Here is a 72,089-nt window from a genome sequence, read left to right as displayed (position 1 = left end):
ATGGTGAGTTTATGGAAGATTTTATTTTTGTCACAAGTTAGCGGAAATTGATTTTTTTTCACAAAGTGTAATTTTCCGCTAACTTGTGACAAAAAAATAAAAAACTTCTATGAACTCACCATACTACTAACGGAATACCTTGGGGTGTCTTCTTTCTAAAATGGGGTCACTTGTGGGGTTCCTACACTGCCCTGGCATTTTAGGGGTCCTAAACGTGAGGAGTAGTCTGGAAAGCAAATGCCTCAAAATGACCTGTGAATAGGACGTTGGGCCCCTTAGCGCACCTAGACTGCAAAAAAGTGCCACACATGTGGTATCGCCGTACTCAGGAGAAGTAGTATAATGTGTTTTGGGGTGTATTTTTACACATACCCATGCTAGGTGGGAGAAATATCTCTGTAAATGGACAATTGTGTGTAAAAAAATCTAAAAATTGTCATTTACAGAGATATTTCTCCCACCCAGCATGGGTATGTGTAAAAATACACCCCAAAACACATTATACAACTTCTCCTGAGTACGGCGATATCACATGTGTGACACTTTTTTGCAGCCTAGGTGCGCTAAGGGGCCCATTCACGGGTCATTTTGAGGCATTTGGTTTCTAGACTACTCACGGTTTAGGGCCCCTAAAATGCCAGGGCAGTATAGGAACCCCACAAGTGACCCCATTTTAGAAACAAGAGAACCCAAGGTATTCCATTAGGTGTATGGTGAGTTCATAGAAGGTTTTATTTTTTGTCACAAGTTAGTGGAAAATGACACTTTGTGAAAAAAACAATAAAAATCAATTTTCCGCTAACTTTTGACAAAAAATAAAATCTTCTATGAACTCGTCATACACCTAACGGAATACCTTGGGGTGTCTTTTTTTTCTAAAATGGGATCACTTGTGGGGTTCCTATACTGCCCTGGCCTTTTAGGGGCCCAAAACCGTGAGGAGTAGTCTGGAAACCAAATGCCTCAAAATGACTGTTCAGGGGTATAAGCATCTGCAAATTTTGATGACAGGTGGTCTATGAGGGGGCAAATTTTGTGGAACTGGTCATAAGCAGGGTGGCCTCTTAGTTGAAAGGTTGTATTGGGCCTGATCTGATGGATAGGAGTGCTAGGGGGGTGACAGGAGGTGATTAATGGGTGTCTCAGGGGGTGATTAGAGGGGAAAATAGATGCAATCAATGCACTGGGAAGGTGATCGGAAGGGGGTCTGAGGGGGATCTGAGGGTTTGGCCGAGTAATCAGGAGCCCACACGGGGCAAATTAAGGCCTGATCTAATGGGTAGGTGTGCTAGAGGGTGACAGGTGGTGACAGGAGGTGACTGATGGGTGTCTCAGGGTGTGATTAGAGGGGGGAATAGATGCAAGCAATGCACTGGCAAGGTGATCAGGGCTGGGGTCTGAGAGCATTCTGAGGGTGTGGGCGGGTGATTGGGTGCCCGCAAGGGGCAGATAGGGGTCTGATCTGATGGGTAGCAGTGACAGGTGGTGACAGGTGGTGATTGATGGGTAATTAGTGGGTGTTTAGAGAACAGGTGTAAACAATGCACTTGCGGGCGATCTGATGGTGTGGGTGGGTGATCAGATTGCCCACAAGGGGCAGGTTAGGGGCTGATTGATGGGTGGCAGTGACAGGGGGTGACAGGGGGTGATTGATGGGTGATTGACAGGTGATCAGTGGGTTATTACAGGGAAGAACAGATGTAAATAATGCACTGGCAAATTGATAAGGGGGGGTCTGAGGGCAATCTGAGCGTGTGGGAGGGTGATTGGGTGCCCGCAAGGGGCAGATTAGGGTCTAATCTGATGGGTAACAGTGACAGGTGGTGATAGGGTGTGATTGATGGGTGATTGATGGGTAATTAGTGGGTGTTTAGATGAGAGAACAGATGTAAACAATGCACTTGGGAGGTGATCTGACGTTGGATTTGTGGGCGATCTGATGGTGTGGGTGGGTGATCAGATTTCCCGCAAGGGGCAGGATAGCGGCTGATTGATGGGTGGCAGTGACAGGGGGTGATTGATGGGTGATTGACAGATGATTGACAGGTGATCAGTGGGTTATTACAGGGGGATAGATGCATACAGTACACAGAGGGGGGGGGGGGGGTCTGGGGAGAATCTGAGGGGAGGGGGGGTGATCAGGAGCCCCCAGGAGGCAGTTAGGAACCTAATAAAAAAAATAGCGTTGACAGATAGTGACAGAGAGTGATTGATGGGTGATTAGGGGAGTGATTGGGTGCAAACAGTGGTCTGGGGGGTGGGCAGGGGGGGGGTCTGAGGGGTGCTGTGGGTAATCAGAGGGAAGGGGGGGCAGGATCAATGTGTTTGGTGCAGACTAGGGTGGCTGCAGCCTGCCCTGGTGGTCCCTCGGACACTGGGACCACCAGGGCAGGAGGCAGCCTGTATAATACACTTTGTATACATTACAAAGTGTATTATACACTTTGTATGTGGCGATCGTGGGGTTAACAACCCGCCGGCGCTTCCGAATGGCCGGCGGGTTGTCGTCGCGGGTGGGCGGAGCCCATTGCCGGCGGATGCGCGCGCATCCCAGCGCGCGATCCCCGGCAACACAGTGTCCCAGGACCCGACGCCAATCTGCGTTACGTGGTCCTGGGGCTGCCACTTTGCCGCCGCCAATGTACAGTGAGCGGTTGGCAAGTGGTTAAAGAGGAACTGTCGCAAAGGTCTTAAAATTTAAAACACATACAAATAAGAAGTACTTTCCTCCTATGTTGCTGTCACTTACAGCAGGTAGTGTAAGGCTTGACAGGTTGTGTTCTCACTCAGTCCCTATGCCCCAATCTATTACAGTGGCTCTGAGCCCCGCCCACATCTTTACCTATAAACAAGCCCCTGCATGAACAGGACATGTTATTTGTCCCCTGACTACGGTTATCCCCAGGTCTTAACGTGCAAGGCATACAAACTTGTATTAAGAGGAATAACCTGTTAGAGCCCTAATGCGGCTAGTGAAACAGTTCAACAGTTCAGCAGTATCACACAGGGTTATTACCTGAATTCAGAGGAATGCAGCAATCAGCGTCATGTGTCAGTAGTAGCAGAGACATCGATTGCAGATTATCCAGTAACAAGAGAGGGATCAAGCAATCCACAGGCAAAGTTCAGGTAATGAGTAAACCAGATAAGATGCGGTTTAGACAGGTCCTCATGCAAAGTTATTCAACAGGTAATGACTGCTTCGGGTTATAATATAGTTCAAGCAGGTTTGCATGCAGTATTATGCAACATGCAATAGATGATGCAAGTTATGACACAGTTCCTTTTAGTCTGCATGCAAAGTTATTCAACAGGTAACAGATGCTCCAGGTGATATGTGACAAAGTTTATGCAAGACTGCATGCACACTGTAGTTGACTGATAAGGAAGGTAGGATTATACTTATCGTCCAGTTCAAGTGGCATGCAAGGAATATCCAGTAACAGTCCAAGGTCGGTCCAGGCGGCAAGCAAGGGGTGTCCAGTAACTAGCAGAGGTTGGTCCAGGCCGCAAGTAAGGGATGTCCAGTAACTAGCAGAGGTTGGTCCAGGCGGCAAGCAAATGGTATCCAGTAACAGGCAAGGTCGGTTCAGGAAGCAGACAAGGATTTCCAGGAATCAAAGAGAGGTTAATCACAACAGGCAAGAGTAGTCCAATACAAGCCAAGGTCAATATCCAGAGTATCATAAACAGTTGAGTGCTTCGTCCAATCAGTGGCCGGCCACACTCCGCACATCCAATCACACCTAGGGAGCAAGGCCCTGCCTAGGTATCAGCTGTAAAGTCAGCTGACACTGCTCTGTCAGCTAACTGGAGTCAGTTGACTATTATTTACCTTTGCGGAGGGCGTACTGGCAACGTGCCCTCCTCCTATCAAAATGCGCTGCCTGTGAGCCACTGGCAACGTTATCAGCAAGCGCCAAGACCTGGAAGCTGCGGATTCCACCCAGGTCTCTGCGTAAAAAACATTAACGACAAGTATATTCCTTATAGGTAGTAGAAATCTGACATCACCGACAAGTTTTGGGCTAGTCCATCTCTCCATGGGGATTCTCAGCATGGCATTTATTCTTTATAAAGACAATCCCTGAAAAAGATTTATACAAAGATGCTGTACAGCCTTTCTACTCGCTGCACACTTTTTTGGCAGTTGGGCAGAGCAAATGCCATTCACTAAGTGCTTTTAAAAATAAATACAACCAATGAGAAGATGGGCAAGTCCAAAATCTGTCGGTAATATCAGATTTCTACTACTTACTGTGAGTAACAGCAACATAGGGGGAAAGTACATTATGGCTCATTTTACTCTGGAAGAAACATACTTCTTAGTTGTATATTTTTACATGTATTTTAAATTTTAAGATTTTCACGACAGAGGTCCTTTAAGATTATATGGTGTTAGAACAGTTTCCATAGCAGGGACGTGGAACTTCAGTTCTTAAGGGCCAAGGACATTTTTGGCACAGCTCAAGCTAATTGATGGGACTGAATCAGGAAAGGTGTGGTTCCACAAGTAGAACACATTTCTCATTTTCTCAGCCGATTCTAAACATCTACTTGGATATTGCCCTCAAGTACAACTGTGCCATAGTGCTTTACAGAGAACGATAAATCAATTTTATTATTCACTTGAGACTCTAAAGCTCTGATTAATTAACCCTTACCCTTACAGTTTTAACAAAATGTGTTTTAAGGCCCAGCAAGCCATAAAATACTTAAATAAGTTTAATATCTTTTAAATCTACTTTTTAGTACTTTTTCACTTTCTAGGTGCTGTAAATAAATGTTGTAGATAAAATAAAAAATACCTTCTGAGGGAAAATTTAGGAGAAAAGATAATTGAATCACAGTCAAATCTTACATTGTTAAATTGTTCAGTGTATATTTGATGAAGACATGTAAAAGGGTGCAGGAAATGCATATAATAATATATAGGTAATATCAGTAATATTTACCAATATTTTACTATGACCTTGTAAGGATCTGCACATGCAGATTCTTATCAAGACATTGCAAGAGCAAGGAATCACATATGCGAAAATACTGAGGACTGCGCTGGTTGGATTTGAAGGTGAAAAACGTGTTTTATTTACAAAGGTGCAGCAATTCAAATATACATCCTCCATACACATAGACTGTAGAAAGTGAAATCCGCACGATGTCGGTAGAATCAGTATAGCTTTATTAATCATTACACACAGCAGGCTAAAATCCAGCACCACATGCTGACATGTTTCGGGCGTTACACGCCCTTAATCATAGCATAGGCGCAAGTGAGAAAAGGTGACTCATATATAGAGTGGGGTTACACCCAATATCACATGCTCAAATGACCCCACCCACAAAGAACAGTGCATATAAAATAAGAGGACAAAAAGTCCCCCAATTAGTGTAATCTAGTACATAAAAACATGATACAAACGTAAAAATGTAAATGCATACGATTAAACTCAATACAACGTTACACAGCAATAAATATAATCATCTTCATAAAAATTCAGAAGCTCAGAGTTTGAGCATATAGCCACATGAAAACAAAAAGCAGAAATAAACATCCCAGCCACTTCAGGTGACTGTGTTAAGGTCCCATTTCGCATTGAGCCCTCCTGGCGAGTGTGTCCCTAATTGGAAAATCCAATATGCCTCCCGGGTAAGGAGACGTTTGTAAACGTCTCCCCCTCTCGCAGGCCTCAGGACACGCTCAACACCCTGAAATGAAAAAGAGGACATGTCACCTGAATGGACTGATCTAAAATGCTTCGCTACATTGGACACCTCCAAAGTTAACCAACCGGCTCCCCTATAATGTTCTGCTATACGCTGTCTGAGGTGCCTAGTAGTGCACCCCACGTATTGAATATGGCATAGAGAACATGAAATGAGATAAATCGTGTACTTTGTGTCACACTTTATATATTGTTTGATGGGAAAGGTTTTACCATTGAAAAAAGAAATAACAGAACGAGTAGATTTGTGTACAGCACAATAATGGCAGGTTGAAAAGTTGCACCTATAAGAACCAAGGGTGGTCAGCCAGCACGGCCGTTGAGTACTGGAGGGGAGGAGACTGGGTGACAGGATGCTCCTCCATTAACCGCAACATCATCCTCCACTGCGTCCGCAGTCCGCTCATCGATGAAATGCTTTCTCAGGAGGACACACCTAACAAATTTATTGACATCCAAGAGTGTAGAGAAAACATCAAAGTGTGATGTGGGGGCAAAAGAAAGCCCCCGTGAGAGTAATGCAATCTCTGATGAAGACAAGATGGTGGCTGAAAGATTAACAACAGTGTGACTAGCATTATCAGAAACCGGAGTCACCAGTCTCTGTTTTTCCCCGGAGGGCAGGCCAATTGTGGCCGGGATTGGCTCTCTGGGGGAACGCCTGGGAAATTGGGTAGATGAACATCTGCAGCCTTTAGTGCGATGCCTTCCAGGTTACATACGAGACACTAAGCATGTGCTTAGCAGCTTACAACATTTTCAATGGCATGACAACTATAGTTGGATTGCCATTGATGTTAAATCACTATACTCCTGCATCCCTCATGCTCTTGCTTTGGATGCTCTCGACTACCATATGGCGAGATACTCTGCTTTCTCCACGGACCTTCAGTTCTTCGTCAGGGCATGCCGTTCAATATCTGCTTACCCACAACTATTTTCTTTTTGAATCCGATTTTTACTTACAACGCTGTGGAGCTTCAATGGGAGCAAAATTTTCTCCCTCATTGGCCAACTTATATATGGGCTGGTGGGAGGAGCTCCACATGTTCAGCGACTCAAATATTTATTTGGGTCATGTTGTGTGGTATGGCAGATATATAGATGACCTGCTGGTCGTCTGGAACGGCACGCGCGACGAGGCTCTGCAATTTGTTGAGTTTCTCAATGCGAATTCTCTGAATTTAGTGTTCACCTCACAGTGGACCCCCTCGGAGGTCAACTACCTTGACCTCACACTGAGGGGTGACCCCTCTTCTGCCTCTGTGGTTTCGGGCACGTACCGCAAGCCCTGCAGTGGCAACTCCACTCCGAGGGCAAACAGTTGCCACCCGCCTCACACCATCAGTGCGGTTCCCGTGGGTGAGTCGATTCGGGTACGTCGCAACTGCTCTGATGGCTCGGCCCTTGGGTTGGAGTTGGATGCTGTGGGTTCCCGTCTTGAGGAGCGTGGTTATCCTAGATGGATGATAGAGAGGGGGAGGAGGCGGGCCCTGATGAAAACCAGGGAGGAACTATTAACCTCTGGCTCCCATCGGATACTGCCACGACCTAGTACTGATACGATCTTTGTGACTACTTATAGTCAGGAATATAAACAAATTACGCAGATTGTGAGGAAGTCCTTGCCTGTGTTACAGGCGGACGAAACCCTTAACCAGATGATTAAACAGGGAGTTAGATTTGCGAGCAGGAGGGCTCCTACACTTGGGAGCATCCTGTCACCCAGTCTCCTCCCCCCCAGTACTCAACGGCCGTGCTGGCTGACCACCCTTGGTTCTTATAGGTGCAACTTTTCAACCTGCCATTATTGTGCTGTACACAAATCTACTCGTTCTGTTATTTCTTTTTTCAATGGTAAAACCTTTCCCATCAAACAATATATAAATTGTGACACAAATTACACGATTTATCTCATTTCATGTTCTCTATGCCATATTCAATATGCGGGGTGCACTACTAGGCACCTCAGACAGCGTATAGCAGAACATTATAGGGGAGCCGGTTGGTTAACTTTGGAGGTGTCCAATGTAGCGAAGCATTTTAGATCGGTCCATTCAGGAGACATGTCCTCTTTTTCATTTCAGGGTATTGAGCGTGTCCTGAGGCCAGCGAGAGGGGGAGACGTTTACAAACGTCTCCTTACCCGGGAGGCATATTGGATTTTCCAATTAGGGACACGCATTGAGCCAGGAGGGCTCAATGCGAAATGGGACCTTAACACAGTCACCTGAAGTGGCTGGGATGTTTATTTCTGCTCTTTGTTTTCATGTGGCTATATGCTCAAACTCTGAGCTTCTGAATTTTTATGAAGATGATTATACTTATTGCTGTGTAACGTTGTATTGAGTTTAATCGTATGCATTTACATTTTTACCTTTGTATCATGTTTTTATGTACTAGATTACACTAATTGGGGGACTTTTTGTCCTCTTATTTTATATGCACTCTCCTTTGTGGGTGGGGTCATTTGAGCATGTGATATTGGGTGTAACCCCACTCTATATATGAGTCACCTTTTCTCACTTGCGCCTATGCTATGATTAAGGGCGTGTAACGCCCGAAACATGTCAGCATGTGGTGTTGGATTTTAGCCTGCTGTGTGTAATGATTAATAAAGCTATACTGATTCTACCGACATCGTGCGGATTTAACTTTCTACAGTCTTGGATCCGAGGTCTTGGCAGCCCGTTTTCCTGCACTGTCGGTGGATGGAGGTTGTGAGCGGAGCTCCACGTTTATTGCACCATACACATACAATCATTCAATCAAACAATATGTGGTGCAGCACAATACCAGAACCTGTAACTATCTATTTATCTATACAGAATTACAGAATATATACAGCAACACACAAAATATCAGAACATATACAACAATGAATAATCCGAATCAACATACACAAAGGGAGGTCATACAAGCAAGAGTCAAACCAGGAAATCAGGATCAGGCAATAACATCAGGCAGAGAAAGGTCAGGCTAGCAAGGATCGATACCAGGAATTCAGAGAATAAGGCAAGGCACAGATCCTGACATTATAGTTCCACCTGCTGGTGATCCGGGGAACTGCACAGTTCTCAGCAACAAGGGAGACATCTGCTGGTTGACAGTGGAAGTTCACAGCAAAGTTCACTAATGATGCCACCAGCAGGACAACAGAGGCACAGATCCTGACAGACCTATTCTCTCCCTACTCTCACACGAACCCCCTTCCCCCGCAGAGGTACATAACTTTAACCTCTCACCTGCTTGTTGTCTAGCCTTTAACGATTCTGGTGGGTACCTAACCTTAACACACACACACACACACCCATACTTACCCTATCACTCCCCACTGGCAGCCACAGTTTGGGGCCACCCGCTATCTTAGTTGAAAGCCATTTCAACAGGACAAATTTTGTGCCCTTTTCAAATGTTGTAAGTTTTTTTAAAGTTTTTTTAAAACTCCCAAAAGATACCCATGTGAATATAGGGGGAACCTACTAACTCCATCCATTTAAGGAGCTTCTCCCTATCTCTATCAAAGGTTCTCAGAGGTGAAACACCAAAGTGCTAGCAATGTAGGCAACATGCTATCCATCATGATGATTCTTTGCCTATAATGCCTTTTAAGCCCCATGTGTGAGAAACAAGGATGCAGATAAGGAAAGTCACAACAACTTGTCTGTGTTTGATTGTACAACCTAACCAAATATATGTAGTAGAACAGTAAATTGAGTGAATATTCTTTATTTTTATAATTTAGGTAATCCTTCATATTAGAAGTGGTAAGATTGTACAATCAAGATATCTTTAACGGGAGCCTTTAAATATTGTGCAGTGTGTATGGTAGCCTCCATGGCTCTATAATGATAGCCTTTTGGACTACTGTGGTCCTGTTTGTCCAAAGCCAGCACTCGCCATCAAAACAGCTCTATCCTAAAGCAACACCAATCAGGATTGGGAATTCAGACATAAACAGCTCCAACCTCGTGCGCAGCCTTGGTGTACTAATCGATGGGGAAATTGAGTTTCAGAAACCAAATTTCATCTGTAGTTAAATCTTCCTTCTTTCATCCGAAGAACATTGCAAAGATTAAACATCTGATTCCCCCAGAGGATCTTCCAACCCTAGTCCACGCCTTCATCACATCACGGCTGGACTACTGCAATGCCCTTTATGCTGGCCTCCCCAAAAAGGACCTGCGTCGCCTGCAATTAGTGCAGAATGCTGCTGCCAGATTGCTAACAAACCAGCCTCGCCACTGTCACATTACACCGATCCTTCGCTCACTGCACTGGCTACCAGTAGAATGGAGAATACTCTTAAAGATTGGACTGCTGACATTCAAATCCCTGCACAATCTGGGCCCTGGATACATGAAGGACCTGCTGAAGCTGCACCACACCTCTCACAACCTCAGATCAGCAAGTTCTATAAACTTGGTCACTCCCAGAGTGCACCTCAAAAAATCAGGAGATAGAGCCTTCTGTCATGCTGCCCCTACTCTTTGGAACTCCCTGCCACACCCAGTAAAGACAGCACCATCCCTAGAGCTATTCAAATCCAGACTGAAAAGCCACCTGTTTAGCCTGGCTTTTCCAGACTTATAAAATTCTTCCTCTGTACCACGATGGTCGGAGCCATGCTTATGCGCTTTGAGTCCCATGGGAGAAAAGCGCTTTACACATGTTATTTGTTGTTGTTGTTGCTACTGTTGTGTACCCAGCAGCCTGTGCATTTACCACTGACAAAAAAGTTGTCTAAATCACTATGAGCTAGATTCAAGTGGTAGATAATTGCTTTAACATTACCTCCTATTTAGTGATTAAAGCCAAATTACTAGGTGCCCCAATTAACCTTTGCTGGAAAAGACACTTTCGTGGCTAACATTTTTACACCCCACACAGTAGAGGTCTGTGTGCTTTTGTCTGTAAAAAAGCAAACTTGGAAAGAATTCTGCGGCTGCAAACAAATGACAGAATATTAAGAAATGTTCCTGCAGCTTGTGATGTGTCATTTCCTAACAATATGCCAAAATCAATGGAAAGGCTTTTAAGCACGTAAACTCAAGAATCACTGACATCATAACACAAGTAAACAACTGGATGACTTGCATCCTTTAGATCAAAAACAAAGACTTTATGTGCAACTTCCATGTGCTCAGTTCTGCCTACCATTGTATCAGTTTTCGAGTCATTTTGATTTATATTATTTTATGTATTATAAATCAAAGCTTCATGGATGAAAACTGAATTAATATGAGAAAAATCTTAAAGCGGAGCTATGGTTTACAAAGAAAACGGCACTAAGAATGGAATGCCATTATGCACAGCGGTTCCGTTTTAAAGGGCTCGTTCCTTTAATGCTTAAATTTCCGTTTATACAGTAAGTGTTGCCTATATCAGGGCTTTTTGACCATTTTACAGATTGTGCCACTTTTATCACATGGCTTTTTAATGTACCACCAGTGACTCTGCAAAACCAGCAAAACAATGGGTGTGATCATGACAGGCTGTGGGAGAAGCCAACTGTCAAGTGTCAACCACAATTAGCCAGAAAGAACACATAAAACAACTACAACCAACCATATAATAACCTACTACTTACTGTACATACAGTGGATTGCAAAAGTATTCGGCCCCCTTGAAGTTTTCCACATTTTGTCATATTACTGCCACAAACATGAATCAATTTTATTGGAATTCCACATGAAAGACCAACACAAAGTGGATTACACATGAGAAGTGGAACGAAAATCATACACGATTCCAAACATTTTTTACAAATAAATAACTGCAAAGTGGTGTGTGCATAATTATTCGGCCCCCTTTGATCAGAGTGCAGTCAGTTGCCTATAGACATTGCGTGATGAGTGCTAATGACGAAATAGAGTGCACCTGTGTGTAATCTAATGTCAGTACAAATACAGCTGCTCTGTGAGGGCCTCAGAGGTTGTCTAAGAGAATATTGGGAGCAACAACACCGTGAAGTCCAAAGAACACACAAGACAGGTCCAAGACAGGTCAGGGATCAAGTTATTGAGAAATTTAAAGCAGGCTTAGGCTACAAAAAGGTTTCCAAAGCCTTGAACATCCCAAGGAGCACTGTTCAAGCGATCATTCAGAAATGGAAGGAGCATGGCATAACTGTAAACCTACCAAGACAAGGCCATCCACCTAAACTCTCAGGCCGAACAAGGAGAGCGCTGATCAGAAATGCAGTCAAGAGGCCCATGGTGACTCTGGACGAACTGCAGAGATCTACTGCTCAGGTGGGAGACTCTGTCCATAGGACAACTGTTAGTCATGCACTGTACAAAGTTGGCCTTTATAGAAGTATAGTACCATTTGCAGTTTGCCACAAGCCATGTGGGGGACACAGCAAACATGTGGAAGAAGGTGCTCTGGTCAGATGAGACCAAAATGGAACTTTTTGGCCAAAATGCAAAACGCTATGTGTGGCAGAAAACTAACACTGCACATCACTCTGAACACACCATCCCCACTGTCAAATATGGTGGTGGCAGCATCATGCTCTGGGGGTGCATCTCTTCAGCAGGGACAGGGAAGCTGGTCAGAGTTGATGGGAAGATGGATGGAGCCAAATACAGGGCAAACTTGGAAGAAAACCTCTTGGAGACTGCAAAAGACTTGAGACTGGGGATGAGGTTCACCTTTCAGCAGGACAATGACCCTAACCATAAAGCCAGGGCAACAATGGAATGGTTTAAAACAAAACATATCTATGTGTTAGAATGGCGCAGTCAAAGTCCAGATCTAAATCCAATCGAGAATCTGTGGCAAGATCTGAAAACTGCTGTTCACAAACACTGTCCATCTAATCTGATTGAGCTGGAGCTGTTTTGCAAAGAAGAATGGGCAAGGATTTCAGTCTCTAGATGTGCAAAGCTGGTAGAGACATACCCTAAAAGACTGGCAGCTGTAATTGCAGCAAAAGGTGGTTCTACAAAGTATTGACTCAGGGGGCCGAATAATTACGCACAACCCACTTTGCAGTTATTTATTTGTAAAAAATGTTTGGAATGATGTATGATTTTCGATCCACTGCTCACATGTACACCACTTTGTATTGGTCTTTCATGTGGAATTCCAATAAAATTGATGCATGTTTGTGGCAGTAATGTGACAAAATGTGGAAAACCTCAAGGGGGCCGAATACTTTTGAAACCCACTGTACTTGAGTATAAGCCGACCCGAGTATAAGCCGACCCCCCAACTTTTACTGGGGGAAAAAAAAATTGGAAAAAGTTATTAACTTGAGTATAAGCCGAGGGTAAGAAAAAGCATGATGCAGGTGAAATTTCAGGGTGAATCCTGCCTATAAGTCTTGTAAATAAATGCCCCAATAGAGTAACTGAATGAAAAGTGGCATGTATGGCTCTGAATATACAAAGACCCACCCCCCAACCCGGAGCTCAGAAGTTAGAGGACCTGACAGCGTGGATCAGTAAGTTTGAATGGCATGCACCTGAGGGCGCACATCCAGAACCTGTATGGCGGGGAGAAGATGGCAATTGCAGGTATCAAGAATGGCGGGTAGGGACAAAGCCAATGCTGTGCCTATGGTGGGGGTGCGCTTGGAGGGAGATTTTACATTTATGGTTAGAGACCCGAGTATAAGCCGAGACCGCCACTTTGAGGCCACTTTTGTGGGCCTAAAAACTTGGCTTATACTTGAGTATATACGATATATTACATGGCAATTTTCAGCCAGTAGTTAGTGGTGTGCCACATTGTTAGATGGGTCAGGGTTTTGTTGCCATTTTACCTGCCTCGTGTTACAGTAGGGATCTAAATTGGCTGCAAAACTGACCCATCTAACCATGCAGCAAATCACTATCTGCTGGCTAGGAACAAAGGCAGCTAAAATGGCTGCAAAAACCTGACCCATCTAACCGTCTGAGTTCAGCGATACATAATTTGATTTGCAGGGGAGACCATATACTGGTGATTGCTAATACTGCTGCTATCGCCAGCATTAGCATCTACAATCATCTGTTCCAGCAGGCATATCTGGCCTGCCCGGAGCCATCCGATCTGAACCCTGCAACTGCGCCCAACCTCCCTCCGCACCCCGAAGGCACATATGTCAGCTCCGACTGCCAAACTAAAAGAAAAAAAACTTTGTAGACCAGCAGTGTGCACCACCTTGCAGGTGGCGATGTATTACCAGTGGTACGCATACCATGGGTTGAAAAGCCCTATATAATGGTCATTACATTAAAAGTCAGTAATGGAACCGCGTGTCTGGAAGGGGCTTTAGTGCAAGTACTGTGAACAACCAATGGATGGGCCGGCTAGCATGTCTCTGCATTTATATCTTAGGCCAGGTTCACAGCGGTCTGTTGTACGTGGTCTTATGTGTATGAACTGCAATGGAGACTGGATATGGAGATTACATGGAGCGATTCAGAACAATGCAATCAGTTACAATGTTAACAGGCCCCTAGATTTGTATGGGTAGTGAGTTCACATGCAGAATTATTCCACATCATAACTGGCTGGATAGTGTACTGGTTAAGGGCTCTGCCTCTGACACAGGAGACCTGGGTTTGAATCTTGGCTATTCCTGTTCAGTAGGCCAGCACCAATTCAGTGAGGAGACCTTGGGCAAGACTCCATACTGCTGCTTCCGCCTACAGAATGCACCCTAGTGGCTGCAGCTCTGGCTCCAGGAGAAAAGTGCGATATAAATATTATGTGTGTCTTATCCTTACTCTTATTTTTGGCTAGTATTGTGCAAATTGCAACCAAATGCTTATTTCTATGATGATTTTTTTATTCTATTCATACTTTCAGTGAAACACTGAAGGGTCACCCTTGCCTGTTTTTGTGCATGTTCTCTGTACAGAAAAATGTATTTAAACTGAGAACCATTGTTAATGAATGTGCTAGTTAACACCTAAATATGTTTTTCCCATGCAGCAAAAAAAACAAACTTAATTCCTGAAGCATAATTCCACTCACTGTATGCGTTTTCTCTATACTCCTAGGTAGTTTTTAGGCTACACTGTCCACAGGGTAAGGGTGTCCCCAGTATAGGTAGTCAGGTACAGGCTGGGATTACAGTGCAGGAGTGAGAAGCAGTGGGCACACTGACACAGCCTTGGGGCGGGGGGTCCAACTTTTCCCTCCCTATCCTCAGGCCCCTGTCTGTGCTCCACCTCTACTGCAGAGCTTCAGCACAGTGGACAGTGGTTACAGTTAACAGTCACCTCTTCATGCGATAGAGCTCCATGTGCCCCTGGTCTTCTCTGTCTGGGATGCCCAAGGTGGGATCACATAGCAATATTGGTCATGTGTTAGGTGTCAAGATTCTTATCTGGCAAGGAAATGAACAGCGCTACTTAAAAACAGGCAAGTGCCTACCTGCAAAAGAGTGCAAGCCCCACTTGTGGGATATAATACACACCGAGCATACACATGACCTGTCTACCACTGGAGGAGGATGTTAGTTTCTTGTAACAGCTTGCATGCAACCTATTAAGTACTCGTCCCTCCCACTGCGAAGAAGTTGATCCTCCATGGGAGGGGCCTAACACTAACTAAATCCTAACCTATGTATATGCATAGCCTGGGTGCGGCTAATCAAATAAAATCGAAAATTGAAAATTGCGCAAAAGGTGGATCAGCGCAACACCAGGCCGCCTCCGAATGGCCTCCAATCAAAGGTGCGCTGAGCCCCCCCAGAAACTACAAACGCACCTTGAACCCAAACAGAAGCTCTGCATATACACCAAAAGCATGGCTGTTAAGTGGGAGCAGCTGACCAAAAACGAAATAAATTAGTACATAGCAAGGAAATGAACAGCGCTACTTAAAAACAGGCAAGTGCCTACCTGCAAAAGAGTGCAAGCCCCACTTGTGGGATATAATACACACCGAGCATACACATGACCTGTCTACCACTGGAGGAGGATGTTAGTTTCCTGTAACAGCTTGCATGCAACCTATTAAGTACTCGTCCCTCCCACTGCGAAGAAGTCGATCCTCCATGGGAGAGGCCTAACACTAACTAACTCCTAACCTATGTATATGCATAGCCTGGGTGCGGCTAATCAAATAAAATCGAAAATTGAAAATTGCGCAAAAGGTGGATCAGCGCAACACCAGGCCGCCTCCGAATGGCCTCCAATCAGAGGTGCGCTGAGCCCCCCCAGAAACTACAAATGCACCTTGAACCCAAACAGAAGCTCTGCATATACACCAAAAGCATGGCTGTTAAGTGGGAGCAGCTGACCAAAAACGAAATAAATTAGTACATAGCAAGGAAATGAACAGCGCTACTTAAAAACAGGCAAGTGCCTACCTGCAAAAGAGTGCAAGCCCCACTTGTGGGATATAATACACACCGAGCATACACATGACCTGTCTACCACTGGAGGAGGATGTTAGTTTCCTGTAACAGCTTGCATGCAACCTATTAAGTACTCGTCCCTCCCACTGCAAAGAAGTCGATCCTCCTCCTTAACAGCCATGCTTTTGGTGTATATGCAGAGCTTCTGTTTGGGTTAAAGGTGCGTTGGAGGCCATTCGGAGGCGGCCTGGTGTTGCGCTGATCCACCTTTTGCGCAATTTTCAAGATTCTTATCTGGAATAGAACAAGTCTTCTAATAGAATAGCACACTTCTTTTAATTCTTCTTATTCAGTTCTTGCACTTATAGCTCAGCAAATGTGAAAGCGTATGAAACATTTCATAGTGTATTGTTCCTTTTTCAAATGTCAAGTCATATCATATGTTGGTCATAGATTCATCCATTCATACACCATTCTGAGCAACAAACAATCAGGTTCAGAACCTAGCCAATAGTTGTCTTATGCATAATGAAACAAAAGCTTTGGGTTTCATACAATAGCACATCAATAGGTTTTAAAAAAAAAATCATTTAGCATTACCAAAGAAAAAAAATACACATCAATACATCCTGTTATACTGAAAATACTCTCTTACAGCTCCCTTCTAACACGTCATAATAACCACTTCACAACTTGATCCTAAGCAGCCATTTTAAACAAATCCTACATCTAACATCCCAAGAAAGTGGTTCTTAGCTCAATACATTCTTACAACCCTAACTTCCTCTTAATGTAAGGTTAAGCTGGATCCAAGATAAAATGTGGGGTGATCTCTAATGGCCTCTTCATATATACTAAATAGTACATTTTCCCCCTTAACCACCCTAGCGTTCTGGACGAGCTGAGCTCGTCCAAGAAAAAGTTGCTGCTAGTGTTTCGGACGAGCTCAGCTCGTCCAGCACTTTCCCCACTCACCGCTGTGCAGCGCGTGATTTCGGCCGCCTTCTCTGTGCTGCTGCGGCTGCTGCGGGGCTCCCTCTCCCTCCTGCTGGGCTCTGATCGCCGGTCCCAGGCTCCCCCGATCCTCCGGTCCCCGCTCCCCTCTTCTCCGGAGATCCGGCAGTCAGGGAAGATGGCGTAGCCCAGCCACTTCCTCTGACGCCGGCTCCTGCGCCCCCTAGTGTCCGTCGCGGCGACAGCATCATTAGATTACATAGGGAAACAAACTCTATGTAATCCAATCATGCTACTGTAATTCAAAAGTTGTTTGCACAAACACAAACACCTGTCAGCTCTCAATAAAAGCCCTGAACCGTTACTGCCTCTCCCTCTTTCAGAGTCCCCAGCGTCCAGTGTTAGTCTGTTGTCAGCTATCATCTGTGATTTCTGTGCGATTTCTGTGCGATTACTGCTTTTTTCCAGCCTTAGCTTCGTTCATATTACTGTCAGATTGCGTATTGCTTTCCATCTTTTTCAAGACGCTGTGATCCCTGTGCGTTTGCTTTTGCTGTTTTTTTTTTTTTTTTGTCGCTGCCCGTGACCCCGTACCCTGCTTGGGGTCATGGCCTCGTCCTCCCGGAGGCGTGTGCGTGACGAGGAGAGTGCTGGATGTCCTCGAGGCAAGCGACAGCGAAGACGAGCTCCTAGAGGAATCGACAGACAGCGAGGTTCCCGGTAACCTGTCTTCGGAGACGGAGACCAGTGATGAGGAAGCCGAGGAGCCAGTGACGGTCACACGCACCTGGTGTGAGCTGGGGAGCCCCACTCAAGCTCCGCCACCCAGGTTCCCCTTCACAGGGGCACCCGGGCAGAAGATCGCGTGCGACGAGAGTCCGCTGTTCTTTCTGGAGCTCTTCCTGACTGATGACGTCATCCGCAAGATCGTTGAGGAGACGAATCGCTATGCAGCGCAACATCAGCAGGAATCTTCTCTACCCAGGTTCTCGCGGAGCAGGAAGTGGGAACCTGTGACCAGCAACGACATCTGGGTGTTCCTGGGGCTCGTCATCCTCCAGGGAGTTGTTGGTAAGCCGCTGCAGAAGTGGTACTGGACCACTAATAAGATCCTCAGTACGCTCTTCTTTGGATCTGTTATGTCCGAGCCACGGTACACCCTCATCATGAAGTATTTGCACTTCGGAAACAACGAGGAGTTTGATGAGGCCACCCATCCCGCACCAGAGCTGAAAAAAATTTGGGACATATACCAGATGATTGTTGCGAACTTCAAGGCTGTGTATGTTCCAGATCGCGACATCACGGTTGACGAAAGCCTCATGGCATATAAGGGGAGACTGAGCTGGGTGCAATTTATTGCATCAAAAAGGGCACGCTTTGGGGTGAAGTCGTTTATGCTCTGTGAGGCCAAGTCTGGGTACATCTGGAACTCTGTAATTTACACGGGCAAAGGCACCAAATTTGCCCCTCAGTTCAGCCAGTTTGGGTGTGCCACCTCCTCTGTCCTAACCCTAATTGAGCCATTGCTGGATCAGGGGTACTGCCTGACGACAGACAATTTCTACAGCTCCCCTGAACTTTTTGATTACCTGGTCCAGCATAAAACCGATGCCTATGGTACCTTGAGGGCTAACCGTCGCAATCTGCCGCCGGCCTTTTCTGCCAGGAAGCTGAAAAAGGGGGAGGTCGTTGCCTGGCAGAAAGGCAAAATGATGGCTCTAAGGTGGAAGGACAAACGTGATGTATGTGTCCTCAGCACTATTCATAATGCCGAGACTGTCTGCACCACCAACAGGAGTAAACAGGAGGTGGATAAACCCAAAGCCATACTGGATTACAACAACACTATGGGGGGTGTGGACAGGGCTGATGGAGCCATGACCTTCTATCCGGCTGTCCGCAAGCAGCAGCGGAAATATTATAAAAAAAATTTCCGCCACTTACTTGAGCAGTGCTTGTGGAATGGCTATGTGCTATACAAGAAAAGCTGTGTAAGGCCTGTACCCCACCATGACTTTGTCTGGCAGCTGACGGAAGCAATCTGCATGAAGTACCCCCCACCAGAGTCAACATCTAGACCGGGGCGCAGGGCATCATATGTCGTGAATCCGGCACGGCTTTCAGGGAGACACTTTGTGGAGTACTTGCCACCGACCCCACAGAAAGCAAACCCTACAAGAAGGTGCGTTGTTTGCTGCAATAAGAAGGACAAGGATGGCAAAAAGATGCGGAAGGAGACCCGCACTTATTGCCCAAATTGTGACGTGGCACTTTGCGCATTACCATGCTTCAAGATCTACCACACTAAAGAAGTGTTCTAAAGTACACTTGTACCCTGTATAATTTTGTTTCTGCCTTCATTTATTTATTGCTGCATTGATTTATTTATTTCTGCATTTTCTTTATATTTCTGCATTGAGAAAAAATGCAAGGTATTTCAGTTTGTCATTAATAAATTTTATTTTATTTTTGACAAGAATTAGTGTTTGACACTTTTATTATACTCAGAATGTATACTAAACTCTGCTTGGCTCATTTTGGTAAGTTACAGGAAAAAAGGTGCTGAAAATTAAATGTACCGCTTTTTGCACAGAAATCCTTGGGAATCAGAACGCCGAGGTGGTTAAAATGCTTATTTTTTTCTAATATTACCCTCTAATTGAATTAGATTCAACCCCTCATCCATCTACCAGCTATGGCTTTCCTGATGCAAAGATCACAAGTGCTTCTGAGAGCATCTCTCCCAGAATCGTTTTACATTTTGTAAGCTGTGTTTGTGTTTTGCATCTTTTAGGCCCCATTCACACTTAAAAGCGCAAAACTTGCAGGAGTGATTTTTCCGCGATTAACGCGGAAAAATCACTGGGCACTGCAGCGATTTTTCCACAATCGCGATTAGGGCTTCTATAGCACTAAACGCGATCACCGGGAAATCGCCTGAAAATTGTGCAGGCTGCACATTTGCTTTTGGCCCATAGGGTATTATTGCACTAGCGCTTTAAAAAGTGCTAGCGCTTGAGCGTTTTGCTGAAATCGCCGGCAAAACGCTCTAGTGTGAATGTGCCCTTAGGGTTAAATTTTACATTTTTAGGCTGCATTTGCATTTGAGGTTGTGTTTGCGGTTTAAAGATGGTGGTAGGCTGAATTTGATATAGAAATTCACTTATCAACAATTGTAGGTAGTATTGTTGTACTTTGTATTTATAATGATGCTGTTGGAATTCAGTCAAAGTTTCTTGTTTTGTTTTTTAGCTTGGATCCGCTTTTAAGCGGAGCCACCATAATTTTCTTATCAGTTTTAGCCGTGCCAATGCTAAAACCAATGTCGGTGATGTTGACAGTGCTGGTATTGAATAAACCTGCTTTGGTCAGGGAGCAAAATCAGTAATGCATTATTGCATTAATGTGTTATTAAACAGGGAACAAGGTGAATATCACATATGACAATTATGTTAAAAGTAGACTTATTTTTTAAGTATGCACCTTGTTGTACTTATTCATAGAATTCCCCTTTGACATAATATTACGCTCTGTTGTTTGCCCTCTCAGGAGGAACAGTCATAAATCATGCAATCCGTTTTTTATACACACTGTTAACATGGTTCGCAGTAATTCCTACACATATAAATATTTAGAATTCGGAACTAAATAGCACTGATAAAGTAGGAAATTTGAAAACAGCCATGTCTATGTCTAAAGGTGGATCTTGGAATAGGAAAAACATAGGACCACAGGAAAATTTGTCACAGCCTGGAAACTGGAATATAAAACAATGGAAAGTTAAGAGAGACCCTGTCTAGACATTCTTCCCGAATCCACAGAGTGGTAATGAGGATGTTGTGGGGGAGTCTGCTCTCATGCCAAACAGACTAGGAAAGAAGTACACAGCAAATTAGTTGAGATGAGAGGAACACTGCAATATGATATTTCAATTCCATAATCTACCTTTTTCTTTCGATGATAAAGGAAATAAAATATTTGATTAAAAAATGTAAATCGCACACAAGACAGAATCACGGATGTTTTAATAATATTATTATTTTTTTTATTATTATTTAGTATTTATATAGCGCCGACATATTACGCAGCGCTGTACATTGTATATATATATTGTCTTGCCACTAACTGTCCCTCAAGGAGCTCACAATCGAATCCCTACCATTGCCATATGTCTATATTATGTAGTGCATGTATCATAGTCTAGGGCCAATTTTAGGGGGAGCCAATTAACTTATCCGTATGTTTTTGGAATGTGGGAGGAAACCGGAGTGCCCGGAGGAAACCCACGCAGACACGGAGAGAACATACAAACTCTTTGCAGATAGTGCCCTGGCTGGGATTCGAACCAGGGACCCAGCGCTGCAAGGCGAGAGAGCTAACCACTATGCCACCGTGCTGCCCATAAGCATGCAATCGTAAGGACACAATGCATATCGCCCTGAATTTACCTTGTAAATACTGGTATAGAAATATGGATAGCAAAGCTTTCAGTAGCCCCTGGCTAAAATCATCCTGCAATTCTTACCCCCAAAACTGCTGTACAGAAGATCTTTATTACATACACAGTAACAAATAACAATAACATTTCTATAGTGCTTTTCTCCCATAGGACTCAAAGCGCTTAGCCTCTCTTAGATTCAGTTGTTGGTATTAGGATAAAGCTTTAACACAACAAAATTATATTTCTGCATTTGCCTGACTGAACAGGTGGGTTTTCAGTCGGATTTAAACATGTCCAGAGATGGAGCTGTCCTGATCTGCTGAGGTAAGGAGTTCCATACTGTAGGACAGACATGTCATGTCATGTTATGACAGAAGGCTCTGGGACCAGAAGTTTTCAGGTGGACTCAGGACTAACAAAATCCTAAGCCCTGTAGACCTGTATGAGTACTGTCATTCAGCAGGCAACAGTTTGGGGCTAAACATGTACAGACATGTTGCTAGCCTGCAAGCTAGTGATGCATCTATTGCTATGGAGTGGGTGGAGGAATGACCAGTGACCAGCGGGTGAGATCTGTAGAAGAACTATGCACAAAAAGGTAGTCGCTCTGGCATCACTGGCTACTGGTGAGGAGGTTTGAACTTGCCTTTACCTCCTCTAATCGGTAAAAGGAAGCATATAAACCTGGAGGAAAAAATACCACACAGGAGACGTGACTAGAGATCTGAGAGACAGTAGAGGGTGCAGACTTCTGATTTTGTAAAGCTGGACAACTTGTCCATTTTTCTTTCTTCATCACCTTCATAAATTGATGCTTCACTTTCTGTCTAATATATTCCACACCATATCAGGTACTACTGTCACAATATAATTATGCTATTCACAGCACATGACAGTGGATTTATTCTTGCTGATTAGTGTACGTTCTCTGGGTCCCATTTACACTCAACAGGAGGTCATTCTGCAGATACCTGTAATATTTCATACAACATACACATACTGTAGCAAAGAAATGAACAGCGCTACTTAAAAACAGATGAGTGCTTACCTGCAAAAGAGTGCAAGCCCCACTTATGGGATAAAATACACACTGAGCATACACATGACCTGTCTACCACTTGGAGGATGTTAGTTTCCTATAACAGCTTGCATGCAACTTGTTAAGTACTTGTCCCTCCCACTGTCGAAGAAGTCTTTCCTCCATGGGAGGGGACCTAACACTAACTAAATCCTACCTATGCATATGCATAGCCTGGGCGCGCTATCAAGTAAAATTGAAAATTGCGCAAAAAAGTGGGATCAGCGCATCACCAGGCCGCCTCTGAATGGCCTCTGCTCAGAGATGCGCTGAGCCCCCCCAGAAACTACAAACGCACCTTGAACCCAAACAGAGGCTCTGCATATACACCAAAGGCAAAACTGTTAAGTGGGAGCAGCTGACCAGAAATAAATTAAAACATAGCAAAGAAATGAACAGCGCTACTTAAAAACAGATGAGTGCTTACCTGCAAAAGAGTGCAAGCCCCACTTATGGGATAAAATACACACTGAGCATACACATGACCTGTCTACCACTTGGAGGATGTTAGTTTCCTATAACAGCTTGCATGCAACTTGTTAAGTACTTGTCCCTCCCACTGTCGAAGAAGTCTTTCCTCCATGGGAGGGGACCTAACACTGACTAAATCCTACCTATGCATATGCATAGCCTGGGCGCGCTATCAAGTAAAATTGAAAATTGCGCAAAAAAGTGGGATCAGCGCATCACCAGGCCGCCTCTGAATGGCCTCTGCTCAGAGATGCGCTGAGCCCCCCCAGAAACTACAAACGCACCTTGAACCCAAACAGAGGCTCTGCATATACACCAAAAGCAAAACTGTTAAGTGGGAGCAGCTGACCAGAAATAAATTAAAACATAGCAAAGAAATGAACAGCGCTACTTAAAAACAGATGAGTGCTTACCTGCAAAAGAGTGCAAGCCCCACTTATGGGATAAAATACACACTGAGCATACACATGACCTGTCTACCACTTGGAGGATGTTAGTTTCCTATAACAGCTTGCATGCAACTTGTTAAGTACTTGTCCCTCCCACTGTCGAAGAAGTCTTTCCTCCATGGGAGGGGACCTAACACTAACTAAATCCTACCTATGCATATGCATAGCCTGGGCGCGCTATTAAGTAAAATTGAAAATTGCGCAAAAAAGTGGGATCAGCACATCACCAGGCCGCCTCTGAATGGCCTCTGCTCAGAGATGCGCTGAGCCCCCCCAGAAACTATAAACGCACCTTGAACCCAAACAGAGGCTCTGCATATACACCAAAGGCAAAACTGTTAAGTGGGAGCAGCTGACCAGAAATAAATTAAAACATAGCAAAGAAATGAACAGCGCTACTTAAAAACAGATGAGTGCTTACCTGCAAAAGAGTGCAAGCCCCACTTATGGGATAAAATACACACTGAGCATACACTTGACCTGTCATTACTGTAATTTATTATATATGTATTTATGGTGTAACTATAATTCATGAGGCCCCCCTGCAAAACTTTAATGTGGCCTGCCAATTTTCACACCCCTACTCTTGCCTCCCCTTGGTGCCCTTCACGGCCTTGGGACCCATCTCTGGAGGGTCCCAGAACAAGTGTGGCCATCATGATCTTCACACCCATAACAAGTGTAAGGGTGTAAGGGGAGGCTTATTTCATATTGATAAGGACCTGAGAACTTTCTTATCTTGGTGTGCAATGCAGGTGGCCATGTGTTTTACCAAATTGCGTGTTGCCTGCTTTGATCACATTTGCAGCGTAAACCCCATTCAGCTAAACTGCATAAGAGTGCATGGGTCTGCCCATCAGAGTCCTGTGTATAGACTGTCTGATGTTCTTGCATATCACACACTGATACACGTTGGTGAAATTGTCTGAGCAACGTCAAATTGTGCTCAGGCTCAAAGGCTGTGCGCCCACAACAGATCGCAATCGCTCAGCATTTTTGCTAGTGTTTTACACAAAAAGTGATTTTGCAGCATCCCTAACTTTTGTATTTGAATGCAACCGCTCCAAAAACTCTGCAGGACCCTTGATTGCAATTTTTCTAATTTGCCTCCCTTGACTTTCATTAGCCTAATGCTTTTGGAATAGCCAGCGATCTTGGCAGTTCCAAAGAGAAGCTAAAATCGATCTAGCTTTGCTTCACACCGATGTTGTGATTTCGCTGCTTGGAGACACCTGATAGCGGGCGCTTCAGTGTGCCCAAATTTCTGTTGTTTGACGCAAACTGCAAGTTTCATAATAGGCACCTTTTGCAGCGCTGTTCTTTTCATAAGGGCCCCTGTGCCCTTTTTTCCTGATACTGTTGTAAGCTGGGTAAAAATAAGGTTAAAGGAGTAAAGCCAACCATACACTTACTGTTTAATCTACCCTTGAATTCAATCCTAAAGTAGAATCAAGGGTGAATCAAATATATTTTTGGCTATTCAATCGATAAAAAGTGATCAATATTGGGTTGGTAAAATGTCCGTTGATTGCACGGGAATTGGATGTTATTTTGGCTGCTTTTGATTGACTGTAATCTATGTAAAGGTAGTGGCTAAAGCTAATGGCATCACTTTGACATTAATGCTTTGATCAATTTCTTCTCGCTTGATAATATTTTGTGTTCCCATCAAAAAAATCACTCTATCAATTGATTAGAACCCGAATGACATAAATGTATGAATGTATGGCTAACTTTGTTTGCCTTTTTTTATATTTTGAAATTAAATTAGGTCTCTAGCTGCTTTGTGTGATAGAGTACATACTGTGAGCATAGCTTTACAGTATGTGTGTTAGTGTAGTCACGTACCTGGGGCTTCCTCTAGCTCCCTTATTGCCATTGGCTCCCTTGCAAACCTCCCGGGCCTCCTCGATCCTCAGCTGGCCATCCCAGTACAACCTTTTGTTGCTGCATACTGTGCATGCACAGCTTGACAGAGTAAGTGTGCCCCCATTGCGATCCCATTGCTGAGAGTGTTCTGTGCTGTACGCGCCGACTGGCAGTCGCTAAATCATTTACCGGGAGAGCCAGCAGAGAATCGAGGCTGCCCGGGAGGATGGCAAGGCAGCCAACAGACTGAAGGGGGCTAGAGGAAGCCCCAGGTATGTATTATGCTTCTATGTGTTTAGTCTCAGGTACAGGTAATCTTATCTTGTTTCATTAATGTCAATCCAGGGATGGACTGGCCCCACCACCGCAGGAGCCGAAAAACCGGCAGCTGGGCACCCCTGTTCACCCTGCCCCACTTCTCTCCTCCCTCCCTCCCTCTCCTGGAGCCCCCTCCGGTGCTGTCCACCCACTGCAGAGTAGCGTAGTAGCGGAAGCCAGAATAATAGCTCGACTGATACAGCCACTCAGGTTTCCCATCTAATCTGACCTCTCTACCCGCAATATGCTCTCTACTTCCTGCAGGAGAAACAGAAAGTAAAGAGCTACGGAGGTCAGTAGGTCAAAAGGGTATTACATTTATTTTATTATATGCTATGACATCACCTACACAATGCTTTTGTAAAAGGAATGCTTTGAGTTTAGCTTTAACATATAACAGGTTGCAAGCCTAAAGTTCCATTGGATATCAAATTGGAGATGATCTCAAACAAATTTCAGCCTAATACTTTGATCTGCAAAAGTTATTAAATCACATAGTTAATTCACCTTCAGCCATGACAGCACAGTCTGCAAGAACCCGTAACAGATTGCACTGACATATATTTGGTTCTATCCTATTATGTGTTATATAAAGTTGTTGTTTTTTTCCTTATTTAACAGTGACCTCTGCAGTCTATTGGGAGCAGTGCAACTAACAATATATTATCGCACAAGAATGCAACCCAAGCAATAAAGTAGCTAGACCATCTGCTTGCTGCTCAGAACAATTTACATACTTTTTCCATGAATTAAGGCCAGTAAATTCTTTGCTTGACTATCTAGTGTTGCTCTTATACTTCTGTTTTTGATCCATCAAGACTTCATCTGAATAGGACAAATATAGACATTTTAAATTATCCAGAATCCAAACACAATTGTATTCATATCAGAATTTAGGAAGGCTGTTTCCCATCGCAGAGGAATTACACCTTATCTGTATCTTGCAAAGCACAGTTGCAAGCCTCTATTTTTTTTAGAGAGCTAAGGAGTGCTTACTAGGGGTATAACTATAGCTGGCTAGATCCCTCTGCAGAGATTTGTCATTGCCCCCCACACTCCAGTACCTAGGGGTGCCCAGTCCTGTGCCCACTGTAACAATACAGAAAGCGCAGCAGAAGCTGGAAGCTTTATACATTACCTGCTTTGGTCGATCGCTTCACCAACACTTCTGGTTAGTTAGAAAGTGCAGTGCAGCCAGTCAATCACCAAGCGGGGGACTGAAGCCATGTGGTGATTGGCTGGTAGCATGGATTTGATAACTAACCAGGAAGTGGAGAGGACACAATTGCCAGAGCAGGTGGTGGTGGGGGCTGTTGTTACACCACTGGTGCTAACCATCCTCAGAAGCTGCTGCTTAATTTGTAAGAGAGCTTCTCACTATAGAGAGCTTCTCAACTAACTACATGATAGCCTGGTACAATAGCTGCACCAAGGCCCCTAAAGAAGCCCTGCAGCAGGTCATAAAAACAGCATCATCAGCACTAAACTACAGTGGGATGCAAAAGTTTGGGCAACCTTGTTAATCATCATGATTTTCCTGTATAAATCATTAGTTGTAACGATAAAAAAATGTCACGTAAATATATCATATAGGAGCCACACACCGTGTTATTTGAGAAGTGAAATGAAGTTTATTAGATTTACAGAAAGCGTGCAATAACAAAAGTAGGCAAGTGCATACATTTGGGCACCACAAAAAAGAAATGAAATCAGTATTTAGTAGATCCTCCTTTTGCAGAAATTACAGCCTCTAAACGCTTCCTGTAGGTTCCAATGAGAGTCTGGATTCTGGTTGAAGGTATTTTGGACCATTCCTCTTTACAAAACATCTCTAGTTCATTCAGGTTTGATGGCTTCCAAGCATGGACAGCTCCCTTTAACTCACACCACAGATTTTCAATTATATTCAGGTCTGGGGACTGAGATGGCCATTCCAGAACGTTGTACTTGTTCCTCTGCATGACTGCCTTAGTGGATTTGGAGCAGCATTTAGGGTCGTTGTCTTGTTGAAAGATCCAGCCCCGCCGAAGCTTCAGCTTTGTTACTGATTCCTGGACATTGGTCTCCAGAATCTGCTAATACTGAGTGGAATCCATGCGTCCCTCAACTTTGACAAGATTCCCAGTCCCTGCACTGGCCACACAGCCCCACAGCATGATGGACCCACCACCATATTTTACTGTAGCTAGCAGGTGTTTTTCTTGGAATGCTGTGTTGTTTTTCCTCCATGCATAACGCCCCTTGTTATGCCCAAATAACTCTATTTTAGTTTCATCAGTCCACAGAACCTTATTCCAAAATGAAGCTGCCTTGTCCAAATGTGCTTTAGCATACCTCAAGTGGCTCTGTTTGTACTTTGGGCGGAGAAAAGGCTTCCTCTGCTCCACTCTTGCAAACAGCATTTCCTTGTATAAAGTGCGCCAAATGGTTGAAAGATGCACAGTGACTCCATCTGCAGCAAGATGATGTTGTAGGTCTTTGGTGCTGGTCTGTGTGTTGACTCTGACTGTTCTCACCATTCCTTGCTTCTGTGTATCCAAGATTTTTCTTGGTCTGCCACTTCGAGCCTTAACTTGAATTGAGCCTGTGGTCTTCCATTTCCTCAATATGTTCCTAACTGTGGAAACAGACAGCTGAAATCTCTGAAACAGCAGCTTTCTGTATCCTTCCCCTAAACCATGATGGGGAACAATATTTGTCTTCAGGTCATTTGAGAGTTGTTTTGAGACCCCCATGTTGCTACTCTTCAGAAAAAAATTAAAAGAGGAGGAAAACTTACAATTGACCCCCTTAAATACTCTGTCTCATAATTGGATTCACCTGTGTATGTAGGTCAGGGGTCACTAAGCTTACCAAGCCAATTTGAGTTCCAATAATTAGTTCTAAAGGTTTTGGAATCAATAAAATGAAACAGTGCCCAAATTTATGCACCTGCCTAATTTTATTTAAACAATTATTGCGCACTTTCTGTAAATCCAATAAACTTAATTTCACTTCTCAAATATCACTGTGTGTGTCTCCTATATGATATAATTAACTGACATTTTTTATCGTAACAACCAATGATTTATACCGGAAAATCATGACAATTAACAAGGTTGCCCAAATTTTTCGCATCCAACTGTACCATGACTCAAACTCTTGTGACAAGGGCCACAAACATTATCAAGGATAACTTTCACACCTTTGAGCTCTTACCATCAGGTAGACATTTTAGCTCAGTTTGCATACACACAAACAGGCTGAAAACAGTTTTTTCCCATCTGCCATAAACTTTCCTAACTCTGAATCATCTCTGAGATTATTTCTAATTGAACATGTACAAGTTATATTGCTAATTTGCATTATACTATTCATTAATGAGTAAAACTAAAATTATGCTTCTAATCATTTAACACTGTTATACTGTTTCAAGTTAACGCTCACTTCTTCTCCCAGTGCATGTGCAAAAGTACTCACACATGTGGAACCACAACCTCACAAACAGGGAGGCTCACCGGATTCAAGCCACCTTGTAACAAACGTTGGAGAGGCGGCCGCGGTGAACAGCGCGACCACCGCAGCTGCCTCCAGCTCCCTGTTAAGCGATGTTACCGTGCCTCAGGCGTCTAGCACGCCGAGGACGGGTCTGTCAGTTGCACATAGAGTGGGGCCGAACCTCCGATTTTCGGTTCGCGAACCAGGTTCGCGAACTTCCGCGGAAGGTTTGGTTCGTGTAAAAGTTCGCGAACCACAATAGACTTCAATGGGGATGCGAACTCTGAAAAAAAAAATTATGCTGGCCACAAAAGTGATGGAAAAGATGTTTCAAGGGGTCTAACACCTGGACCCCGAGGTGGAGGAGTGGGATACATGCCAAAAGTCCCCGGGAAAAATCTGGATTTGACGCAAAGCAGCGTTTTAAGGGCAGAAATCACATAGGGCTTGATTCACAAAGCGGTGCAAAGTGTTTGCACGCCTGTGAAAAGCCCTTTATCACGCCTAAACTCAGTTTAGGAGTGATAAGAAGAAACTCGCACGATCTCCCGCGTGCAAAGTTTTGCGCGCGTAGCGCACCGCGCTGCGCGCGCAGTGTGCCGTGCATCGCGCGCAGCGTCCATTGAGCCCTATGGGACTTTGCGCGCAACGTTTTGCGCGCGGGAGCTTCGCGCGAAGAGCAGCACAAATCGGTGATAACTCAGCTTTGCACCGCTTATCACGCCTAAAGTCTTTTAGGCGTGATAACTGAGTTATCACCGCTTTGTGAATCAAGCCCATTGAATGCTAAATGACAGGCCTAAAGTGCTTTAAAACATCTTGCATGTGTATACATCAATCAGGTAGTGTAATTAAGGTACTGCTTTACACTGACACACCAAACTCACCGTGTAACGCACCGCAAACAGCTGTTTGTGTAGTGACGGCCGTGCTGGACTGGTGCGCACCATGGCGAGAGTGCAGGTTTTGGTGGCTTTACAGCCCATATGGTCGCCTGGCTGATGTAGGTGAATGACAGAACAGTGACTGTCCAGCTGATCAAATTTGGTCTGACCACAATGAGGCAACGACCTTATTATCGTGGGTGTGCCCCCCGAGACACTCATCTAGGCGCCGGTCATTGCTTCATTGTGATACGCAAACCCCTTCACCATGGCAAGGTAATGATCACGAAGGGGAATGGGCGCATGTACATGCCTTTTCTTTTGTTGTTGCAGCTGCCCGCAGTGCAGCCAGAAAAATTAGGCAGTCATGTATACGCACCAGAAAAATTATTACAGCAAACCGCCTGGACTCCCGGACCCTGTTGGTGGTGGCGGAGAAGGTAGTCAAGCGGCCTGCAGGCAGACATGCTGTGTGGAGGGACTGAGAGCGACTTAGTCTTCTTGGGGCAGGCCAGGCAGCCAGTCACACGGTGTGCAGGCAGAGATGCTGTGTGTGCAGGGAATGACTTAGTCTTGGGGCGGGCAGCAGCCCTCCGGGATCCATGCCTCATTCATTTTGATAAAGGTGAGGTACTTAACAGTTTTGTGACTTAGGCGACTTCTCTTCTCAGTGACAATGCCTCCAGCTGCGCTGAAGGTCCTTTCTGACAGGACGCTTGCGGCAGGCCAGGAGAGAAGTTGGATGGCAAATTGGGACAGCTCTGGCCACAGGTCAAGCCTGCACACCCAGTAGTTCAAGGGTTCCTCATCGCTGTTCACAGCAGTGTCTACATCCACACTTAAGGCCAGGTAGTCGGCTACCTGCCGTTCCAGGCGTTGGTGGAGGGTGGATCCGGAAGGGCTACGGCGAGGCGTTGGACTAAAGAACGTCCGCATGTCCGACATCACCATGAGATCGCTGGAGCGCCCTGTCTTTGACTGCGTGGACACGGGAGGAGGATTAGTGGCAGTGGTACCTTGCTGGCGTTGTGCTGTCACATCACCCTTAAAGGCATTGTAAAGCATAGTTGACAGCTTGTTCTGCATGTGCTGCATCCTTTCCACCTTCCGGTGATTTGGTAACAGGTCCGCCACTTTGTGCCTGTACCGAGGGTCTAGTAGTGTGGCCACCCAGTACAGCTCATTCCCCTTGAGGTTTTTTATACGGGGGTCCCTCAACAGGCAGGACAGCATAAAAGACGACATCTGCACAAAGTCGGATCCAGATGTACCATGCATCTCCTCTTGCTCTTCCTCAGTGACGTCACGTAAGTCAACCTCCTCCCCCCAGCCGCGAACAATACCACAGGAAGGTTGAGCAGCACAAGCCCCCTGCGACGCCTGCTGCGGTTATTCTCCTGCCGCCGTCCCCTCCTCCTCCTCCTCCTCCCCCAAAGAAACACCTTGCTCATCATCCTCTGAGTCTGACTCGTCTTCTGCACACGACTTCTCTTCTTCGTCCTCCTCCCCCCTCTGTGCTGCCACAGGTGTTGAGGAGACAGCTGGGTCTGATGAAAATTGGTCCCATGCCTGTTCCTGCCGTAACTGTTCCTGGTCACGCTCATTCGCAGCTTCATCTGCCACTCTACTCACAGCACGCTCCAAGAAGTAAGCGTAGGGAATCAAGTCGCTGATGGTGCCTTCACTGCGGCTCACCAGGTTGGTCACCTCCTCAAACGGCCGCATGAGCCTGCATGCATTTCTCATCAGTGTCCAGTTGTCGGGCCAGAACATCCCCATCTTCCCAGACTGTTTCATTCTACTGTAGTTGTAGAGGTACTGGGTGATGGCTTTCTTCTGTTCTAGCAGGCGGGAGAACATGAGCAGGGTCGAATTCCAGCGAGTCGGGCTATCGCAAATTAGGCGTCTCACCGGCAAGTTGTTTTTCCGCTGAATTTCCGCAAAGCATGCCATGGCTGTGTAAGACCGCCTCAAATGCCCACAGAACTTCCTGGCCTGCTTCAGGACATCCGCTAAGCTAGGGTACTTTGACACAAATCTTTGAACAACTAGATTCATGACATGTGCTATGCAGGGTATGTGTGTCAGCTTCCCCATATGCAAAGCGGCAAGCAGATTGCTGCCGTTGTCGCACACCACGTTGCCTATCTCCAGGTGGTGCAGGGTCAGCCACTCATCCACCTGTTTCTTAAGAGCAGCCAGGAGAGCTGCTCCAGTGTGACTCTCCGCTTTGAGGCAAGACATGTCTAAGATGGCGTGACATCGTCGTACCTGGCATGCAGCATAGGCCCTGTGGAGCTGGGGCTGTGTAGCTGGAGAGGAGAACTGCCACTCAGCCAAGGAGGAGGAGGACAGCGAAGAGCATGTAGCAGGAGGAGAGGAGGTGGCAGGAGGCCTGCCTGCAAGCCGTGGAGGTGTCACAATTTGGTCCGCTGCGCCCTGCTTGCCATCGTTCACCAGGTTGACCCAATGGGCTGTGTACGTAATGTAGCGGCCCTGCCCGTGCTTGGCAGACCAGGCATTCATGGTCAGGTGTACCCTTGACCCAACGCTCTTCGCAAGAGATGACACCACTTGCCTCTCAACTTCACAGTGCAGTTGGGGTATGGCCTTTCTAGAAAAATAAGTGCGGCCTGGCATCTTCCACTGTGGTGTCCCGCTGGCCACAAATTTACGGAAGGCCTCAGAGTCCACCAGCCAGTATGGTAACAGCTGGCGAGCTAACAGTTCCGCCACGCCAGCTGTCAGACGCCGGGCAAGGGGGTGACTGGCCGAAATTGGCTTCTTCCGCTCAAACATTTCCTTCACGGACACCTGACTGCTGCTGTGGGCAGAGGAGCAGGAAGCGCTCAAGGGCAGAGGTGGAGTGGAGGAGGGTGCCTGTGAAGGTGCAAGGGAGAAAGCGGCAGAAGCAGATGATGCACCTGAAGGAGGAAGAGGAGAAGGAGGGTGACTTTTCTTTTGTGTGCTGCTGCTGCTTTTGCTCAGGTGGCCATCCCATTGCTGTTTGTGCCTTTTCTCCAGGTGCCTTTGTAAGGCACTTGTCCCTACGTGAGTGTTGGCCTTTCCACGGCTCAATTTTTGTTGGCAGAGCGAACAGATGGCTTTGCTCCGATCTGAGGCACACACATTAAAAAATTTCCACACCGCTGAGCCACCCTGGGATGTGGGCACTATGGGGGCCTCAGCAGCTGATGCTAAAGGGCAAGTTGGCTGGCTGTACATAGGTGGCGATACATGGTGCCGGACACTGCCACCAGCTGTTTCTGATGAAGAACTGCCCCAGCTTCTTTCAGCAACTTCTCTCCTCCTACTACTCTCTGACTCCCCCTCTGAACTGTACCCCTCTTCATCTCCTCTATTGGGAACATACAGAGGATCCATATCATCGTCATCATCGTAATCATCCTGCCCAGCTTCGCTTGCCTCAGAAAAATCCAAACATGCACCATCAGTAGGTCCTTCATCCTCCTTACACGTTACATCCATAGTGTTGCTGCGTAACTCAGACATATGAGCTGGTGAAAATTCATCTGGCTGTAACAACAATGGCTGTGCATCAGTGATTTCACCACTAAATAATTCTTGCGAAGTGTCAAATGCAGCGGAAGTGGTGCTAGTAGTAGCGCTGGTGGCTGAGCAAGATGAGGTGTTCTGTGTCGCTAAATACTCAACCACATCCTGACAATCTTGGGAGGTGATGGGACGTGCCTTCTTCCGAGCACTGTACTGTGGGCCAGGTCCACACGAAATTACATTTACACGACCTCGCACAGACCTGCCGGGTGGCCTTCCTCTGGCTCTGGCACTACCTCTTCCTCTACCTGTTTTGTCCATATCGGGTATGCACGGAGTGGTATATCACACTGCGTGCACTCACGTAGGTAGGTGGGTTCACTTAACTGCACAGGTATGCGCACTGATGCGGTGGGTTCACTGAACAGAACAGTTATGCAGTGGCGGGTTCACTGAACAGAACAGGTATGCAGTGGCGGGTTCACTGAACAGGTATGCAGTGGCGGGTTCACTGAACAGGTATGCAGTGGCGGGTTCACTGAACACAACAGGTATGCAGTGGCGGGTTCACAGAACAGGTATGCAGTGGCAGGTTCACTGAACAGGTATACAGTGGCGGGTTCACTGAACACAACAGGTATGCAGTGGCGGGTTCACAGAACAGGTATGCAGTGGCGGGTTCACTGAACAGTACAGGTATGCAGTGGCGGGTTCACTGAGCAGAACAGGTATACAGTGGCGGGTTCACTGAACACAACAGGTATGCAGTGGCGGGTTAACTGAACAGGTATACAGTGGCAGGTTCACTGAACAGAACAGGTATGCAGTGGTGGGTTCACTGAACAGAACAGGTATGCAGTGGCAGGTTCACTGAACAGGTATACAGTGGCGGGTTCACTGAACAGAACAGGTATACAGTGGGAGGTTCACTGAACAGAACAGGTATGCAGTGGCGGGTTCACTGAACAGAACAGGTATACAGTGGCAGGTTCACTGAACAGGTATACAGTGGCGGGTTCACTGAACAGAACAGGTATGTAGTGGCAGGTTCACTGAACAGGTATACAGTGGCGGGTTCACTGAACAGAACAGGTATACAGTGGCAGGTTCACTGAACAGAACAGGTATGCAGTGGCGGGTTCACTGAACAAAACAGGTATACAGTGGCAGGTTCACTGAACAGGTATACAGTGGCGGGTTCACTGAACAGAACAGGTATGCAGTGGCAGGTTCACTGAACAGGTATACAGTGGCGGGTTCACTGAACAGAACAGGTATACAGTGGCAGGTTCACTGAACAGAACAGGTATACAGTGGTGGGTTCACTGAACAGAGCAGGTATGCAGTGGCGGGTTCACTGAACAGTACAGGTATGCAGTGGCAGGTTCACTGAACAGGTATGCAGTGGTGGGTTCACTGAACAGGTATGCAGTGGTGGGTTCACTGAACAGGTATGCAGTGGTGGGTTCACAGAACAGGTATGCAGTGGCAGGTTCACTGAACAGGTATGCAGTGGTGGGTTCACTGAACAGGTATGCAGTGGTGGGTTCACAGTACAGGTATGCAGTGGTGAGTTCACAGAACAGGTATGCAGTGGTGGGTTCACTGAACAGGTATGCAGTTATGGGTTCACAGTACAGGTATGCAGTGGTGGGTTCACAGAACAGGTATGCAGCCAGGAACAAGCTAAGCCTAACGAATCTTTCCCTATGAGAGACAGTCTGCAGCAGCTCGCCCTACTCTCACTAACGCAGGCACACGAGTGAGCGTAATGGCCACCGCTGCCTGCCTTTTATTAGGGGGGAGTGGCTCCAGGGGCTAGTGTAGCCTAATTGGCTACACTGGGCCTGCTGACTGTGATGTAGAGGGTCAAAGTTGACCCTCATGGTGCATTATGGGGCGAACCGAACTTCCGCAAAACTTCGCCTGCGGGACGCGGACGTGAACCACTGAAGTTCGCATGGAACCGTTCGCAGGCGAACCGTTCGGCCCAACTCTAGTTGCACATAGGGTTGCTTTGTCGCGTGCGCGCGCGCGCACAGACAGGACCTTTATGCGGGGAGGAGGCGCGTCAGCTGACCGGCCGGTCGGCTGACGTCAGAGGAGACGCTCGCCGCTCCTCATTGGCTGATAGGAGGAGGCGTGCCAGAAGGGTCTCCTCTGCTACTTAAGCCTAGCGGAATCACTCGCAACTTGTCTGCTGTTGCGAATACTCTGTTAGCGCTCAGACCCTTAGATAGTTCCGGTGTGCTTTGATCCGGGAGGAAACCGGGGATTTCACACAAGATAGGAATTGTTTAATAGCTTTAAAGATTTACATTTCTGTGTTATTATTTGTGCATTGACTCTGGCTCATTCTGACTACTCTTCTGCTCAGTGATTCTGTACCTCTGCCCATCTGATCTTGCTGCCGACTCTGCTTGCTTATACCTTCCTGTCTCTGCCTCCTGATTTTGTACTGCATCTGTCTGTCTGTTGCCGAACCTGATCTGTCCGACCACTCTACTCTCACCAAAGGGCCCTTGACTCTGATGAGGGGCACTGTACTGTTAGTACCCACCAGCTCCTCTGGTGAGGTATTGCTTAAGCTATTAGAACTACTGTTGCACCAATCACTCATTGCTATTTGTTGTCACATCAGCTTCCTATATACCAGTATTATAGGTGATTCTGCAGATCACCTTATAATCAGGTATATATCTGCATTATAGGTAATACTGCAGATCAACTAATAATTAGAATTCTGTTCTTTGCTGACACATATCGTTACACACCTCATAATAAGGTGGATCTCCCGCTCAAATATATGCTTCGCCAAGGACCATTTAGTGATTCTTTCCCAAATTTCCATCCAATAAAAACATTTTAATCTTCAATACAAAAACATACAAACTTCATTGCATAGCATTCCTGGCAAATAAAATAACATCCATGCTTCTGCACCAATTTAAAACTTACAGGCTCCTTAAAACAATATGGCATATCAAAGCCGTGTCCCCCAGGACCCTGGATGACACCCAAGTCATTAGTGGAGGGTCATTATTATTTGTTGGACATGTACATACTGGCCTGTTCATAAAATTGTTATTGTTCTGTTATTGTTATAATTGCCATGTCCCATAGTTAATAGTTGTACCCATCTTCACCTTGACACGGTTCCATTCGGGTAGTCTTGCTTAGGCATTGAAGTTCAAGGACTGACTCACAGGATCATAGTGACAATGTGATGACAACTTTAATATGATAATTAAGCTTGTAGAGTGAAGGTATACAGACAAAGGCACAACACAAATCAAATTAAGAAAAATGCTAGCTCACTTCTGGGGAAAAATCCACTGTCATTGCCTCTTGTTAGGAACCAGGCAGGCCCTGTCTCATTTTGAACTGCTGGTGACAGCACTTTCTTGAACTGCCATAGACATTTGCTGCCCACCAGCAGGTGACCTCTTGGGTCTTTGGACAATTAATATCTAGTGTCCGGAGTTCTATGTTTTTCCACTCTGGCCTCAGGATTAATCACCTGACAGATGTTATCCAGGATCCTTCCTGCTCTAGGCAAGTGCCAAGGTATTCAGCCCCTTGGCTCTGAGCTGCTAGTCCTGATTATCTTGTGTCTGATATTTGATCCTGGTTATCTTGTCTCTTACATTTGATCTGTTTTGCTTTCTGTTACTGACCTTGCATTCGGCACTGTGACACAGTCTCTGTCTTCCATTACTGTACTATGATCCTTGTATATCATGATATATGGTATATATTTGTGAGTTTGTTTAGTCAGTTAGATGGGTGTTCTGAGCCTGTTGGCCGCCATGTGTTTGTTGTGTTCTCACTTGTGTATATATCTGTAAAATAGTGCATTATAACCAAGTGCCAGCTGTGTGTTCACTTGTGTATTTGTTTGTATATAGTGCATTGTAACCAAGTGTCCACTGTGTGTTCACGTGTGTATATATTTGTATACAATGCTTCCTCTTCTAAGTGTTTGCTAGATTCTTATTTGTGCATATATTTCACTATCATCAATATATGTTATTTTACTGCTAGCTGGGTGTCTGGCCTCCACTATAATAAAACCAAGTAAGATATTTATTTTGGCATTTGCAGACCTTTTAATGAATTGTTTTATGGATAATTAAAAAAAATCCTTCCTTCTGGGCCTTTTTACATGTGTTATTTAAAACTTAGCTATGACGGTGTACCACTTTAAGATTACCCAGGAGTAATCATTGTTCCTCCAATAATACTAATGACTACAGTCATCTCTGTCCAGCAGACCTAAAAGATTTATGACTGATAAGTCTACTTAGCTGAGCGAGCAAATCTGTGAAATATGCTATTAGCAGCACACATCAAAATGAATACAACCTTGAAAATCAATTTGACATTATGATAAATAAATCTAGCCCTGAGCCTGTTACTCGGAAATGTGCTTAATGTACATTTACAGCAAAATACATTTTGAAATTTTGTCAAAGCTTAACCCATACTCTCATGCCTCCCGGATCACAGATTAAAAACTCCTAAGGAAAAATAAATACGTAAAATTACATTCCACACTTTGGTGACAAATCATTGGTCACCAGGCCACTACATAGTGTATTCAAAAAGGGCATTATGCATTACATCTAATGTCAACCACTCGTGATGTAAAGTCCCTGGTGGAGAAAGTCTCAGAGAGATGTAGTAGGGTGTGGAGCTCTGCGGCCATAGGTGGTGATCAAGGTGAGTTCAGTTAACCCTCCCTGCTGCTGCCACCAATGCTCAGTTTCATTTTCGACTTAGGCAAAACTGAATTTTGCTTTTGTCCCTTTATCCTTATCAGCTACTACATTTGATTGGTCCAATGCCAAACTACATAAATTTGCATAACATTAGTATAAACTCAACTTTATTACCATGTCATTAACCATTTCTAGTGAAGAATATTTTAAACATAGATGCATGATTCTGATACTTGTGTTGAGCTAAAGAAAGGACATTTCTTGCCATTCTTTCGCCACCTGCTTTTATTGTTGTCAGTTAGAATATTATAGACAGTTCTTAGCAATTTAACAATTATAAGCCTCTGGCAGGGCCGTCCTCTCTACTGTTTCCAGCTTGATTATGCAATCTTACTGGCTGACACCCTTCTTGCGGACTAAAACTAACTATTTCGACCTAAGACACTAAACTACTACTATCAAAGACATTTGCATTATCTTGTTTTGTTGCAAGCTCCTTTTTTGTGCTACCTTGGATGTTAACCCATGTATTTATTGTGTAGCGCTGCATAATAGGTTGGTGCTCAATAAATGCAATAGATAACAATAATAATAAATAATACCACAATACTGTTGTTAATGCTATTATGTAGGGAAGACAAAAGGATGGCACAAAACAGAAGTGTTTTGCTGGAAAATATGTATTATAAAATAACAATATTTCCCTAGCCTCAAATGATTAACAGACTCTATTACTTAAATTAAATTAGCTCCCTAACTAGATGAAAATAATCTGATTAAGAATTTCTATTTTTGTATCGGTGTGTATTAAAACAAGCTATAGGAGCAGCTGCTACTTTCATTAAAAGATGTATTTATCCTTTATCCCTTAGAAAACAATAAATGTAAAAGCAGATTTACAGATAGAAATGTGACAACCAAGGTGCAAGACAAGTCACAGCCACAACTGATGGGACTCTGAACCAGTGGCCATCACAAAGGACAGCAAGCTGAGTATGGAAAATATTACATCAAGTCACCTGGGTGACGGTTTCTCTGCCAAACCAACCATATTTCCAAGATCTGGATACAGCATTTTGTCATTTCTTATGTTCTTAAATGCCACCTTCTCAATTTTTAATAATTTACTGGTCATCGGGGTAACCATGAAATACCCACAACTCCGCAATCCTATAAATATTTTCATCCTCAATCTTTCATTTTCAGACCTGCTAATGACTCTGTGTGGGACTTCCATAGTGGTTAGTACCACTTATCATGGTTACTTTTACCTAGGTGAAAAATTCTGCATTTTCCAGGGCTTTGCTGTCAACTATTTTGGTAAGCTTTCTTGCTGTTATACTGAACTGTATTGATTGCTGGTGTTGTTGTTAAATAATTTAATAATAAATGATTACTTCATGTTTAGAGTACCACTTGACATTAGTATAAAGCAGGCCCTTACATAAGACATATGTAAAACAAATGTGGAATTAAATGCACACCACACATTTCCATCATACCTTTTTCATTGGTGAGTTTGGCTCCCTTTTTTTTCTTTTGTTCTTTGTATGTGATGTCAGCATTGCGCACAGAACAGGGTTTCTTAACCTCCTTGCCGGTTTTCCCGACCTGAGCTCGGGGTAGAAAAAACAAGCTATTAGCAGTGATCCCGAGCTCAGGTCGGGGTAGGCATTGCAGAGCTTTACCTTGATTTGTGGAGTCCCGCGCGCGATCTCGCTGCGCAGCGGGACTCCAGCCTCTCTCCCCGGCAGTGTGGGGTCTTTCCCTGGCCGCCGGGATCCCCCATGTCCCCGCTATTCTTCCGGGGACCCGGCAGCCAGTTGGAGCAGCGGAGCCGTGGTGGCAGCAGAGCAGTGGTGGCAGCGTGACGTCATCGGGGGCGGGGCTAATATTGAAAACGAACTTCTCTATATTAGAGAAACATAGAGAAGTTCGTTTATATGTATATTAGCGCCATCTTGTGGGCAAAGAGAAAACTGCAGCACAGGAGCCCAGGAAGGTACATTTTTTTTTTATTTTGCTGCAGATCTCCCTGCCAGAATGATTTTTTTCAGGTTTTAGGGTCTGAAAGAGTGAAAAAAAATTGCACCGCTTTTAGACCCTAAAATCTGGAAAGAATCAGACCGCCAAGGAGGTTAACAGTATTTTTGCTCAGTCCAGCTACCAAAATAGTGTGCAAGTGAGATGGTCAGGCTGGCCAACATCTTTGTTTAGATCTGTTTCAGGGAGTGCTTTTGTAAAGAGTAAAGGAAATACTGTGAATCCCCAATGAGGAGATGGCTTACTTCAAAACCTGTCAGGTCTGTCAGATTTTTACTACATACTGTAAGTGACAGGAACATGGCAAACAAGTAATTTTTAGTGCATTTTACTCAGGGAGAAATGTACTTCTTGTAAAAATACATACACACATATATTAAGGTTTTACAAATTGTTGCAATAGTGGTCCTTTGAGTTTCAGATACTATCGTTTTTTTTATTTCTCCTCTGTCTGCACAAGGTTTCTTAAAATCCATCATGTTCATTTTAGAAAAGGGCCGTAAAAAAGATATATACATATATTTTGTATTATTATTTAAGTATTTATTTTTTATAATAATATATACATGTTTTTATTATTAATTTTTGTACTTGTTTCCTGTGCAAGTTGTATTTATCTGTTAACATTGTTGATACATCATATGCAACAATTTCAGTAGGTTTGGTTTGAAAATAAATATTTATTCTAAGATAAAAGCAAACTTTGTTTAAAGCGTATTAAGACATTTACAGAAACTGTTCTGCAAAAACTTGTGTCACTTGTATTTGAAACATATATTCATATCAAATATATCAAATATAGCAGTGTAATAATACCTCTTGCATGTCAGTATTTAGCTTCTAAAGTCAAACAAACTAGGAAGATAATTTTTTAATATTTTTGTCAAGCAAAACTTGTATGACTGCTCCCTCTTGTGGTGGTGATTGATACCATGTTCTTTTGAGGTAGCAAACATTGGAGAACACTGGAAAACAAGTGATCTAGCAACCTTGGAATGAATATCTTTAGAAACATTGTTTGCTTTGAGATGGTAAAAAATTGCAACTGTTGCTTGTGAACAAAGGGTCACAGAACACAGTGAGAAACCATAATTCATTTTACTATGACCCAGGCAATCGTTGCAAACATTTGACAGCTAATAGCAGAAGGTTTAAAACAAAGCTGAATACATGTTTACTGCATCCCATATGTTCTCCACTGTTCTCATAAACCATGAGAATCTTAACCACTTGAGGACCGCAGTGTTAAACTACCCTAAAGACCAGGCCATTTTTCTCTAAATTGGCCACTGCAGCTTTAAGGCCTCGTTGCAGGGCCATCAAACTCAGCACACAAGTGATTCCCCGACCCCCTTTTCTCCCCACCAAAAGAGCTCTCTGTTAGTGGGGTATAATCGCTCCCCCAATGTTTATTTTTTAAACAAATATTTTTATTTTTAACCACTTCGGGACCAGCACCCTCTGCCTGCCCCCTTGAAGACCAGAGGGGGCTGGAGGGTGCTGGTCCCATAAACTGCGACTTCCCGTCGAATCGCCGCTAAAATCCGCCGCTCCCGACGAACACGCCGCTCTGTCCTCGCCACAGGCTGCTCTCTCTGCCGTCGGTATGACGGCAGAGCGCTGTGCGCCGGTCAGGAGCCGCTTTCATTGGCTCCTGACCCTGTCACTCCATGTAAGACAATGGGAACGGCTTACATAAATGACAGGGCCAGGAGCCAATGAAAACGGCTCCTGCCCGGCACACAGTGCTCTGCCGTCATAGAGGCGGCAGGGCAGCACATTTCCACGCAGACCGAGCGGGGACAGCGGCGGAGACGGGCAGGGACCGCGCGGTCAATGGGACGTAGAGTTTACGTCCGGTCAGAACCGCAGCGCCCCCTGCCCGCCGTAGATTTATACTGCGGCGGTCCGCAATAGGTTAAATAAATTCAATTATTTTATTTTTATCCCCCTACCTCACCCCGTCAGCCTATTAGTGCAATTGGCTGTGATAGGCTTCAGCAAATCACTTTTGTGCCTCTGGGGGGGACAGACGAGTGACATGGCTGTCCCCTGTACAGCACTGCCTTAGATTGCCACCCTGTACCTAGTAAATAGACGGCAGTTTCGCCATCTAACCGTTTCCTAGCGGTGATCGCCGCTGGGAGACTGAAGGCAGATCCGTCATTAAAGCGGGGAATCCCCTGCAAACTCCGCCCCCAGGACTGCACGCCGATTGGCGTAAGGCGGTCCTGGGGCTGCCGCCACGTCCATGACAATTGGCTTGGAGCGGTCTTCAAGCAGTTAAAGCAGACCTCAACTCTTGCACAGCACAGGATGAGAAGTCTTTATTTCACAAATAGTTGCTTCTCTGTGTTCTGTGTTTGTTTAGCCAGATTAAATTGTTCAATTAGTTGTTAGAAGCAACTGTGAATAGACTGCAGGAGAGCTCTGCCAAGGCAGCTTTCCAAACAGTAAACACTGATGATTAACCCTTTCAGTGCTCCCTGCAGAATTGAAACCAAGTTAAAACTTCAGTTTTGTTTTTTTTTAGGATTTTTATAAATTGTAATGAAGAGGGTAATGAAGAGGGTTTTTTTCCCATAAGGGTTATCCATAAAGTTTATCATGCTTTGGTTAATCTTTTGGAGAAAGAGGAAGTTCTGGGTTTAGTTCTACCCCAGTGTTTCAGTTTCAAATGTTTTATTTGAAAATATTATCAAAATCCCGAGTTTCAAATTTTTGGGTACAATTTTTTTTTAACAAAAAAATCTTTATTGTATTGTGCAGACTCACTTGTAAAATGTATTTAGCCATTATCTTACATATATTATTGTTCTTATTATTGTAGTTTACAATAGTGTAATGTATACATTATTGTATTATTATTATTTTATATAATTTTAATAGCAATTAATTTACCCTTTACATTTCTGTTGCAGGAATTGTGTCACTCTGGTCATTGACCATTTTAGCTTATGAAAGGTACAATGTGGTCTGCGAGCCAGTTGGGGCAATGAAGCTCAGCACACAAAGAGGTTACCAAGGACTGGCATTTATTTGGCTGTTCTGTCTGATCTGGGCAGTAGCACCCCTATTTGGCTGGAGTTCCTATGGTCTTGAAGGTGTCCAGACATCTTGTTCCATTGGCTGGGAAGAGAGAACCTGGAACAACTACAGCTACCTAATTGCATACTTTCTGACATGCTTCATTATCCCTGTAGCTATTATTGGATTCTCATATGGAAGTATAATGAGGTTATTAACTAAGGTATATTTGAAACCTTAAACATTGTTCATTTCATATTGTCATCACATTTTGTCATCAGTTACCCAAGACACACAAGGGTATATAGTAATTAATCAGATTATGAGGACTCTTGAAAAAACATGAACAATGGAAATGGGTTTCTCGGATTCTTATCCTTTTTTAAGTATAGCATTGTTTTCAGCATGCAGCACCAGATGGCATTTTTTTACAATCATACCTATGTATTATTGGTGCTATTAATAAAACCAATGTACTAGGGCCATCTGAACCTCAATGTTTTGGAGGAGAAGCTTCCTCCTGACACTATTAGCAACACAACGCAAATTATTCTACTAGTTGTAACTCTGGAACAAAAACATTGTTTTGTCATGTAGCTTTCTGTTGAGGTAGAATCAGATGTTGTACTTTATAGTTGTATGTTCAGGGTTATTTTAAGTTTATTAACCTGTTAAAGACAAAGTCTGGTTCCATTCCTATAGATTTTTTTTCCCAAAAATGCCTTCACTATCTGTGATATTGGTCTACCACTTTATTGGAAAAGTATAGTGAGGCAGAAAATGAAGGTGATTTTTGCCCCTAAAAAGATGCTATATTGTTTTGGCTATCATAATGATCCTCTGTCTTGAATACTTTCTGATAACCGAGAATAAGTATGCAAATCGATTATTCTGTCCTCAAAAGACAAAATATCAGCAATGTAGGGAAAAAAAAGCCTCACTGTCAAAGATAGACAAAGCGTAAGGGCTCGTTTCCACTGTTGCTGTGCGGATTCGCCTGCATTCCACCGCGGACAAAATCGCATGCGGGTGCGATTCCGCATGTGGTTTTGCCGCGATTCCGCATAGGTAAGGGTATGTGCGAATGTAACCATGTCACTACCTGTGTGAATTAACATTATACCTATGCGAAATCGCATGCGACTTAGCGGCAAAAACCGCATGCTCAACCCACATTAAAAGCATTCGCGGCGATTCGCGTTCATTCCTCTCGCACGCAAAATCTGGCGGCTCTGCGGTGCAGATTTCTGCCGCACAAAAAAACGCTCCCGCAGTCGCACAAGTGGAAACAGCCCCATCCACTTGCATTGCCTATGCGAATACGCCTGCGGAAACCGCATGCAGATTCGCTATAGTGGAAACGAGCCCTAAGTATCCCTGTCTGCAAAGATCAGCATGAATCATGGTTTAGGTAGGAATATTTAAAGCAGCGGAAAAATTATAGTACAAAAAAGCTTTCCATAAACCTAAGAATACCAGAAAAAGTGAGCCTGTTTGGACACAGGTGTAATATGAAAATAATGAACTACTATAAGTTTAGGATGTTTAGTAAGTGAACAAGCAAAGTGAAAGGACATGAACATTGAAAAGGGGGTTAATAAAAGATTACCAAAAATGACTGACTAATCTAAAAACAGATGTAGATGACAGAGGGAAAGAGAAGGCAAATAGAGAGACAAAGAGAGAGGTAAGGTGAGGGCAGTAGAAATAAATAGGAGACAGAGAAAGAGGTGGTGGAAACCCCAGTTAGATTTATTTTTAAAAGTATGTCTAGTGTTGACCTGGGATATAACTGGCTCTCCCCCAGAGAAGTTGAAAATACCTGTGCACTTCCTTGTCCATCAATTGTCAAAAAAAAAACAAAAAAAAAAATTTTCTGTTAGCAAATGAGAAGAATGAGTAGAGAAATAAAACCAACTACTCATACTCAATAACACCAAAAAAATCACAGTGAATAATAGGGCAGTTGAAAGTACAAGTGACCTGGCAGACTCCTAAAAATACTATTACTGGTATGCCTACCTGGATTTTTACCCACTCATGTTCCAGGATCTTCTTCAAAGATTCCTTATTTAGATGAACTGCTTTTCTGATCCAGCTTGCTATGGAGTTTCTAGATGCTTGTATTATTTCGCTGGGTTTTGAAAATGAACTAAACAGGTTTATGGAGGAAAGAAAGAGGATTTCCTAAGAAGAAACCGAGGTCTAGCCTTAGGAAGGTCAGATCTGGTCTAAAAATGACTTTATCCAAAACATACATATAAATGGTATACCATGAACAGAGGCGCCAGAAGTATAAAATTAGATTAAATGAGCTTAAAAACCAACTCAAATGCTAAAAATGAAGGACGAAGTGGTGGTCTTACCTCCCTCAAGCAGACACGACAATGACTGCGATTCAGACAGTCAAACACATTTATTAGGGTGTTTTAAGAGGTGCTTAACTTGAATCCTTGTGCAGATTGCTTGATACTCCTCCCTGTATTGCCTGATGAAGTGGGATTGAGCCTGCGAAACGCGTTGCAAAATGTTTTGGGAGTTTCTAATAAATGTGTTTGACTGTCTGAATCGCAGTCCTTGTCGTGTCTGCTTGAGGGAGGTAAGACCACCACTTCCTCCTTCATTTGTATCATTTGAGTTGGTTTTTAAGCTCATTTAATCTAATTTTATACTTCTGGCACCTCTGTTCATTGTATACAATTTCGAGTCCACCCTTGGTGGAGGGTTGCCCTTTTTTCCTGTCTACAGAGAGTGACTTCTTAATGCTGAGTGGGGTCAGGATAATCTCCCCACCTGCATTTACAAGGGTTGCCTGATGGTGACCCTGACTTGTGAGTATCTAGCAATACGAATTTATTGCCCCCTTATCCAGTACATATTACACTATTGGGGCTTTTGGTGTTCCCTGTTTTGATACATATAAATGGATTCTTCTCACTCTTCGGCAGATTTGAAAGATACCAGTTAGTCTGTGTTAATGAACAATCTGATTGACAACTTTTACATAGATTCAAAGGGCTGACATAACAAGACCTTGAAAACCAGAGAAAGGTACCCTGCTGTAAAGGGGTTAATGTTTATTGGCTGATTTAAGAAACCTCCTAACAAACTGTTGTCTAGCCAACCTGCAATACTATGGGTGGAATTATCTTGAAGATCAGTACCCTAAACATCTAGGAATACTGCGTTAAAAGCAAAGAACCCAAGAAAATTGTGAGCTTATGGGTGTTTAAAGTTGTGCTTTAATACAAAAAAATAATGTTCTTCTTATCAGACAGGGTAGGCTAAAACAAGCAACAAGATAGCAAAATATTTAATATACTCATGGTGACTCCCTTAACTAGTTACTTGCAGAACTTTCAGCCATGTGCTTTAGAGGAAAGGTAGATGTGCATTTAGCCTGGACTTCTTATTCACATGGCTGAGTTGTCTATGGATGATGTCCTGTTGTGCTTATGTTAGCTAGCTATGCTTTGGGTCCGGTGTACTTAAAATTTTCCACCACACCCCCCAAAGTAGTCATCAAAGCTGATACAGCCCACAGGCATTTTGCTGTTAGGAACCCTGAGGAATAACTGTATTTGTTTTTGCACATAAAAGAAATGCAAAAAGCTCAAATGATGTTTACACAAATCCTAAATCAACAAAAAGATGTTCATTTTAAGTAAGCTAATTATCAATCTACAAAACTGCATCAATCTTAATGATGTTGGAAATCTGATATAGCTGTGGTGACCTAAACGTAAAATAAATAAATAAATAAAAATGAATATAGTAATAACAATCTTCTAATAAGGTTCTTGATGTATTTTCAATTGCTAACACTGTTCCTTATTTGTATTTCATAAGTTAAACAGGAAAATTGAAGAACAAGGAGGAAAGACTAACAGAGAAGAGGAGCTTCGTGTTGCCCTTATGGTGTTTCTTATGGTTATTGCATTCCTGATATGCTGGCTGCCATACACTATTTTTGCTCTTATTGTTATCATTAAGCCATCCCTCTACATTTCCCCTCTTGCTGCCACACTGCCTGCATACTTTGCTAAGACCAGTCCTGTCTACAATCCAATTATCTACTTATTTCTGAACAAGCAGGTAATGATGAATTTATACCAAGTGTATACAGATCTTAGCATTTGGTAACTGATGGTCTTTTTAATATTGTACGCTGAAGATCGTCTAGTCAACTAATATGTTTTACAGCGACTTAATTCACCAAGAAACTGTGAGAATCTGCTCAGCTGCCTGTGCAGACAGGCAGCGTTTTGACCACTGTTCACGTCTGCATTCTGCAGGTCTCTTTAAGAGAGACTTTCTGTCAGTTCTGCAGCTTGTGTTGCTGAGGAATTTGCATACATTAGTCATGCAAATCCGTTACCTGCCTTCTTTTGATGACTAGCACTATAAAAGCATTCTGCTCCCAGAATGCTTTGCTGGACATTTCCCTTCCATGGTCTGTTCCTGATGGACACTGCTGGAGTGTCAGCCATTGCTATCTAGTATAGTTAATTCCTGGGGGTTGCTTTAGGCTCCCCTTCTAGTCCAGTCAGGTTGTATTATCTGTTTTGCCTGTTCCGTCTGTCTTGTGTTTGGATCGTACAAGCCCTAGCGTTAGCGGCTGTGGATCCTTCTGATTGAGTCTGGAGTGTAGGTTGAAACAGCGGTTGTTTCTGCCTACCTCATCTGTTCTGTCTGCCGTGTGTTTGGATCGCACTCGCCCTAGCGCTAGTGCTGGGGATCCTTCTGTTCTGTCTCCTGGGATCGCGCTAGCCACTTTTCGCTAGCGCTGGGGATCCTTCTGTTCTGTCTTCTGGGATCGCGCTAGCCACTTTTCGCTAGCGCTGGGGATCCTTCTGTTCTGCTACTCTGTCTCCTGGGATCGCGCTAGCTACTTTTCGCTAGCGCTGGGGATCCTTCTGTTCTGTCTTCTGGGATCGCGCTAGCCACTTTTCGCTAGCGCTGGGGATCCTTCTGTTCTGCTACTCTGTACTTGGATCGCGCTAGCCACTTTTCGCTAGTGCTGTGGATCCTATCTCTCGCTTGTCCTGTTTTCGTGTGTCTGTCTTGTCTGATTCGAAACGCTTGCTGTAGGCTCGGTGAGGTAACCGTTAAGCAAGCGCTCGCGTTCTCTGTTTCGTGTTTGTCTGTCTTTGGTTAGTTAGGCGTGCTTGTCTCTATTGTGCTTATCACGTGGAGACCGCGCATAACCGCGTGCACTGTTGCGAATGAGTGCGGTGTTCGCGGTTAGCTAGCATTTGTTATTTTCCGTATCTCCTTATTGTATTATTTGCTGTGCCTTTGCTACTCTCGTGCTCCGCCTTGCTGTAACCTTGTGTCACGTCTGGCGATCGCACCTCTCGCGATCGCGTTCCTGCTTCTTATCTGCTGTGGTGTGTGCACAGTCGCGGGTTGGCGACTAATTTTATGCACACACACACAATCTGTCTCTGTGCTCACTCTCAATCGCTTCTCTTGCGATTGCGTTTCTTCCCTTCGTACAATTCCTGTCTGGCGTGTGTGGTAGGGCAGAGGAGCTGTTCCTCTGCACTCCACAGCTCCACCTGCCGACAGGAATTTCCCTCTGCAGGTGCATAGCACCTAGCCTGGGTGTCCTCAATAATACGCTTGTGGAGGAAATCCGCCGCGTCAGCGCACGTCTGGTGCGCTGACCACGGAGACGATTCCGCAATCGTTACAGAATGTCCAGCCCAACCAAAATTCCCAGGGCAGAGGGAATCTTCGGTTTGTTTCAGATGTCATTGCCTGAGGCAAAGGCATATGTGGATCCTATTATAGGTAGGATCGCACACTACATTAAAGCAGTTAAAAAGTCTGTCCTCGTTCCTGACCCCAACCCATATGGAGATTACCTAGATACTGGGTTGTTTGAACCGCCATTTGCCTCATGGGAGATTGGGGCCTTGTTGGAAGAGTTTGATTTAGATTGGAAAGCCTTTTGCGATTTTTATATCGCAAAGAGCGCGGATGACCTGAATGATTGTCTCGACTCTATGTACCTTTTGATCGAATCTGATGAATGTGATGAGTGTGATGTGGATCTGGTGATTTATGTGTGGCAGACTATTTTGGACGAATTGCACACACACCAACCAATTATTTCCAATAAAGAGACACCATTGTCACATGATTATTCCTGTCTTTCTGGGGTAAAGCAAGTGAGTTTGGACACTGTGCGACATGAAATGAATGGGTGTGCCTCGACTGTGGACACCTGCGTGAATTCTGATGGAGTTTCTCCCGTTTGTTTAGAGGTTAAATCTGTGCGATCTGATGCCGGTTTCTCAGATGTTCCTGTCGATTGTGATCGGCGTGAGTGTGTCAGGTTTGTCAATGATTTGTGTGATCCCTTGTCATGTAAAAACAGATCTTCTTCTCTCAGTACTACTTTAAGATCCTCCATCTATGATCTTGCTATGGGGAAAATTCCCAAACTATGCAGTTTCAAGAGTAAAATTAATATGATTCCTCATGTTGTTGTCACAACTTCCCCTAACATGGTTCAGTATGAATGCTCAGACCTAGTCAGGTGTGAATGGGAGCCCCCGTTCCAGAAAAAACAGCTCGAATCGTTGGCGTATGAATTGGAGAACGATTCAGAGTCGTTTTGTGAGTACTACATTGCCAGAAGTGAATCTGTCTTGAGAGCATGTATAAGTTATGCTTCCGCCTTAAGAGAAAAAAAGGGGTGTGAATTTGACTTTGTGAGTCCGCTGATTTGTATGTGGAAAATGATTCTGAATGAATTACGTGTACGTCATTCAGGTGACGTTTGTAAAGGTACATTGTCAGCTGGCGTTTCTGAGATCCAGCAATCCAGCCTGGAGACCTCAGAATCCCTGTCTTTGGAGTGTTCGGTTTCGCAACCTAAAGCGATTGTGGATTCGCAAATTTTGCGTTCTGTCTCCTCGGATTCGACATCGTTAACCGAGTCTAAGAATGAGACAGCACTTTGGTTTTGTGAACCTGATACTGAAGCACCTTTGCTCTGTCCAGAGAAGGTGTCTCTGAGCCTGCCCTGTATCATGAATAAAGACATTATGTCCACTCGCATTGACATTTGCGAGTCTGATTCTGAAGTAAATACTGACTCTCCACCCAGTAATCTGGATGAGTCAATATTACCTTGTTTAAAATGTCCTGCAGTGTCCCTAGAGGCTCGTCTAGGTATTGCAACCATTGTTACCTGTTTCTCTGCTATTTTGGAATTGCAGTCTGGTTTGACTGCTATGGAGGAATTTCCCTGCAGTGAAACGAAACTCAGAAAGCCAGAGTTAGTTTCACTAGATATTTCTGTGTATCCCTGTCCTGATGATGAAATTCAGTCTCAGTTTATGGTGGAACCTTCCCTGGTACATCTGCTTGGTTCACAAAATAAAGTTCAAGCCTTGCCCTGTAACATGGATAGTTCAGAATCCTTCTTAGGAAACTTGAAAAAGGATGTTCCTGAGGTCCTGTCTGACCTCCTGGAGATCTCCGAGTTCCTCCCAAAGGGTGCAGAACTTGTAGGAGACGTCTCCTGCCCCCCAAGTCCTTCTGAGGTGTTGCCCACTTCAGTAGGCATTGCTGCCTTGCTGGCTACCTTTTCAGCTCTGATGGAGCTTCACGCCTGTGTAGTCAATGATGATATTATTGTCACAGAAATTTCTGAATTTGTATCCGAGTCTTCTTTTGAAAGTCCAGTGCCTGTGACCTCCACTCATGATGATTCTCTGCCCGTTACTGGTTTTGGTCTTGACGTGCCGGACTCTGAGGTTGGCAGTTCCCCGACATGTCCTGAGGTTTCTCCTGTGCTGGTGTACCCCAGTGTGCTCTGTCACCCAGAAAGCCCAAGTGTGCCTCAGTTACCAGCGTACTCAGATGCTTCCTCGGTGGAGACATGCTCTGATATGGCCTGCCTGCTTGCATGCCCAGAAGTGGTCCCTGAAAGTCTTGATCTTGATGGGTGTCCTCATAATTCTGAATCCGGAATTGTCATTGGATCCATGGGGGTTCTTGGTAATTCTCCATGTGAGCCTGGTGATTGTTCTACCCTCTTGGGATCTCTGTGGAGCTTCAAAAGGTTCTGGGAGATTCCGGGAGAGATTTTGCTTGGTACCCTGGATAAGATCAACGGTGGCTTTTGTGTTGTAAGGGACACTTCGAACAGGTATTGTGGCAGGTTTGGTATTTTCGGACGCTCCTTGGAAGGTGGTGGGTATTGTCTGGAGGGTGTCGATGGCTTCTTCTCTGGCGTTCACAGTCCTGATGGGTGTTATACTGAGACTGGTAGTACTGATGGGCATGTTTCGGTGGCTTCTGTTTCCGATGAGGTCGGTTTCGGGTGGACTGACTCTGGAATTGGACCTTGTCGGGCTGCCCCGACCTTCATGAGTCTTCTGTTAGAATGGTTTGGAGATATCGGTTTTGAGGGTCGTCTGGAATTCGACCCTAGAAGGGGGGGTACTGTGAGAATCTGCTCAGCTGCCTGTGCAGACAGGCAGCGTTTTGACCACTGTTCACGTCTGCATTCTGCAGGTCTCTTTAAGAGAGACTTTCTGTCAGTTCTGCAGCTTGTGTTGCTGAGGAATTTGCATACATTAGTCATGCAAATCCGTTACCTGCCTTCTTTTGATGACTAGCACTATAAAAGCATTCTGCTCCCAGAATGCTTTGCTGGACATTTCCCTTCCATGGTCTGTTCCTGATGGACACTGCTGGAGTGTCAGCCATTGCTATCTAGTATAGTTAATTCCTGGGGGTTGCTTTAGGCTCCCCTTCTAGTCCAGTCAGGTTGTATTATCTGTTTTGCCTGTTCCGTCTGTCTTGTGTTTGGATCGTACAAGCCCTAGCGTTAGCGGCTGTGGATCCTTCTGATTGAGTCTGGAGTGTAGGTTGAAGCAGCGGTTGTTTCTGCCTACCTCATCTGTTCTGTCTGCCGTGTGTTTGGATCGCACTCGCCCTAGCGCTAGTGCTGGGGATCCTTCTGTTCTGTCTCCTGGGATCGCGCTAGCCACTTTTCGCTAGCGCTGGGGATCCTTCTGTTCTGTCTTCTGGGATCGCGCTAGCCACTTTTCGCTAGCGCTGGGGATCCTTCTGTTCTGCTACTCTGTCTCCTGGGATCGCGCTAGCTACTTTTCGCTAGCGCTGGGGATCCTTCTGTTCTGTCTTCTGGGATCGCGCTAGCCACTTTTCGCTAGCGCTGGGGATCCTTCTGTTCTGCTACTCTGTACTTGGATCGCGCTAGCCACTTTTCGCTAGTGCTGTGGATCCTATCTCTCGCTTGTCCTGTTTTCGTGTGTCTGTCTTGTCTGATTCGAAACGCTTGCTGTAGGCTCGGTGAGGTAACCGTTAAGCAAGCGCTCGCGTTCTCTGTTTCGTGTTTGTCTGTCTTTGGTTAGTTAGGCGTGCTTGTCTCTATTGTGCTTATCACGTGGAGACCGCGCATAACCGCGTGCACTGTTGCGAATGAGTGCGGTGTTCGCGGTTAGCTAGCATTTGTTATTTTCCGTATCTCCTTATTGTATTATTTGCTGTGCCTTTGCTACTCTCGTGCTCCGCCTTGCTGTAACCTTGTGTCACGTCTGGCGATCGCACCTCTCGCGATCGCGTTCCTGCTTCTTATCTGCTGTGGTGTGTGCACAGTCGCGGGTTGGCGACTAATTTTATGCACACACACACAATCTGTCTCTGTGCTCACTCTCAATCGCTTCTCTTGCGATTGCGTTTCTTCCCTTCGTACAATTCCTGTCTGGCGTGTGTGGTAGGGCAGAGGAGCTGTTCCTCTGCACTCCACAGCTCCACCTGCCGACAGGAATTTCCCTCTGCAGGTGCATAGCACCTAGCCTGGGTGTCCTCAATAATACGCTTGTGGAGGAAATCCGCCGCGTCAGCGCACGTCTGGTGCGCTGACCACGGAGACGATTCCGCAATCGTTACAGAAACATAATTGTTTCTGTACACGTTTCACTTATTACTATGAATGCTAAACCCACATAAAAAAACACAGAACAAAACTAATAGCAGGACTAGAGCTGGCTAATTCGTCACTGCTCTTTGTCCTCATGAGTTTCATAAAGTCTGTAAACTGCCCTGGTGGTAAGCTTGTATTTTAGAAAAAAGCAAAAACAAAAAGCAAAAAAATCAGTAATACAAATACATTTGCATCATTGATCTGAGCTACATTATAATAGTGATGGTCAAGTAGATGCAAATAACTTCGAGTTGATGCAAATTTATGCACATTTTATGCAAATTTATGCAGCTTGAAAATGAACCAATCAAATTTTACATCAGCAGGATTTGATTGGTTCATTTTCAAGCTGCATAAATGTGCATGCGATTTGCATAAATTTGCATCAACTCAATGTTATTTGCATCTTCTTGACCATCACTACACGGTAACTTATTTTAAGAACACTTAAACTGAAATTTCCCTGTTGCTGAACACTAAAACCTTTATTAGTATTACACAAATAGTTTTGCAAGTCAATAAAAATTACTTTTTCATTTCAATTTGCAGCTTGCTATGAATATCCAAAACTGACCATCTGTAAGCCTAAGCTGCATTACTTTTCTAGTCTGGAATCTGTACTCTATGCTTTATTAGTTTTCAATATACAAAGCCCAGGTAATGGGTCACTTCCTGCAAGAATATTATGTACTTTCTTCCACACATTTGCAAACTGAAGGACTGGCAGGAAGTTCTGTCACTCCGTGTCCTGACATGGACTCATGTGTAATTCACTTTTTCTCCTGAGTTTTCTCTTAGGAGATAATTTTTCATCTTCAAGCACTTGGTACAAAAAGTACCAAAAAGTAGGTGAAAAAGTTCTATCAAAATTATTTTAAGTATTTGTTTGCTTGCTGGTGGCTTAAAAGGCATTTTATTGACAAGTTTGAAAATATCACCTAGGAGAAAACTGAGGAGAAAAAGTGAATTGCATATGGGCCATAGTCTCTTAAAGGGTACCTGTATGGAAAAAGATCCCCAGTTACTACATCAGTAGAGGGAAGCCTCTAGATAACCCATAGGCTTCCTCCACGCCCATCACCAACCATTCCAGCACTGGATCAACCCCAAACTTCACTGACAAGAGCTTGTCAACAGAGAGCTTGGCCACAGTACGCAGACACAGATGGCTTGCACCTGCACAGTAGTACTGAGCTGATAGGGCTTGGTGAAAAAAAGGCAGATCCGAGGTAGTGCGCAGGAGCGAGACATCCAGTGTTTGCTCATGTAGGGGGGCATGGTCACAGACTTTTAGAGGGTACCGCAAAACTTGGTAGTCTGCAAGAGATTGTAGGAAGCATCTGGAGAATCCAAAAGCTTCCCTTTATCGAGGTAAGTATCTTACTTTTCCTTTTTCTGATGTCACTGGTTTACTTTAAAAGTGGAACATACAAATATAATTTGTGTTGACTTTGCATTGATAAATTTAAGGGATTACTTTTTTCAACAAAAGTGGAAGTGAAATTTTTGTTAAAGCGGACCTGAACTCAGAACTTCCTCTCTGCTCTAAAAGATACACAACAGCATAATAACCTTTAAAGAAAAACATTTGTTACAGCTGATACAAATCAAATCTCCAGTGTTTCTACTTCCTGCTTTCATGGAGACAGACATATGGTTGTGCTTTCAAATGAGCTTATCTGCCGTGGCAATCAGTTGACACGGGGAGAGATTTAATTAGAACTTGTGATTAGACACAGGTGAGGGGTAATTAGACAGGCTAAACTCTCTAACTGCAACAGGGTACATTTCTCTGTTTTCCTTCTGTCCTGTGCAAAAGTTCAGATTCACTTTAACAAAAATGCAGTATTTTTCTTAATACATTTTCTGTATTGGCTAATCTCTTTTGGCTTTCAGGCTAATTGGAATTGTCTAATTGCCTAAAGTCTTAACAGAATTTTCTGAAATTTTCAAGCCACTGTTAATAGAGTGTTTATAAACTTGTGAATAACTGGATTTTCGATTTATTCAATAAGAACTAAAACATCTGAGTGTGAACATTGTCAGGAAAAATTACCTCTACCCTGCACAAAAAGATGTCTTAAACTGATATGCAAACGTGATGGTTTGTTGGTATAAAATGTGTGAAGGGCTTAAAGTGTAAAGACGTCACCCTAAGTGTTTGCAAACCCCTGACTTAAAGAGAACCCGAGGTGTGTTTAAAGAATGTTATCTGCATACAGAGGCTGGATCTGCCTATACAGCCCAGCCTCTGTTGCTATCCCAAACCCCACTAAGGTCCCCCTGCACTCTGCAATCCCTCATAAATCACAGCCGTGCTGTGAGGCTGTGTTTACATCTCTAGTGTCAGTCTCAGCTGCTCCCCCGCCTCCTGCATAGCTCCGGTCCCTGCCCCCGTCCCTTCCCTCCAATCAGCAGGGAGGGAAGGGATGCAGGCGGGGACTGGAGTTCTGCAGGAGGCGGGGAGAGCAGCAGACTGACACTATAGAGATAAACACAGCCAGCTCTGACAAGCTGTTTGTCAGCAGCGTGGCTGTGATTTATGAGGGATTGCAGAGTGCAGGGGGACCTTAGGGGGGATTGGTATAGCAACAGAGGCTGGGCTGTATAGGCAGATCCAGCCTCTGTATGCAGATAATATTCTTCAAACCCACCTCGGGTTCTCTTTAAAATGGACCTACGCTGTGAATTCCATAGTGAAAAAAAACAGAATGACACTTACTTTGACTGCCCCCCCCCTCCTCCTATGATTTTTACCCAATGCAGCAACATCTGACTACTTCACTGAACAGCTGGGTAGCCCTGTGGCAGTTGTGTAATGCAACATACTATGACTGACACTGTACTTACGTCTTCACCTCTCCTCTCTGTGATAGGCTGGCTCAGTGGCCCTCAGGCCACAGTATGAGGGTCTTCCTATGGCAATTTTTCAGAAAGAGAGTGTGGCTAACCAACAAAATCTGGATTTTGTGGCAATGGTGATCAGTTTTAGACATCCGGCTACTTTTATAACTGCTGCTGCCTGTGCTGATATTTGGGCTTTATTTTTACACCGGAGGTCAGCTTCAAACTGTAATCGTCAGAGTGGTGACTACTGATGTTTAAAAATACATTCTTTCAGTCACTTGGACAGTTCAGTCAGAACACTTGGGCAATGTCCAAAATTAAAATGTTTTTTCCTTTACTTTATTGCAGTTCCGCCAGTGTGCCGTTCAGTGCTTAACATGTGGCCACATTGACCTATCTGCACCAGAAGAGGATAGCGCTTCCATGGCTGCTCCAGTTGAAACCCAAGCAGTTCTTAAACCCAGCCAAGTGTCTCCAGCTTAGTAAATAGCAGCATTGTACAATAAAACTCGATTTTCATTTTATATATATTTTTATCAAAAACAATCATTTTATTACATATATATAATAGAGATGACACAAGTACATGAATAAACATGACAGATACGGATATTTGATAATCATTTTGTTTGTGAGGATTTATTATAAAAAAGTAACACTGCAAACATAAATTGGTTACAGACAGCATAGTTTGTGGTGCACTGCTTAGCAAGAAAATGGGTTTAAAGGAGTTATCAAGAAAAATGCGCTGCCCCATGATACACTTACCCTGGGCTTCCTCCAGCCCCTTGTAGTCGACATGTCCCTCGCAACATCCCTACTCGCAGTTGCCGGTCCGGTCCAGGGTACTCGCAGGTACAGAGGCCGACTTCAAGGTCGTCCTCACTGCACCTGCGCAAGCCCCGCTGTCAATCAAGTCCATGTTGTCTGCAGTGTACTGCGCAGGCAGTGTGCGTACAACGTGGACTTGATTGACAGCGGCGCTCACACAGGCACAGTAGAGGAGGTTAACCTTTGCACTGGCAGGGGAACCCAGGTCGGCGGCTGCGAGCTAACTTCTTTGTTATAACTCCTTTAAGTGCTGTGTAGTCAGAAAAGGGGTTAAGTGCTGGGTGGCTGTTAAGGTGGTGGTGGGTGGGTGCTAGCTATAGAATAATAGCAGTGCACTTAGAGGGAGAACCTGGAAAGCATTTGTATACATTTGTGGAGTACTCCTAACAAATATATGTACATCAGGAGGTACATGAGAGGATATTACACTCAGCAGAAACACCTGGTTAATGCCATGCTTCATAAAGGAGTATACATTTCCATGTTAAGAATTAATGGTATAGAGTTCTTCAATCCACAGACTGGGGAAGAATAAAGGTGCCCATACACTCGTCAGATTGGCAGCAGATAGATAAGAAATGCATCTGATGATCTATCTGATGCGTTTTTAGAACATTTTTTACCAGGATAGAATTCCAATAGATTTCAGTTTGAAATCTATTGGAATTCTATCTAATGGCATTTTTTTGCCATCAGATTTCCATTAACCACCTTAGCGGTATGGACGAGCTCAGCTCGTCCATTACCGCCAGAGGGTGCCGCTCAGGCCCTGCTGGGCCGATTTTGACCAAATAAAAAGCAGCACACGCAGCCGGCACTTTGCTAGCCGCGTGTGCTGCCTGATCGCCGCCGCTCTGCGGCGATCCGCCGCGAGCAGCGGCGAAAGAGGGTCCCCCCAGCCGCCTGAGCCCTGCGCAGCCGGAACAAATAGTTCCGGCCAGCGCTAAGGGCTGGATCGGAGGCGGCTGACGTCAGGACGTCGGCTGACGTCCATGACGTCACTCCGCTCGTCGCCATGGCGACAAAGTAAGCAAAACACGGAAGGCCGCTCATTGCGGCCTTCCGTGTTACTTTTGGCCGCCGGAGGCGATCAGAAGAACGCCTCCGGAGCGCCATCTAGTGGGCTTTCATGCAGCCAACTTTCAGTTGGCTGCATGAAATAGTTTTTTTTTAATTTAAAAAAAACCCTCCCGCAGCCGCCCTGGCGATCTTAATAGAACGCCAGGGTGGTTAAGGCCAATGCAAACTGATAAGCAATCTCATCAGATCGACCTAAATTTTCCATCCTGCCAGCTCGATGGAAATCCATCGAAATCGATCGAAATCGGCCATCGATCGGTCGATTGGCCAACCGATTTGCAAACGATCAATCGATCGGGATCGATCGGTCGGCCAGAAAATCGGCTGAGTGTATGGGCCCCTTAAATCATTACAATGTGTAAAGCCAGAAAGATCTGTCACTACAAGTGTTATTGTCAGGGTAGGCCAACTGAAGTGCAGGGTTGAGGGCCACTATCACATGAAGCTAGTTTTGGGGTGCCAGGCTTTGAGGTAAAGAAGAGAACACTAAGGTTGAGATTTAGGATAGAGTGAGAGGCTGGTTTTGGGCTGCAAAGGACAATCCCAGTTAATGCAGAGTTAACCTACATGGAACACTGTCGGGTTAGACAAAGGTTGAGGCAGGGGTCACTTTTGCTTAATTGCATTGAGGAAAAGGCACATAATGCTTCCCAATGCATAATTACAGTTCACTTGGAGTAATCTGCTGATTTCTGCAGAGGGGGAAAAAAAAGCCGACACTGCTGCATTTTTTCACACATCGCAACTGGCTGCCGACCAAGAATGCAGATTCATCCATGTGACCCTTCCTGTAAGGTTAGTGTACAGGCATGTTTTGAGGGAATTAAGGTGAGCACAAAGGAATCAATATGCTGGTAGTTACCTGTGCTCAAGAGGGGGAAGTTCACAAGCTACCAAAGTAAATTCCTCAAATGAGACTTGTTGATATACTTGTATGTAACTTCAGAGCTAGTAGGTACCTCCACCCCTTAAAATGTAGGCTTACCGGGGTAAATAAAAACCCAGATTATAAGGTCTGAGCATTTGATTGTTGCCACCAGGCTAAGGCAAACTTTCACTTCTTTCTCAGCTCTAGAAACCATCATAGACATCCAAATGAGTACTAGTCCTAGGAACAATATATGCAACCAAATAAGCACGCACGTTAAATGTACAGCATTTTATTTGCTCTCTATGAGCCAGCAGTAATGATTCACAGTTTAAAGTAAATGGAAAGTGACTAAAAAATAAAAAAGTCAGACTTACCTATGGACAGGGAAGGCTCTGGATCCTCAGTCTAGAGCCTTCCCTGTCTTCTTTTGCTCCCTTAGTTCCAGTGCTGTCACCCCCATTGTGTATATTTGACCAATTGGTCAAATACATGTCCGTGAGCCCTTTGGAGGCTTCAGAAACAGTGAGTGCTTCCAAAGGTGGGTGGCTCTGTTCTGCGCATGCATTTCATACGCCTGCGCAGTCCAGAGCTGCCTGTGTTCTGGAGCACTCAGGGACTCTAGTGCTTCCTAAGCCTCTTAAGGTGGCAATTTAAATGTGGGTGACAGCCTGTAAGGAGAGGAACAAAAGAGGACAGGGAAGGCCATATAGCATCCAGAGCCTTCCCTGTCCATAGATAAGTATCTGACTTTTTTTTAGTCACTTGACATTTACTTTAAGGCTGGTTTCACACTGGGACGTTACAGGCGCACGTTAGAGCAGCCTGTAACGCAGCCCACCGCACAGTAATGAAAAATCAATGGGGCTGTTCACAGTGCGGACGTTGCGTTACATTGTAACGCTGCGTCACAAGACAACGTACTGCATGCAGTACTTTGGACGCGGCTGAGCCGCGTTAGACTGCTTGCACATGCTCAGTAATGTTGGGGAGGAGCGGAGAGCAGCCAGGCACATGGCTAATTAATATGCACTGCACGTTATGACGTGCAGTGTTTACTTCCTGGAGCGGCCGCTCTGTGCGGCGATTGGCCAACGGGACCACGTGATGCCGCATGCGCACAAGAGTGCGCATCACAGCATCACTGACGCCAGAGGGAGCTGCACAACGCGGCTCACTCTGACGTCCAGATCCAGCACCACCAGGCGTTGAGTTAGGGGGACGTTATGCGACCTTAACGCCCCCTCTAACGCAACGTCCTGGTGTGAAATTAGCCTAAATGAATAGTATAAAAACACTTACATATGAGCATGAAATTGAGCCTTAAGTATAACACTGTCACCTCATCCACCGTCCACTCTGCTGTAGCCTCTGATGATGCCATTGTAAGGAGTTTTGAATCAGGATGATACCATTTATTGGCTAACGTAGAGATGGATAAACAGTGAGCCTTCGGCTTATAAAAAGCCTTCGTCAGACTGGTTCCTGACAAACACTGAAAAACACAGCTTATATACACTGACATACAGAGGAGAAACATTCTTTAGCAAATATAAATGTAATTAAATGCCTCAACTGTTACTGAGGAGGCTTTCCCAGGCATCCTGGCTAAATTGATAAGATCAACAGTTCAAATCAAATCAAAGTCAAATCAAAGATAGCTTTATTGGCATGACCAAGATTCATTACAGGTATTGCCAAAGCAAGGGGAAAAGGGGGACATGGAAGGGGGGTGGGGTAGGGGGACAATGGCTAAGCAGTCTGTGGACATTTTTTAGGCTTACAGTTCTGTTATGCTCCTCTCAAGCTGTGGCATGCTGTGACATAGTGTGCAGCGATTGTCACTGTGGATTCCTCTTCTCCCAGTAGGATATATGTTTTTCTCTCATCTTCAAATCGGGAAACATGAGACTAACACAAGAAACAAAGTTTATACATTGGTTCAAAACTGGAGAAGATGGTTTAAACAAGGACTCTAACTTCTTGTGCTGGTACGATGGGTTTTAAATGCCACAATTCTTTAAATTTTTCCATCTTTTCATTCATTTTGTGTGCCATATGCTGTGTAAGATGGTGTTTACTGTCACTATTCATTTTATTTGCTTTCATGTGCTGCTTTTAAATGCCACAATTCTCTTATGGCCCATACTCTCGGGCAACTTTTTGGCCTGTCGCCAGCACACGTGAGCGTGTGCGCGACAGTCCGGCGACAGCTCGTCGCCAGGTCCCTCCGCATACACACGGCAGAGGGACCTGGCAACTGATGCGGCAGAAGCTGTCGCTGTTGCGCCTCCCCCCACCGGAAGCTCAATGTGTAACTTATCTTGTTGCTGTCGCTAGTCCGCGTACTCACGCGGACTAGCGACAGGTGCGGCGGAGTTGCAGCGGCGACTGTCGCCAGGCGATTGAGCGGTTCAATCGCCCGGAGACATCAGCAACGAGCGACAGTTTGGGCTGCGCGCCCATGCAACGCCGCATACTCACGGGCGACCTGTCGCTGCAACACGCGACATAAGTCGAAAGCTCACTGTTTATTTATTTCTAAGTTAGCCAATAAATGGTATCATCCTGATTCAAAACTCTTTGCTTTTAATCATGGCTAACACGGTACAACACTCTACTGCTTCTATGATGCCATTGTGAAACTGTTAGGTCAGAGATGACAGTGGATGAGGTGATGGTGCCCATCGTTATACTTCAGTCGAGAAGTTTATGCCGTGTCCCTGTAATAAGGACTTATATGTAAGTATTTTATACCATTCATTTAAGCTGTAACTCATTACTGTTGGCTCATAGAGAGCAAATAAAACTCCAGTATATTACAAAACAGTGTACACTTAGAGTGCATGTTTAACCACTTAAAGGGGAACTGAAGAGAGAGGTATATGGAGGCTGTCATGTTTATTTCCTTTTAAGCAATACCAGTTGCCTGGCAGCTCTGCTGATCCTCTGCCTTTAATACTATTAGCCATAGCCCCTGAACAAGCATGCAGCAGATCAGGTGTTTCAGTGGTTCAGACTTATAAGTCTGATCTGACAAGACTAGCTGCATGCTTGTTTCTGGTTTTAATCAGATACTACTGCAGAGAAATAGACCAGCAGGGCTGCCAGGCAACTGGTATTGATTAAAAGGAAATAAACATGACAGCCTCCATATACCTCTCTCTTCAGTTCCCCTTTAAGCCCGAAGGGTTGAATTTTTTTTACATCCGAGCAACTTTCACCCCCCATTCATTTGCCAATAACTTTATCACTACTCATCACAATTAATTGATCTATATCTTGTTTTTTCCGCCACCAATTAGGCTTTCTGTGGGTGGTATATTTTGCTAAGAGCCACTTTACTGTAAATGCATTTTAACAGGAAGAATAAGAAAAAAATGGAAAAAATTCATTATTTCTCAGTTTTCAGCCATTATAGTTTTAAAATAATACATGCCTCCATAATTAAAACTCACGTATTGTACTTGCCCATATGCCCCGGGTATTTCACCATTAAAATTATGTCCCTATCACAATGTATGGCGACAATATTTTATTTGGAAACAAAGGTGCATTTTTTCCGTTTTGCGTCCATCACTGTTTAGAAGCCCATAATTTATGAAATCATATTGATATACTCCTTTGACATGAATATTTAAAAAGTTCAGACCCTTAGGTAACTATTTATGTTTTTTTTTTTTTATTATTGTAATTTTTTTTTTTTTTTTTTTAATTTAAACTTGTATGTGGGTATTTTTTGGTGTGGGAGGTAAACAGGGTTTTTTTTAATATATGTATAGGTTTATTCTTAAAACTTTTTTTTTTGGGTGTAATTTGCTATTTGGCCACAAGATGGCCAGAATCAAAAAGTCCTGGGAGCGATCGATCTCGCTCCCAGGCAGAAGAAAGGAGACCAGAGCTCAGAAAAGCCGCAGCGTCTGAAGAGACGCTGTCGGCTTTTCTCTGGGGGGGGGGGTCCGATCAGCGAAAGGGATTTATAATCCCTTTCACTGATCGGTGGGCTAGCGGCCATTAGCGGGGGCGCGCACGGGGGGGCCCGCGGGCGCGCGCGCGCGACCCGCGGGAGTGCGCGCAGCCCAACTGGACGAGAAATCTCGTCCAGTTGGGCTTAAGTGGTTAAAGAGGTTCTCCGGTGTCTTTTAAAAAGCTAAAACTGACACTTACCTGGGGCCCCGTGTAGCTGTAATGTCCCGCACCATCCTCCTCCGATGCTCCGCTCCCCCCTACCGGCATCGGTGTAAATATTCATCTAACTAAACAAATAGAAATGCAGCTGCGCGGCCTTGGCCGGGACACACGCGTGCTCGCTCCCACAGGTGTCATCGGGGAGCTAACTGCACAGGTGCAGTGCAGTACTGCGCCTGTGCAGTAAGCTCCCGATAATGCGCACGGGAGCAAGCACGCGTGTGTCCCGGCCAAGGCCGCGCAGCCGCAGTTCTATTTGTCTAGTTAGACAAATAATTACACCGGTGCCAATGGCAAGGCAAGGAGTATTGGAGGAGGACGGCGTGGAACATTACAGCTGCAGAGGCCTGATAGAAGCCCCAGGTAAATGTCAGTTTTAGCTTTGTAAAAGACACCAGAGAACCCCTTTAACTGATTGCACATATTGTTCCTGGGAGTGGTATTGAATTGGATGTTTATGATGGTTCCTACAGCTGAGAAGAAGGTAAAATTTTGCCTGGTGGCGACATTGAAAAGCTCAGACCTTATAATCTGGGTCTTTTCCTCCCCCAGTAGGCCTACAATTTGAAGGGTGTTTTGATGGTACCTACTAGAGCACAAATACCGTAGTAGCAGCCTGAAAAAAACCAAACACTGAAACAAAAGTACCACTTAAACTTTCCATTAAATGGGGGGAGGGGGGAGGTAATGCTCTGGCTGTGTTACATGGAGCACCAAGGATGTATCAATAGCCATAGCAGCCATAGCAGATGCTATGGGGCCCTGGAGCATAGGGGGCCCAGTGGGTACTAAATGTATTTACCATTAACTTTCTTGTGCTTCTCCACTCTCTGGTTTTGTCTCAGTGCCCATGAACTATGCGCAGTGTTAACTGCATGAGAATTTACATTTCCCAAATCCGGTAAAACATATCCATAGGGTAGGGGCATAACTTGAGTTTCTACATCTGAGGGCCCCATGGAAGTTTTGCTATGGGGCCCCCTTATATCTAGCTACGTCACTGTGGCGCACCAAAATGGTCACATTCTTGCAATCTACACATACTACCTTCAATAGCAAATGTAATAAATATTAAAGCTACACTCCTGCAGACATCAAATTACCTTTCAACCCATTTTTGAAGCATCAAACATAAATTTATATGCAACTAGTAGTACCTGGGGAAATAAAGGGAGAATTAAAATACCCATTTAATCAACGAACATCTCTGAGGATTTATCAGCTGTCACTTAACTAATCAGTCCTGATTCTGATTAGTCCTTGCACATTTCTCACTCCATATCTTTTTCTCTATCTTTAGCCCAGCAAAATCTAAATAATAATATTACTTCAATTCAGTTACAAACCTATATGCCCTCATTCGTCTATGCAGCAAAATATTTCCATAGGGAATAAATACAGTACACATCATAAGCTGCACAATGAGTAGACAAACAAAGGATATTTCTTTCAACATAACAGATATAGAGTACCAGCTTAATCACTCTCCTGCCGTTAGCTATCCACACCCAGTTCTAGCTCAGAATCCACTGAATTTAATTTCAATCAACAGTTAAGCCTCTTAGTTGGACAGACATTCCAATTAGTGCACGCAACTCCACAAAATTAATCACTATTATGCTACCATAAGGATGGTAACATGACGCAAACAGATGCCAATATATCTTTCCAACAACATCCTTTTATAGCTTATTGTAATTACACATTTTATATAAGTACGATGTAAGAAATAGATTTTCTCTCACATAACAAAGTCTTATGGATTTGGAACAAAGGGATTGATACAGTCACATATTATTAAGCTGTAGGCCTAATTCAGTATATGTTTGTGACGTTTACCTAACCTGTGAGCCAGTGCATCATGATCACTGATCTATGTGCAAATGGGCTCAGAGGCTGCAGTCCATGGAGAGTTTTATGACTAAGTTCAAACCTGCGGAAAGCCAGAGAAAAACAAAACAACATCAGTCTCTCTTCCCTCCCCATCATAGAAGCCCCTAGTCTGGGAATAGTTCCAACAATTTCTTAAAGTAAGTGTCCCTGGTTGCAGTATATTTGGGGCAGTGCAGCAGGAAGTGGCTTTCATCCTCAAGGGTCTTCTGCTCACAGTGTTGGCATAGTCTCTCCTCCCTGGGTTTGTACGTCTGTCTGTGTCTCCCAGACTCTATTTCGAGGTTGTGAGCACTCAATCTGTAGACATTCAGGATTTTCCTCTCTTGAGAGTTTTGCAGCTTTTCCAGGTATGGGGCCATTTTATATTCTCTTTGTAGAGACTGGTATACGGTTAGCTTTTGTGACTGTTTGTGTCTTATTTCACTCCTCCATTTTACCACATAGTCTTCTTTGCTCTTAGCTGTGGTGTGCTTTATCTGGACTTTTGTTATGACCTGTGGGTCGGGGGTTGGAGGGAGTATAGAGCTGACCACGACTTTCAGTGCACACGGCTTTTCTTGGTCTTCATTGTGCAGCATGTCTTTGTAGTGGGGTGAGTCGGAGCTGCTGCTCTGTAGGTGGGCCCAGAAGGACAACACTCTCTTCTGTATCTCAAGCATCCTAGATCCAGCACTTTGATGTCAGCTTGGCTCCTGTCTTGTTTATTGCAGCTTTCTCCCCATGTTGACTGCAATCTAACGTCTGTCCTATTCCTTGGGGCAAATGATGTCAGCCATGGTGAGGAATTCAAATAAACCCATTTGAATTACCTGCTTTCATTAAAATCACCAAACACATTAGCCAACTGGATGCTCTGACTGGGTCTATAAACGGAAGAGGAGAGATGCCTTCACGCTACAGGAAAGAGTGAAATGAAATTGGATGAAGTCATGAATACCCCCAAACAACCCTGAAGGCTTATAGTTGTAGTTAATAAAATACCATCACTTTTACACACTTTATGAGAATGTGCAAGGGGTCTCAGGAGACCACTGGCATTATTAGCACTGAAGAGTTTTTTTGTTTTTTTTTAAATCAACTCCTTAAAGTCCAATCAGAGCTTTCGTGTAAAGCCCTGGAATGAGATCAGACAGCTGACACTTGTTCCTGTATTGCTTTTGAAATCTCTGGGCCTTAATAACTTTACTCTACTTACTTCTAGTCAGACAAGCTGAAGCACATTCTGACAGCATTTGGGCAGTACTGTTACGTTTTTTTAGAGAACTTTGTGCACTAACACAAGGCTGTTGGTGTGTGACACAGTGAGAAAGTAACACTGTAAACTGGACCTGTTTGTCACAGGTCCAGGTCATTTAGAGACAATTTTTATTTTTTAGTTTCAAAAACTTTTTTATTAGCTAGCAACAAAGTCATAGGGTGACATATAAAACCATAAAATAGTAGAGGATAACGTAAAACATATTACACATAGTCAGGAGTAGCAGTATCAGAGTTAACAATTTCCAGACATGCGAAGAGAAGAAATAATCATTATAAGGGATGAGCAGGGACACTCCAAATGATATATGGTATCTATTACAACATGTCATAGCGGTATTTGAACTAGGAGACGTAGCAGGAGAAGGCTGATGATGTCATTTGACAATAAGGTTAACCAGTTGGGATCCCAACCCATGTAGCTAAAAGGGTCCGGAGTCATTAACTATGTGATATGCAAGCCAGGATATAAGAAAACCAAAACTTTTAACCAGAGAAGGATTTACACTGCTCATATATGGACTCAGGGAATTTTTTATCGATAAGGATCTGCTCAGAAGTAGAAGGAATTATAATGCCTGTAAGGCGTTCTCAATTTTTATTTTTTAATATAATAAGAGATGGCAGTGACAGAGTTGACACAAGGATACCTGTGTGATGCACTCTGCAAGTAACAATACACTTCAGACTGTAACTGTGAAAACTGCAGCAGCAGGATCTATATCAGTCCTGACAAAGACTACTGGTGAAATGATCAGCCCTAACAAGTACTAGAGGTGTAATGTCAGTGGCGGCGCCAGGGGCGTGCTTGGGGGTGCTCAAGCACCCCCTAAATTTGTCCAAGCACCCCCAAAGCACCCCCTGGCGTGAACTGACTTCAGGCGTCTAAGAGACGCCGAGTCAGTTCACAGCAGCAGCACGGAGCAGTAGGCAGGGCTACGGTAAGATGGCCGCATGAAGCCCTGCTCTGCAGACTTGGAGTCTGCAGTGCAGGGCTTCGGGCGGCCATTTTCCCGTAGCCCTGCTCGCCGGATGCAGGCTGCTGCAGGAGGGAAGAGGATCGTGGGAGTTGAGCTGCACGCCACAAGGAGGTCGGAAGAGGAGGAGGTCGGAATAGGAGGTCTTCTGACTAGGTGAGTAAATGGGTTTTTCTTTTCTTTTTCAGGTGGTGCTGCTGATTGTGGTCAGATCTGATAAGGATTGTGCATATTGGAGTCAGATCTGATAACGGTTGTGCATATTGGGGTCAGATCTGATAAGGATTGTGCATATTGGGGTCAGATCTGATAAGGATTGTGCATATTGGGGTCATATCTGATAACGGTTGTGCATATTGGGGTCATATCTGATAACGGTTGTGCATATTGGGGTCATATCTGATAACGGTTGTGCATATTGGGGTCATATCTGATAACGGTTGTGCATATTGGGGTCATATCTGATAACGGTTGTGCATATCGGGGTCATATCTGATAACGGTTGTGCATATCAGGGTCATATCTGATAACGGTTGTGCATATCGGGGTCATATCTGATAACGGTTGTGCATATCGGGGTCATATCTGATAACGGTTGTGCATATTGGGGTCATATCTGATAACGATTGTGCATATTGGGGTCATATCTGATAACGATTGTGCATATTGGGGTCATATCTGATAACGGTTGTGCATATTGGGGTCATATCTGATAACGATTGTGCATATTGGGGTCATATCTGATAACGGTTGTGCATATTGGGGTCATATCTGATAACGATTGTGCATATTGGGGTCATATCTGATAACGGTTGTGCATATTGGGGTCATATCTGATAACGATTGTGCATATTGGGGTCATATCTGATAACGTTTGTGCATATTGGGGTCATATCTGATAACGATTGTGCATATTGGGGTCATATCTGATAACGATTGTGCATATTGGGGTCATATCTGATAACGATTGTGCATATTGGGGTCATTGAACGTGTTTTTGTTCAAATCTGCTCACATTACGTGTATTTTCTTGAGAAAACCTGCACAATTATGTGAATTTTCTGGGGAAAGGGTCACCAAAACTTGGGCCCTCTGTCTTTGCGTTGCACTTTTAAAGGGAACCCAAGGTGAGAATAATATTGAGGCTGCCATATTTATTTCCTTTTAATTAATACCAGCTGCCTGGCTGCCGTGTTGGTCCTCTGCCTCTAATTCTTTCAACAATAGACCCTGAACAAGCATGCAGCAGGTCAGGGGTTTCTGACAATATTGTCAGAACTGACAAGATTAGCTGCATGCTTGTTTCTGGTGTAATTCAGTTCACTACTGCAGCCAATAGATCAGCAGGGCTGCCAGGCAACTAGAATTGTTTAAAAGGAAATAAATATGGTAGCCACCATATCACTCTCACCCTGGGTTCACTTTATTACAAATTACAGTTAGCCCCGCCCTCATCTGGTCATGACCACGCCCATTTTTTCGCACGCCGCAGGTTGTAGCCACACCCATTTTTTGCCGTGGCGCACTTCTCACGCCGCAGGTAGTCAGCTCCCCCGGAAATTGGTCCAGCACCTGCATAGCACCCCCTAAAAAAAATTCCTGGAGCCGCCACTGTGTAATGTTCAGTCCTGACTGACAAGGACTATTGTAATTATCTTAACAAGGACTATTGGTGTGTAATGTTTGCATATGTATTATGTGGCCACGGGTAAGCTGGGTGCAGGGTAAGCCGAATGATGACTCACCCTGCTGCTGCTGAAACCCCCACGGTGCTAAATACTATTCCTCTTCTGAGTTGTAGCAACTTGGAAGTAGATGTAATTCAGGGTCTCGCGATCTACTAGTGCTATCGCTAGTGCTCTCGTGATCAAGCTAGTTATTACAGGCCTCATTCCTCATGCCTAGGTGGCCACAGGAAAAGCTATCCTGTACCACTACCACCCTGTAGAAAATATGGTCCATATTGAATTGGATTTTTACTACTTATTATTATGATTAGCCTGGGATAAATCAGTTATTTCAGGCCTCATTCCTCATGCCCAGCCTGTACACATGCACAGCTATTACCACCACCACCTTGTAAAAAATATGGTCATACTTGAATTAGAGTTTTACTAATTATTATTAGCCTGGCACAAGTCAATCAATCCAGGCTTCTCATACGATGGCTGAAATTAAAAATGTATTCAGCAGGTAACTGCCCAATTTTTCTGGCCTCTTTCTCTCAGACAGTGGCTACAATTTCAAATGTTGAGGCAGGTAACTGCTTTATTTTTCAGGCTTCACATACAGTGGCTACAATTTCAAATGTTGAGGCAGGTAAATACGCCAGCCATTCTAAACACCTTTATTTGAAAAATCTAGAAACGGCATGTGATTTTTTTACATTTACACATTTTTTTTATAAAGTCTCTGCGTAAAATATGCATTTTTAGTTGAATATTTGGCCATCGATCCCCCCTTCACCATGCCACTATCTTGGTTGTCGACACTTTGTACACCTTTTTAAAAGAAAGCATGGCTGCAGAGATGCCCTGAAGGTTCTAGAAGTTTGCCTGCGACTAAAGTTTATGAGTCTCGCCATGAACGGTTCACAAACTATTGTGGAAATCTTTACGAATTGTCCCATCACTAATTTACTGACCCACATGTTGGTGATAGCAGGAACCCTTTTCCGAGGGGCATTAACCAGAGCAGAGAAAAATAGTGACATATCTAGATCAACCAGCTAGAAACTCCCAAAGATACCAAGTTACTGCTACAAGTCTGTGCATAAACTAGCAAGTGACCACTATTTGCAGTAATACTGACAACTGAACACAGGAAAACGGTGAAATATAATGATGTATTAGAATATGTGATTTTCACTTGTGCCGCATATGGTGATAAGTGGTACAAGTGAAAAAGTACATAAGCTAATACACAACTCCACAGAAATCAAACCCAAAGTGCACAGCAAACCTAAATAACTAACTAGTTTGTTTTAAGAAGGTAAAATTGGTAACAGTAAATTCGGGCGCCTGAGGCTAGTAGACAAATCGGGCGCCGCCATTCACTCCTATAATAAATATCGTTTACTGGGCGCCCGATAGTATAAAAGGGCGCCGGAGAAAAATAACGTTTTAAAAGCGGCGCCCGGAGACTTAATGTTTTATTACTGCTTCTCATGATTACACATTATTTAATGATTTATACATTTTTAAATATTATTTTTAAACGAAAAACAGTACAATATTTTTTTTCAAACATTATTTTTAAACAAAAAACAATACATTTTTTTTTTTTTTAACATTATTTTTAAACGAAAAAACCAACAGGGGGGTCTTAGGTTTAGGCACCAACAGGGGGGTCTTAGGTTTAGGCACCAACAGGGGGGTCTTAGGTTTAGGCACCAACAGGGGGGTCTTAGGTTTAGGCACCAACAGGGGGTCTTAGGTTTAGGCACCAAAAGGGGGGTCTTAGGTTTAGGCACCAACAGGGGGGTCTTAGGTTTAGGCACCAACAGGGGGTCTTAGGTTTAGGCACCAACAGGGGGGTCTTAGGTTTAGGCACCAACAGGGGGGTCTTAGGTTTAGGCACTAACAGGGGGGTCTTAGGTTTAGGCACCAACAGGGGGGTCTTAGGTTTAGGCACTAACAGGGGGGTCTAGGGGTTAGGGGTAGGTACAGGGAGGGTTACTTAGGCACCAACAGGGGGGGTCTTAGGTTTAGGCATCAACAGGGGGGTCTAGGGGTTAGGGGTAGGTACAGGGAGGGTTACTTAGTAATTTTTTTTTTAAACGTTATTATACGTTTCACTATTTAAACGAAAGATTAACGTTTTTACAATTGCCGATTTAATGCACACTATTTAATGATTTATAACTTTATAAAACATTAATTTTAAACGAAATACAGTACAATACATTTTTAAACGTTATCCATGCTTATCGTTAAAAACCCGGCGCCCTTTTTTCCCAGCGCCCCTTTTTAACGTACGCGGTAAAATTATGTTTAATGTTGTTTTTTAGTAAGCAGGCTTTTTGGTCTTTTTGAGCCCCCTATACTCTCCTAGGGGTTGATTCACTATAACAAATAACGTACCTAATCAGAGGGAACATGCCTTAAAAGAGTTAACATGCCTTATCAGAGTAGCTGGATACTCTGTATTACTGGCCCAAGTCCTATCTCATAGAGTCATATCAATCCATTCCATGGACTAATGAGGACCAAAAGTCTGAAACATACACAGAACACATATGTACATGTACTAAAGCTAAACAGGGGCGATCAGAGTGTACTATGATACACCTCCTGGTATAGTCTCCTCTAGGATGGTCTGCCTGGTCGGGCTAGACCTTCAACAGTACTGGAGCATAATGCAATTCTATAATAACGATTCCCCCTAGGTTTTAGGTGTGTTTTTGAAGCAAACTGCACTCACGTTATGTAATATTTTTACCTTTATGTAATTTAACTACTATATTTCCAGTAGAATCTGCAACCACAAAGAGATTTGTATGAGAATTTTGTAATGCAATGAAGTACCAGCAGAGGACTCTCTTGCTACATTTATGTGAAGTAATGGTTACTCGTGTTAGCTATGATTTTCACAATCTGAGAAATGCAAGCTGCAATTGCCCTGTAACATGGAGGATTAACAAATGAATGTGTGCTAGGAAAGGAGTATTAACCTCTCCCGATTGTCTGTCCATTTGTGTTTGGCTTCCATATGACAATACCAAAAAAATGTTCTGTTTGTACTAAATATTATGTCTTTGTACAATGTGTCAACAGTGCTTGTTTGATAAAAGATAAAGAAGCATACAGAATGTATATAATCAAACAAAAGTTTAAAAAATGCTAATTAAAATTTTGGTGTATCCCTGTTTTATGGCAGCAACATCAGAAAGGCATTGTCTT

At 44.2% G+C, this 72,089-nt stretch overlaps 1 protein-coding gene across 1 annotated transcript; it reads left to right on the top strand.

Moving 5' to 3' along the window:
- The first annotated feature begins 39,202 nt into the window (after window positions 1-39,202).
- Window positions 39,203-56,577, top strand: LOC137562322 (parapinopsin-like). Its single transcript, XM_068273659.1, has 4 exons — window positions 39,203-39,527; window positions 43,172-43,500; window positions 47,127-47,372; window positions 56,443-56,577. Exons 1-4 carry the CDS (start codon window positions 39,203-39,205, stop codon window positions 56,575-56,577), a joined length of 1,035 nt encoding a protein of 344 aa, XP_068129760.1.
- The last annotated feature ends 15,512 nt before the right edge of the window (window positions 56,578-72,089 follow it).

This window comes from Hyperolius riggenbachi, chromosome 3, assembly GCF_040937935.1.
Source record: "Hyperolius riggenbachi isolate aHypRig1 chromosome 3, aHypRig1.pri, whole genome shotgun sequence".
Lineage (NCBI taxonomy): Eukaryota > Metazoa > Chordata > Amphibia > Anura > Hyperoliidae > Hyperolius > Hyperolius riggenbachi.
Note: the sequence above shows the minus strand (reverse complement) of the source record. Positions and strands in the feature narration are given on the sequence as shown.

Bases quoted from the DNA above. Each gene is read 5' to 3' on its own strand.
- LOC137562322 (XM_068273659.1), top strand. From the start codon at position 39,203: ATGGAAAATATTACATCAAGTCACCTGGGTGACGGTTTCTCTGCCAAA. The intron at 39,528-43,171 runs GTAAGCTTTCTT...TTTCTGTTGCAG, and splicing joins CTTTGCTGTCAACTATTTTG to GAATTGTGTCACTCTGGTCA. The intron at 43,501-47,126 runs GTATATTTGAAA...GTATTTCATAAG, and splicing joins TAATGAGGTTATTAACTAAG to TTAAACAGGAAAATTGAAGA.